Here is a 72,089-nt window from a genome sequence, read left to right as displayed (position 1 = left end):
ATTGCAAGAAAACAGCAGAATTCTGCACGAAATCATCAAAATTCTTACAGAAAACCGCATATTTCGATGCAAAACGACGATTTCTCGCCGATTTTCGTTGTTTTATGGCTTGAATTCGCAAAGAAAAGCACGAAATCTACTAAATCATCACTTTTTACCAATATTCAACGGCTGAATTGCAAGAAAACAGCAGAATTCTGCACGAAATCATCAAAATTCTTACAGAAAACCCCATATTTCGATGCAAAACGACGATTTCTCGCCGATTTTCGTTGTTTTCTGGCTTGAATTTGCAAAGAAGAGCACGAAATCTACAAAATCATGACTTTTTACCAAGATTCAACTGCTGAATTGCAAGAAAACAGCAGAATTCTGCACGAAATCATCAAAACTCTTAGAGAAAACCGCATATTTCGATGCAAAACGACGATTTCTCGCTGATTTTCATTGTTTTCTGGCTTGAATTCGCAAAGAAAAGCACGAAATCTACTAAATCATCACTTTTTACCAATATTCAACGGCTGAATTGCAAGAAAACAGCAGAATTCTGCACGAAATTATCAAAATTCTTACAGAAAACCGCATATTTCGATGCAAAACGACGATTTCTCGCCGATTTTCGTTGTTTTCTGGCTTGAATTCGCACAGAAGAGCACGAAATCTACAAAATCATGACTTTTTACCAAGATTCAACGGCTGAATTGCAATAAAACAGCAGCATTCTGCACGAAATCATCAAAATTCTTAGAGAAAACCGCATATTTCGATGCAAAACAAGGATTTCTCGCTGATTTTCGTTGTTTTCTGGCTTGAATTCGCAAAGAAGAGCACGAAATCTACTAAATCATCACTTTTTACCAAGATTCAACGGCTGAATTGCAAGAAAACAGCAGAATTCTGCATGAAATCATCAAAATTCTTAGAGAAAACCGCATACTTCGATGCAAAACGACGATTTCTCGCTGATTTTCGTTGTTTTCTATCTTGAATTCGCAAAGAAGAGCACGAAATCTACAAAATCATGACTTTTTACCAAGAGTCAACGGCTGAATTGCAAGAAAACAGCAGAATTCTGCACGAAATCATCAAAATTCTTACAGAAAACCGTATATTTCGATGCAAAACGACGATTTCTCGCCGATTTTCGTTGTTTTCTGGCTTGAATTCGCAAAGAAGAGCACGAAATCTGCAAAATCATGACTTTTTACCAAGATTCAACGGCTGAATTGCAAGAAAACAGCAGAATTCTGCACAAATCATCAAAATTCTTACAGAAAACCGCATACTTCGATGCAAAACGACGATTTCTCGCCGATTTTCGTTGTTTTCTGGCTTGAATTCGCAAAGAAGAGCACGAAATCTGCAAAATCATGACTTTTTACTAAGATTCAACGGCTGAATTGCAAGAAAACAGCAGAATTCTGCATGAAATCATTAAAATTCTTAGAGAAAACCGCATATTTCGATGCAAAACAACGATTTCTCGCCGATTTTCGTTGTTTTCTGGCTTGAATTCGCAAAGAAGAGCACGAAATCTACAAAATCATGACTGTTTACCAAGATTCAACGGCTGAATTGCAAGAAAACAGCAGAATTATCCACGAAATCATCAAAATTCTTACAGAAAACCGCATTTTTCGATGCAAAAGGACGATTTCTCGCCGATTTTCGTTGTCTTCTGGCTTCCATTCGCAAAGAAGAGCACGAAATCCACTAAATCGTCACTTTTTACCAAGATTCAACGGCTGAATTGCAAGAAAACAGCAGAGTTCTGCACGAAATCATCAAAATTCTTAGAGAAAACCGCATACTTCGATGCAAAACGACGATTTCTCGCTGATTTTCGTTGTTTTCTATCTTGAATTTGCAAAGAAGAGCACGAAATCTACAAAATCATGACTTTTTACCAAGATTCAACGGCTGAATTGCAAGAAAACAGCAGAATTCTGCACGAAATCATCAAAATTCTTACAGAAAACCGCATGTTTCGATGCAAAACGACGATTTCTCGCCGATTTTCGTTGTTTTCTGGCTTGAATTCGCAAAGAAGAGCACGAAATCTACAAAATCATGACTTTTTACCAAGATTCAACGGCTGAATTGCTAGAAAACGGCAGAATTCTGCACGAAATTATCAAAATTCTTACAGAAAACCGCATATTTCGATGCAAAACGACGATTTCTCGCCGATTTTCGTTGTTTTCTGGCTTGAATTCGCAAAGAAGAGCACCAAATATACTAAATCATCACTTTTTACCAAGATTCAACGGCTGAATTGCAAGAAAACAGCAGAATTCTGCACGAAATCATCAAAATTCTTACAGAAAACCGCATATTTCGATGCAAGACGACGATTTGTCGCCGATTTTCGTTGTTTTCTGGCTTGAATTCGCAAAGAAGAGCACGAAATCCACTAAATCATCACTTTTTACCAAGATTCAACGGCTGAATTGCAAGAAAACAGCATAGTTCTGCACGAAATCATCAAAATTCTTAGAGAAAACCGCATATTTCGATGCAAAACGACGATTTCTCGCCGATTTTCGTTGTTTTCTGGCTTGAATTCGCAAAGAAGAGCACGAAATCTGCAAAATCATGACTTTTTACCAAGATTCAACGGCTGAATTGCAAGAAAACAGCAGAATTCTGCACAAATCATCAAAATTCTTACAGAAAACCGCATACTTCGATGCAAAACGACGATTTCTCGCCGATTTTCGTTGTTTTCTGGCTTGAATTCGCAAAGAAGAGCACGAAATCTGCAAAATCATGACTTTTTACCAAGATTCAACGGCTGAATTGCAAGAAAACAGCAGAATTCTGCACGAAATCATCAAAATTCTTACAGAAAACCGCATATTTCGATGCAAAACGACGATTTCTCGCCGATTTTCGTTGTTTTCTGGCTTGAATTCGCAAAGAAGAGCACGAAATCTACAAAATCATGACTTTTTACCAAGATTCAACGGCTGAATTGCAAGAAAACAGTAGAATTCTGCACGAAATCATCAAAATTCTTAGAGAAAACCGCATATTTCGATGCAAAACGACGATTTCTCGCTGATTTTCGTTGTTTTCTGGCTTGAATTCGCAAAGAAGAGCACGAAATCTACTAAATCATCACTTTTTAGCAAGATTCAACGGCTGAATTGCAAGAAAACAGCAGAATTCTGCATGAAATCATCAAAATTCTTAGAGAAAACCGCATACTTCGATGCAAAACGACGATTTCTCGCTGATTTTCGTTGTTTTCTATCTTGAATTCGCAAAGAAGAGCACGAAATCTACAAAATCATGACTTTTTACCAAGAGTCAACGGCTGAATTGCAAGAAAACAGCAGAATTCTGCACGAAATCATCAAAATTCTTACAGAAAACCGCATATTTCGATGAAAAACGACGATTTCTCGCCGATTTTCGTTGTTTTCTGGCTTGAATTCGCAAAGAAGAGCACGAAATCTGCAAAATCATGACTTTTTACCAAGATTCAACGGCTGAATTGCAAGAAAACAGCAGAATTCTTCACAAATCATCAAAATTCTTACAGAAAACAGCATATTTCGATGCAAAACGACGATTTCTCGCCGATTTTCGTTGTTTTCTGGCTTGAATTCGCAAAGAAGAGCACGAAATCTGCAAAATCATAACTTTTTACCAAGATTCAACGGCTGAATTGCAAGAAAACAACAGAATTCTGCACGAAATCATCAAAATTCTTACAGAAAACCGCATATTTCGATGCAAAACGACGATTTCTCGCCGATTTTCGTTGTTTTCTGGCTTGAATTCGCAAAGAAGAGCACGAAATCTACAAAATCATCACTTTTTACCAAGATTCAACGGCTGAATTGCAAGAAAACAGCAGAATTCTGCATGAAATCATCAAAATTCTTAGAGAAAACCGCATACTTCGATGCAAAACGACGATTTCTCGCTGATTTTCGTTGTTTTCTATCTTGAATTCGCAAAGAAGAGCACGAAATCTACAAAATCATGACTTTTTACCAAGAGTCAACGGCTGAATTGCAAGAAAACAGCAGAATTCTGCACGAAATCATCAAAATTCTTACAGAAAACCGCATATTTCGATGCAAAACGACGATTTCTCGCCGATTTTCGTTGTTTTCTGGCTTGAATTCGCAAAGAAGAGCACGAAATCTGCAAAATCATGACTTTTTACCAAGATTCAACGGCTGAATTGCAAGAAAACAGCAGAATTCTGCACAAATCATCAAAATTCTTACAGAAAACCGCATACTTCGATGCAAAACGACGATTTCTCGCCGATTTTCGTTGTTTTCTGGCTTGAATTCGCAAAGAAGAGCACGAAATCTGCAAAATCATGACTTTTTACCAAGATTCAACGGCTGAATTGCAAGAAAACAGCAGAATTCTGCACGAAATCATCAAAATTCTTACAGAAAACCGCATATTTCGATGCAAAACGACGATTTCTCGCCGATTTTCGTTGTTTTCTGGCTTGAATTCGCAAAGAAGAGCACGAAATCTACTAAATCATCACTTTTTAGCAAGATTCAACGGCTAAATTGCAAGAAAACAGCAGAATTCTGCATGAAATCATCAAAATTCTTAGAGAAAACCGCATACTTCGATGCAAAACGACGATTTCTCGCTGATTTTCGTTGTTTTCTATCTTGAATTCGCAAAGAAGAGCACGAAATCTACAAAATCATGACTTTTTACCAAGAGTCAACGGCTGAATTGCAAGAAAACAGCAGAATTCTGCACGAAATCATCAAAATTCTTACAGAAAACCGCATATTTCGATGAAAAACGACGATTTCTCGCCGATTTTCGTTGTTTTCTGGCTTGAATTCGCAAAGAAGAGCACGAAATCTGCAAAATCATGACTTTTTACCAAGATTCAACGGCTGAATTGCAAGAAAACAGCAGAATTCTTCACAAATCATCAAAATTCTTACAGAAAACAGCATATTTCGATGCAAAACGACGATTTCTCGCCGATTTTCGTTGTTTCCTGGCTTGAATTCGCAAAGAAGAGCACGAAATCTGCAAAATCATAACTTTTTACCAAGATTCAACGGCTGAATTGCAAGAAAACAGCAGAATTCTGCACGAAATCATCAAAATTCTTACAGAAAACCGCATATTTCGATGCAAAACGACGATTTCTCGCCGATTTTCGTTGTTTTCTGGCTTGAATTCGCAAAGAAGAGCACGAAATCTACAAAATCATGACTTTTTACCAAGATTCAACGGCTGAATTGCAAGAAAACAGTAGAATTCTGCACGAAATCATCAAAATTCTTAGAGAAAACCGCCTATTTCTATGCAAAACGACGATTTCTCGCTGATTTTCGTTGTTTTCTGGCTTGAATTCGCAAAGAAGAGCACGAAATCTACTAAATCATCACTTTTTACCAAGATTCAACGGCTGAATTGCAAGAAAACATCAGAATTCTGCATGAAATCATTAAAATTCTTAGAGAAAACCGCATATTTCGATGCAAAACAACGATTTCTCGCCGATTTTCGTTGTTTCCTGGCTTGAATTCGCAAAGAAGAGCACGAAATCTACAAAATCATGACTTTTTACCAAGATTCAACGGCTGAATTGCTAGAAAACGGCAGAATTCTGCACGAAATCATCAAAATTCTTACAGAAAACCGCATATTTCGATGCAAAACGACGATTTCTCGCCGATTTTCGTTGTTTTCTGGCTTGAATTCGCAAAGAAGAGCACCAAATTTACTAAATCATCACTTTTTACCAAGATTCAACCTCTGAATTGCAAGAAAACAGCAGAATTCTGCACGAAATCATCAAAATTCTTACAGAAAACCGCATATTTCGATGCAAAACGACGATTTGTCGCCGATTTTCGTTGTTTTCTGGCTTGAATTCGCAAAGAAGAGCACGAAATCTACAAAATCATGACTTTTTACCAAGATTCAACGGCTGAATTGCAAGAAAACAGCAGAATTATCCACGAAATCATCAACATTCTTACAGAAAACCGCATATTTCGATGCAAAACGACGATTTCTCGCCGATTTTCGTTGTTTTCTGGCTTGCATTCGCAAAGAAGAGCACTAAATCCACTAAATCATCACTTTTTACCAAGATTCAACGGCTGAATTGCAAGAAAACAGCAGAGTTCTGCACGAAATTATCAAAATTCTTAGAGAAAACCGCATACTTCGATGCAAAACGACGATTTATCGCTAATTTTCGTTGTTTTCTATCTTGAATTCGCAAAGAAGAGCACGAAATCTACAAGATCATGACTTTTTACCAAGATTCAACGGCTGAATTGCAAGAAAACAGCAGAATTCTGCACGAAATCATCAAAATTCTTACAGAAAACCGCATATTTCGAGGCAAAACGACGATTTCTCGCCGATTTTCGTTGTTTTCTGGCTTGAATTCGCAAAGAAGAGCCCGAAATCTACAAAATCATGACTTTTTACCAAGATTCAACGGCTGAATTGCAAGAAAACAGCAGAATTCTGCACGAAATCATCAAAATTCTTAGAGAAAACCGCATATTTCGATGCAAAACGACGATTTCTCGCTGATTTTCATTGTTTTCTGGCTTGAATTCGCAAAGAAGAGCACGAAATCTACTAAATCATCACTTTTTACCAATATTCAACGGCTGAATTGCAAGAAAAAAGCTGAATTCTGCACGAAATCATCAAAATTCTTACAGAAAACCGCATATTTCGATGCAAAACGACGATTTCTCGCTGATTTTCGTTGTTTTCTATCTTGAATTTGCAAAGAAGAGCACGAAATCTACAAAATCATGACTTTTTACCAAGATTCAACGGCTGAATTGCAAGAAAACAGCAGAATTCTGCACGAAATCTTCAAAATTCTTACAGAAAACCGCATATTTCGATGCAAAACGACGATTTCTCGCTGATTTTCGTTGTTTTCTATCTTGAATTCGCAAAGAAGAGCACGAAATCTACAAAATCATGACTTTTTACCAAGATTCAACGGCTGAATTGCAAGAAAACAGCAGAATTCTGCACGAAATCATCAAAATTCTTACAGAAAACCGCATATTTCGATGCAAAACGACGATTTCTCGCCGATTTTCGTTGTTTTCTGGCTTGAATTCGCAAAGAAGAGCACCAAATCTACTAAATCATCACTTTTTACCAATATTCAACGGCTGAATTGCAAGAAAACAGCAGAATCCTGCACGAAATCATCAAAATTCTTACAGAAAACCGCATATTTCGATGCAAAACGACGATTTCTCGCCGATTTTCGTTGTTTTCTGGCTTGAATTCGCACAGAAGAGCACGAAATCTACAAAATCATGACTTTTTACCAAGATTCAACGGCTGAATTGCAAGAAAACAGCAGAATTCTGCACGGAATCATCAAAATTCTTAGAGAAAACCGCATATTTCGATGCAAAACAAGGATTTCTCGCTGGTTTTCGTTGTTTTCTGGCTTGAATTCGCAAAGAAGAGCACGAAATCTACTAAATCATCACTTTTTACCCAGATTCAAAGGCTGAATTGCAAGAAAACAGCAGAATTCTGCATGAAATCATCAAAATTCTTAGAGAAAACCGCATACTTCGATGCAAAACGACGATTTCTCGCTGATTTTCGATGTTTTCTATCTTGAATTCGCAAAGAAGAGCACGAAATCTACAAAATCATGACTTTTTACCAAGATTCAACGGCTGAATTGCAAGAAAACAGCAGAATTCTGCACGAAATCATCAAAATTCTTACAGAAAACCGCATATTTCGATGCAAAACGACAATTTCTCGCCGATTTTCGTTGTTTTCTGGCTTGAATTCGCAAAGAAGAGCACGAAATCTGCAAAATCATGACTTTTTACCAAGATTCAACGGCTGAATTGCAAGAAAACAGCAGAATTCTGCACAAATCATCAAAATTCTTACAGAAAACCGCATATTTCGATGCAAAACGACGATTTCTCGCCGATTTTCGTTGTTTTCTGGCTTGAATTCGCAAAAAAGAAGAGCACGAAATCTACAAAATCATGACTTTTTACCAAGATTCAACGGCTGAATTGCAAGAAAACAGGAGAATTCTGCACGAAATCATCAAAATTCTTAGAGAAAACCGCATATTTCGATGCAAAACGACGATTTCTCGCTGATTTTCGTTGTTTTCTGGCTTGAATTCGCAAAGAAGAGCACGAAATCTACTAAATCATCACTGTTTACCAAGATTCAACTGCTGAATTGCAAGAAAACAGCAGAATTCTGCATGAAATCATCAAAATTCTTAGAGAAAACCGCATATTTCGATGCAAAACGACGATTTTTCGCTGATTTTCGTTGTTTTCTGGCTTGAATTCGCAAAGAAGAGCACGAAATCTACTAAATCATCACTTTTTACCAAGATTCAACGGCTGAATTGCAAGAAAACAGCAGAATTCTGCATGAAATCACCAAAATTCTTAGAGAAAACCGCATATTTCGATGCAAAAGAACGATTTCTCGCCGATTTTCGTTGTTTTCTGGCTTGAATTCGCAAAGAAGAGCACGAAATCTACGAAATCATCACTTTTTACCAAGATTCAACGGCTGAATTGCAAGAAAACAGCAGAGTTCTGCACGAAATCATCAAAATTCTTAGAGAAAACCGCATACTTCGATGCAAAACGACGATTTCTCGCTGATTTTCGTTGTTTTCTATCTTGAATTCGCAAAAAAGAGCACGAGATCTACAAAATCATGACTTTTTACCAAGATTCAACGGCTGAATTGCAAGAAAACGGCAGAATTCTGCATGAAATCATCAAAATTCTTAGAGAAAACCGCATATTTCGATGCAAAACAACGATTTCTCGCCGATTTTCGTTGTTTTCTGGCTTGAATTCGCAAAGAAGAGCACGAAATCTACTAAATCATCACTTTTTACCAAGATTCAACGGCTGAATTGCAAGAAAACAGCAGAATTTTGCACGAAATCAACGAAATTCTTACAGGAAACCGCATATTTCGATGCAAAACGACGATTTCTCGCCGATTTTCGTTGTTTTCTGGCTTGAATTCGCAAAGAAGAGCACCAAATCTACTAAATCATCACTTTTTACCAAGATTCAACGGCTGAATTGCAAGAAAACAGCAGAGTTATGCACGAAATCATCAAAATTCTTAGAGAAAACCGCATACTTCGATGCAAAACGACGATTTCTCGCTGATTTTCGTTGTTTTCTAACTTGAATTCGCAAAGAAGAGCACGAAATCTACAAAATCATGACTTTTTACCAAGATTCAACGGCTGAATTTGCAAGAAAACAGCAGAATTCTGCACGAAATTATCAAAATTCTTACAGAAAACCGCATATTTCGATGCAAAACGACGATTTCCCGCCGATTTTCCTTGTTTTCTGGCTTGAATTCGCAAAGAAGAGCACGAAATCTGCAAAATCATGACTTTTTTACCAAGATTCAACGGCTGAATTTCAAGAAAACAGCAGAATTCTGCACGAAATCATCAAAATTCTTAGAGAAAACCGCATATGTCGATGCAAAACGACGATTTCTCGCTGATTTTAGTTGTTTTCTGGCTTCAATTCGCAAAGAAGAGCACGAAATCTACTAAATCGTCACTTTTTACCAAGATTCAACGGCTGAATTGCAAGAAAACAGCAGAATTCTGCATGAAATCATCAAAATTCTTAGAGAAAACCGCATATTTCGATGCAAAACAACGATTTCTCGCCGATTTTCGTTGTTTTCTGGCTTGAATTCGCAAAGAAGAGCACGAAATCTACTAAATCATCACTTTTTACCAAGATTCAACGGCTGAATTGCAAGAAAACTGCAGAATTTTGCACGAAATCATCGAAATTCTTACAGAAAACCGCATATTTCGATGCAAAACGACGATTTCTCGCCGATTTTAGTTGTTTTCTGGGTTGAATTCGCAAAGAAGAGCACCAAATCTACTAAATCATCACTTTTTACCAAGATTCAACGGCTGAATTGCAAGAAAACAGCAGAGTTCTGCTCGAAATCATCAAAATTCTTAGAGAAAACCGCACACTTCGATGCAAAACGACGATTTCTCGCTGATTTTCGTTGTTTTCTATCTTGAATTCGCAAAGAAGAGCACGAAATCTACAAAATCATGACTTTTTACCAAGATTCAACGGCTGAATTTGCAAGAAAACAGCAGAATTCTGCACGAAATCATCAAAATTCTTACAGAAAACCGCATATTTCGATGCAAAACGACGATTTCCCGCCGATTTTCCTTGTTTTCTGGCTTGAATTCGCAAAGAAGAGCACGAAATCTGCAAAATCATGACTTTTTACCAAGATTCAACGGCTGAATTGCAAGAAAACAGCAGAATTCTGCACGAAATCATCAAAATTCTTAGAGAAAACCGCATATGTCGATGCAAAACGACGATTTCTCGCTGATTTTCGTTGTTTTCTATCTTGAATTCGCAAAGAAGAGCACGAAATCTACAAAATCATGACTTTTTGCCAAGATTCGACGGCTGAATTGCAAGAAAACAGCAGAATTCTGCACGAAATCATCAAAATTCTTACAGAAAACCGCATATTTCGATGCAAAACGACGATTTCTCGCCGATTTTCGATGTTTTCTGGCTTGAATTCGCAAAGAAGAGCACGAAATCTACAAAATCATGACTTTTTACCAAGATTCAACGGCTGAATTGCAAGAAAACAGCAGAATTCTGCACGAAATCATCAAAATTCTTAGAGAAATCCGCATATTTCGATGCAAAACGATGATTTCTCGCTGATTTTCATTGTTTTCTGGCTTGAATTCGCAAAGAAGAGCACGAAATCTACTAAATCATCACTTTTTACCAATATTCAACGGCTGAATTGCAAGAAAACAGCAGAATTCTGCACGAAATCATCAAAATTCTTACAGAAAACCGCATATTTCGATGCAAAACGACGATTTCTCGCTGATTTTCGTTGTTTTCTATCTTGAATTCGCAAAGAAGAGCACGAAATCTACAAAATCATGACTTTTTACCAAGATTCAACGGCTGAATTGCAAGAAAACAGCAGAATTCTGCACGAAATCATCAAAATTCTTACAGAAAACCGCATATTTCGATGCAAAACGACGATTTCTCGCCGATTTTCGTTGTTTTCTGGCTTGAATTCGCAAAGAAGAGCACCAAATCTACTAAATCATCACTTTTTACCAATATTCAACGGCTGAATTGCAAGAAAACAGCAGAATTCTGCACGAAATCATCAAAATTCATACAGAAAACCGCATATTTCGATGCAAAACGACGATTTCTCGCCGATTTTCGTTGTTTTCTGGCTTGAATTCGCAAAGAAGAGCACGAAATCTACAAAATCATGACTTTTTACCAAGATTCAACGGCTGAATTGCAAGAAAACAGCAGAATTCTGCACGAAATCATCAAAATTCTTAGAGAAAACCGCATATTTCGATGCAAAACAAGGATTTCTCGCTGATTTTCGTTGTTTTCTGGCTTGAATTCGCAAAGAAGAGCACGAAATCTACTAAATCATCACTTTTTACCAAGATTCAACAGCTGAATTGCAAGAAAACAGCAGAATTCTGCATGAAATCATCAAAATTCTTAGAGAAAACCGCATATTTCGATGCATAACGACAATTTCTCGCTGATTTTCGTTGTTTTCTATCCTGAATTCGCAAAGAAGAGCACGAAATCTACAAAATCATGACTTTTTACCAAGATTCAACGGCTGAATTGCAAGAAAACAGCAGAATTCTGCACGAAATCATCAAAATTCTTACAGAAAACCGCATATTTCGATGCAAAACGACGATTTCTCGCCGATTTTCCTTGTTTTCTGGCTTGAATTCGCAAAGAAGAGCACGAAATCTGCAAAATCATAACTTTTTACCAAGATTCAACGGCTGAATTGCAAGAAAACAGCAGAATTCTGCACAAATCATCAAAATTCTTACAGTAAACCGCATATTTCGATGCAAAACGACAATTTCTCGCCGATTTTCGTTGTTTTCTGGCTTAAATTCGCAAAGAAGAGCACGAAATCTACTAATTCATCACTTTTTACCAATATTCAACGGCTGAATTGCAAGAAAACAGCAGAATTCTGCACGAAATCATCAAAATTCTTACAGAAAACCGCATATTTCGATGCAAAACGACGATTTCTCGCTGATTTTCGTTGTTTTCTATCTTGAATTCGCAAAGAAGAGCACGAAATCTACAAAATCATGACTTTTTACCAAGATTCAACGGCTGAATTGCAAGAAAACAGCAGAATTCTGCACGAAATCATCAAAATTCTTACAGAAAACCGCATATTTCGATGCAAAACGACGATTTCTCGCCGATTTTCGTTGTTTTCTGGCTTGAATTCGCAAAGAAGAGCACCAAATCTACTAAATCATCACTTTTTACCAATATTCAACGGCTGAATTGCAAGAAAACAGCAGAATTCTGCACGAAATCATCAAAATTCTTACAGAAAACCGCATATTTCGATGCAAAACGACGATTTCTCGCCGATTTTCGTTGTTTTCTGGCTTGAATTCGCAAAGAAGAGCACGAAATCTACAAAATCATGACTTTTTACCAAGATTCAACGGCTGAATTGCAAGAAAACAGCAGAATTCTGCACGAAATTATTAAAATTCTTAGAGAAAACTGCATATTTCGATGCAAAACAAGGATTTCTCGCTGATTTTCGTTGTTTTCTGGCTTGAATTCGCAAAGAAGAGCACGAAATCTACTAAATCATCACTTTTTACCAAGATTCAACGGCTGAATTGCAAGAAAACAGCAGAATTCTGCATGAAATCATCAAAATTCTTAGAGAAAACCGCATACTTCGATGCAAAACGACAATTGCTCGCTGATTTTCGTTGTTTTCTATCTTGAATTCGCAAAGAAGAGCACGAAATCTACAAAATCATGACTTTTTACCAAGATTCAACGGCTGAATTGCAAGAAAACAGCAGAATTCTGCACGAAATCATCAAAATTCTTACAGAAAACCGCATATTTCGATGCAAAACGACGATTTCTCGCTGATTTTCGTTGTTTTCTATCTTGAATTCGCAAAGAAGAGCACGAGATCTACAAAATCATGACTTTTTACCAAGATTCAACGGCTGAATTGCAAGAAAACAGCAGAATTCTGCACGAAATCATCAAAATTCTTAGAGAAAACCGCATACTTCGATGCAAAACGACGATTTCTCGCTGATTTTCGTTGTTTTCTATCTTGAATTCGCAAAGAAGAGCACGAGATCTACAAAATCATGACTTTTTACCAAGATTCAACGGCTGAATTGCAAGAAAACAGCAGAATTCTGCACGAAATCATCAAAATTCTTACAGAAAACCGCATATTTCGATGCAAAACGACGATTTCTCGCCGATTTTCGTTGTTTTCTGGCTTGAATTCGCAAAGAAGAGCACGAAATCTACAAAATCATGACTTTTTACCAAGATTCAACGGCTGAATTGCAAGAAAACAGCAGAATTCTGCATGAAATCATCAAAATTCTTAGAGAAAACCGCATACTTCGATGCAAAACGACAATTTCTCGCTGATTTTCGTTGTTTTCTATCTTGAATTCGCAAAGAAGAGCACGAAATCTACAAAATCATGACTTTTTATCAAGATTCAACGGCTGAATTGCAAGAAAACAGCAGAATTCTGCACGAAATCATCAAAATTCTTACAGAAAACCGCATATTTCGATGCAAAACGACGATTTCTCGCCGATTTTCGTTGTTTTCTGGCTTGAATTCGCAAAGAAGAGCACGAAATCTACAAAATCATGACTTTTTACCAAGATTCAACGGCTGAATTGCAAGAAAACAGCAGAATTCTGCACGAAATCATCAAAATTCTTACAGAAAACCGCATATTTCGATGCAAAACGACGATTTCTCGCCGATTTTCGTTGTTTTCTGGCTTGAATTCGCACAGAAGAGCACGAAATCTACAAAATCATGACTTTTTACCAAGATTCAACGGCTGAATTGCAAGAAAACAGCAGAATTCTGCACGAAATCATCCAAATTCTTAGAGAAATCCGCATATTTCGATGCAAAACGACGATTTCTCGCTGATTTTCATTGTTTTCTGGCTTGAATTCGCAAAGAAGAGCAAGAAATCTACTAAATCATCACTTTTTACCAATATTCAACGGCTGAATTGCAAGAAAACAGCAGAATTCTGCACGAAATCATCAAAATTCTTACAGAAAACCGCATATTTCGATGCAAAACGACGATTTCTCGCCGATTTTCGTTGTTTTCCGGCTTGAATTCGCAAAGAAGAGCACGAAATCTACAAAATCATGACTTTTTACCAAGATTCAACGGCTGAATTGCAAGAAAACAGCAGAATTCTGCACGAAATCATCAAAATTCTTAGAGAAAACCGCATATTTCCATGCAAAACAAGGATTTCTCGCTGATTTTCGTTGTTTTCTGGCTTGAATTCGCAAAGAAGAGCACGAAATCTACTAAATCATCACTTTTTACCAAGATTCAACGGCTGAATTGCAAGAAAACAGCAGAATTCTGCATGAAATCATCAAAATTCTTAGAGAAAACCGCATACTTCGATGCAAAACGACAATTTCTCGCTGATTTTCGTTGTTTTCTATCTTGAATTCGCAAAGAAGAGCACGAAGTCTACAAAATCATGACTTTTTACCAAGATTCAACAACTGAATTGCAAGAAAACAGCAGAATTCTGCACGAAATCATCAAAATTCTTACAGAAAACCGCATATTTCGATGCAAAACGACGATTTCTCGCCGATTTTCCTTGTTTTCTGGCTTGAATTCGCAAAGAAGAGCACGAAATCTGCAAAATCATGACTTTTTACCAAGATTCAACGGCTGAATTGCAAGAAAACAGCAGAATTCTGCACAAATCATCAAAATTCTTACAGAAAACCGCATATTTCGATGCAAAACGACGATTTCTCGCCGATTTTCGTTGTTTTCTGGCTTGAATTCGCAAAGAAGAGCACGAAATCTACAAAATCATGACTTTTTACCAAGATTCAACGGCTGAATTGCAAGAAAACAGCAGAATTCTGCACGAAATCATCAAAATTCTTAGAGAAAACCGCATATTTCGATGCAAAACGACGATTTCTCGCTGATTTTCGTTGTTTTCTGGCTTGAATTCGCAAAGAAGAGCACGAAATCTACTAAATCATCACTTTTTACCAAGAATAAACGGCTGAATTGCAAGAAAACAGCAGAATTCTGCACGAAATCATCAAAATTCTTAGAGAAAACCGCATATTTCGATGCAAAACGACGATTTCTCGCTGATTTTCGTTGTTTTCTGGCTTGAATTCGCAAAGAAGAGCACGAAATCTACAAAATCATGACTTTTTACCAAGATTCAACGGCTGAATTGCAAGAAAACAGCAGAATTCTGCACGAAATCATCAAAATTCTTAGAGAAATCCGCATATTTCGATGCAAAACGACGATTTCTCGCTGATTTTCATTGTTTTCTGGCTTGAATTCGCAAAGAAGAGCACAAAATCTACTAAATCATCACTTTTTACCAATATTCAACGGCTGAATTGCAAGAAAACAGCAGAATTCTGCACGAAATCATCAAAATTCTTACAGAAAACCGCATATTTCGATGCAAAACAACGATTTCTCGCCGATTTTCGTTGTTTTCTGGCTTGAATTCGCAAAGAAGAGCACGAAATCTACTAAATCATCACTTTTTACCAAGATTCAACGGCTGAATTGCAAGAAAACAGCAGAATTTTGCACGAAATCATCGAAATTCTTACAGAAAACCGCATATTTCGATGCGAAACGACGATTTCTCGCCGATTTTCGTTGTTTTCTGGCTTGAATTCGCAAAGAAGAGCACCAAATCTACTAAATCATCACTTTTTACCAAGATTCAACAGCTGAATTGCAAGAAATCAGCAGAGTTCTGCACGAAATCATCAAAATTCTTAGAGAAAACCGCATACTTCGATGCAAAACGACGATTTCTCGCTGATTTTCGTTGTTTTCTATCTTGAATTCGCAAAGAAGAGCACGAAATCTACAAAATCATGACTTTTTACCAAGATTCAACAACTGAATTGCAAGAAAACAGCAGAATTCTGCACGAAATCATCAAAATTCTTACAGAAAACCGCATATTTCGATGCAAAACGACGATTTCTCGCCGATTTTCCTTGTTTTCTGGCTTGAATTCGCACAGAAGAGCACGAAATCTACAAAATCATGACTTTTTACCAAGATTCAACGGCTGAATTGCAAGAAAACAGCAGAATTCTGCACGAAATCATCCAAATTCTTAGAGAAATCCGCATATTTCGATGCAAAACGACGATTTCTCGCTGATTTTCATTGTTTTCTGGCTTGAATTCGCAAAGAAGAGCAAGAAATCTACTAAATCTTCACTTTTTACCAATATTCAACGGCTGAATTGCAAGAAAACAGCAGAATTCTGCACGAAATCATCAAAATTCTTACAGAAAACCGCATATTTCGATGCAAAACGACGATTTCTCGCCGATTTTCGTTGTTTTCCGGCTTGAATTCGCAAAGAAGAGCACGAAATCTACAAAATCATGACTTTTTACCAAGATTCAACGGCTGAATTGCAAGAAAACAGCAGAATTCTGCACGAAATCATCAAAATTCTTAGAGAAAACCGCATATTTCCATGCAAAACAAGGATTTCTCGCTGATTTTCGTTGTTTTCTGGCTTGAATTCGCAAAGAAGAGCACGAAATCTACTAAATCATCACTTTTTACCAAGATTCAACGGCTGAATTGCAAGAAAACAGCAGAATTCTGCATGAAATCATCAAAATTCTTAGAGAAAACCGCATACTTCGATGCAAAACGACAATTTCTCGCTGATTTTCGTTGTTTTCTATCTTGAATTCGCAAAGAAGAGCACGAAGTCTACAAAATCATGACTTTTTACCAAGATTCAACAACTGAATTGCAAGAAAACAGCAGAATTCTGCACGAAATCATCAAAATTCTTACAGAAAACCGCATATTTCGATGCAAAACGACGATTTCTCGCCGATTTTCGTTGTTTTCTGGCTTGAATTCGCAAAGAAGAGCACGAAATCTACAAAATCATGACTTTTTACCAAGATTCAACGGCTGAATTGCAAGAAAACAGCAGAATTCTGCACGAAATCATCAAAATTCTTAGAGAAAACCGCATATTTCGATGCAAAACGACGATTTCTCGCTGATTTTCGTTGTTTTCTGGCTTGAATTCGCAAAGAAGAGCACGAAATCTACTAAATCATCACTTTTTACCAAGAATAAACGGCTGAATTGCAAGAAAACAGCAGAATTCTGCACGAAATCATCAAAATTCTTAGAGAAAACCGCATATTTCGATGCAAAACGACGATTTCTCGCTGATTTTCGTTGTTTTCTGGCTTGAATTCGCAAAGAAGAGCACGAAATCTACAAAATCATGACTTTTTACCAAGATTCAACGGCTGAATTGCAAGAAAACAGCAGAATTCTGCACGAAATCATCAAAATTCTTAGAGAAATCCGCATATTTCGATGCAAAACGACGATTTCTCGCTGATTTTCATTGTTTTCTGGCTTGAATTCGCAAAGAAGAGCACGAAATCTACTAAATCATCACTTTTTACCAATATTCAACGGCTGAATTGCAAGAAAACAGCAGAATTCTGCACGAAATCATCAAAATTCTTACAGAAAACCGCATATTTCGATGCAAAACAACGATTTCTCGCCGATTTTCGTTGTTTTCTGGCTTGAATTCGCAAAGAAGAGCACGAAATCTACTAAATCATCACTTTTTACCAAGATTCAACGGATGAATTGCAAGAAAACAGCAGAATTTTGCACGAAATCATCGAAATTCTTACAGAAAACCGCATATTTCGATGCGAAACGACGATTTCTCGCCGATTTTCGTTGTTTTCTGGCTTGAATTCGCAAAGAAGAGCACCAAATCTACTAAATCATCACTTTTTACCAAGATTCAACGGCTGAATTGCAAGAAAACAGCAGAGTTCTGCACGAAATCATCAAAATTCTTAGAGAAAACCGCATACTTCGATGCAAAACGACGATTTCTCGCTGATTTTCGTTGTTTTCTATCTTGAATTCGCAAAGAAGAGCACGAAATCTACTAAATCATCACTTTTTACCAATATTCAACGGCTGAATTGCAAGAAAACAGCAGAATTCTGCACGAAATCATCAAAATTCTTACAGAAAACCGCATATTTCGATGCAAAACAACGATTTCTCGCCGATTTTCGTTGTTTTCTGCCTTGCATTCGCAAAGAAGAGCACGAAGTCCACTAAATCATCACTTTTTACCAAGATTCAACGGCTGAATTGCAAGAAAACCGCAGAGTTCTGCACGAAATCATCAAAATTCTTAGAGAAAACCGCATACTTCGATGCAAAACGACGATTTCTCGCTGATCTTTGTTGTTTTCTATCTTGAATTCGCAAAGAAGAGCACGAAATCTACTAAATCATCACTTTTTACCAAGATTCAACGGCTGAATTGCAAGAAAACAGCAGAATTCTGCATGAAATCATCAAAATTCTTAGAGAAAACCGCATATTTCGATGCAAAACAACGATTTCTCGCCGATTTTCGTTGTTTTCTGGCTTGAATTCGCAAAGAAGAGCACGAAATCTACTAAGTCATCACTTTTTACCAAGATTCAACGGCTGAAATGCAAAAAAACAGCAGAATTCTGCACGAAATCATCAAAATTCTTAGAGAAAACCGCATATTTCGATGCAAAACGACGATTTCTCGCTGATTTTCGTTGTTTTCTATCTTGAATTCGCAAAGAAGAGCACGAAATCTACAAAATCATGACTTTTTACCAAGATTCAACGGCTGAATTGCAAGAAAACAGCAGAATTCTGCACGAAATCATCCAAATTCTTAGAGAAATCTGCATATTTCGATGCAAAACGACGATTTCTCGCTGATTTTCATTGTTTTCTGGCTTGAATTCGCAAAGAAGAGCACGAAATCTACTAAGTCATCACTTTTTACCAATATTCAACGGCTGAATTGCAAGAAAACAGCAGAATTCTGCACGAAATCATCAAAATTCTTACAGAAAACCGCATATTTCGATGCAAAACGACGATTTCTCGCTGATTTTCGTTGTTTTCTATCTTGAATTCGCAAAGAAGAGCACGAAATCTACAAAATCATGACTTTTTACCAAGATTCAACGGCTGAATTGCAAGAAAACAGCAGAATTCTGCACGAAATCATCAAAATTCTTACAGAAAACCGCATATTTCGATGCAAAACGACGATTTCTCGCCGATTTTCGTTGTTTTCTGGCTTGAATTCGCAAAGAAGAGCACCAAATCTACTAAATCATCACTTTTTACCAATATTCAACAGCTGAATTGCAAGAAAACAGCAGAATTCTGCACGAAATCATCAAAATTCTTACAGAAAACCGCATATTTCGATGCAAAACGACGATTTCTCGCCGATTTTCGTTGTTTTCCGGCTTGAATTCGCAAAGAAGAGCACGAAATCTACAAAATCATGACTTTTTACCAAGATTCAACGGCTGAATTGCAAGAAAACAGCAGAATTCTGCACGAAATCTTCAAAATTCTTAGAGAAAACCGCATATTTCGATGCAAAACGACGATTTCTCGCTGATTTTCGTTGTTTTTTAGCTTGAATTCGCAAAGAAGAGCACGAAATCTACAAAATCATGCCTTTTTACCAAGATTCACCGGCTGAATTGCAAAAAAACAGCAGAATTCTGCACGAAATCATCAAAATTCTTACAGAAAACCGCATATTTCGATGCAAAACGACGATTTTTCGCCGATTTTCGTTGTTTTCTGGCTTGAATTCGCAAAGAAGAGCACGAAATCTACAAAATCATGACTTTTTACCAAGATTCAACGGCTGAATTGCAAGAAAACAGCAGAATTATCCACGAAATCATCAAAATTCTTACAGAAAACCGCATATTTCGATGCAAAACGACGATTTCTCGCCGATTTTCGTTGTTTTCTGCCTTGCATTCGCAAAGAAGAGCACGAAGTCCACTAAATCATCACTTTTTACCAAGATTCAACGGCTGAATTGCAAGAAAACCGCAGAGTTCTGCACGAAATCATCAAAATTCTTAGAGAAAACCGCATACTTCGATGCAAAACGACGATTTCTCGCTGATCTTTGTTGTTTTCTATCTTGAATTCGCAAAGAAGAGCACGAAATCTACTAAATCATCACTTTTTACCAAGATTCAACGGCTGAATTGCAAGAAAACAGCAGAATTCTGCATGAAATCATCAAAATTCTTAGAGAAAACCGCATATTTCGATGCAAAACAACGATTTCTCGCCGATTTTCGTTGTTTTCTGGCTTGAATTCGCAAAGAAGAGCACGAAATCTACTAAGTCATCACTTTTTACCAAGATTCAACGGCTGAAATGCAAAAAAACAGCAGAATTCTGCACGAAATCATCAAAATTCTTAGAGAAAACCGCATATTTCGATGCAAAACGACGATTTCTCGCTGATTTTCGTTGTTTTCTATCTTGAATTCGCAAAGAAGAGCACGAAATCTACAAAATCATGACTTTTTACCAAGATTCAACCGCTGAATTGCAAGAAACCAGCAGAATTCTGCACGAAATCATCAAAATTCTTACAGAAAACCGCATATTTCGATGCAAAACGACGATTTCTCGCTGATTTTCGTTGTTTTCTATCTTGAATTCGCAAAGAAGAGCACGAAATCTACAAAATCATGACTTTTTACCAAGATTCAAAGGCTGAATTGCAAGAAAACAGCAGAATTCTGCACGAAATCATCAAAATTTTTACAGAAAACCGCATATTTCGATGCAAAACGACGATTTCTCGCTGATTTTCGTTGTTTTCTATCTTGAATTCGCAAAGAAGAGTACGAAATCTACAAAATCATGACTTTTTACCAAGATTCAACGGCTGAATTGCAAGAAAACAGCAGAATTCTGCACGAAATCATCAAAATTCTTACAGAAAACCGCATATTTCGATGCAAAACGACGATTTCTCACCGATTTTCGTTGTTTACTGGCTTGAATTCGCAAAGAAGAGCACCAAATCTACTAAATCATCACTTTTTACCAATATTCAACGGCTGAATTGCAAGAAAACAGCAGAATTCTGCACGAAATCATCAAAATTCTTAGAGAAAACCGCATATTTCGATGCAAAACGACGATTTCTCGCCGATTTTCGTTGTTTTCTGGCTTGAATTCGCAAAGAAGAGTACGAAATCTACAAAATCATGACTTTTTACCAAGATTCAACGGCTGAATTGCAAGAAAACAGCAGAATTCTGCACAAAATCATCAAAATTCTTACAGAAAACCGCATATTTCGATGCAAAACGACGATTTCTCGCTGATTTTCGTTGTTTTCTGGCTTGAATTCGCAAAGAAGAGCACGAAATCTACTAAATCATCACCTTTTACCAAGATTCAGCGGCTGAATTGCAAGAAAACAGCAGAATTTTGCACGAAATCATCAAAATTCTTACAGAAAACCGCATATTTCGATGCAAAACGACGATTGTTCTCTGATTTTCGTTGTTTTCTATCTTGAATTCGCGAAGAAGAGCACGAAATCTGCAAAATCATGACGTTTTACCAAGATTCAACGGCTGAATTGCAAGAAAACAGCAGAGTTCTGCACGAAATCGTCAAAATTCTTAGAGTAAACCGCATATTTCGATGGATAACGACGATTTCTCGCCGATTTTCGTTGTTTTCTATCTTGAATTCGCCAAGAAGAGCACGAAATCTACAAAATCATGACTATTTACCAAGATTCAACGGCTGAATTACAATAAAACAGCACAATTCTGCACGAAATCATCAAAATTCTTACAGAAAACCGCATATTTCGATGCAAAACGATGATTTCTCGCCGATTTTCGATGTTTTTTATCTTAAATTCGCAAAGAAGAGCACGAAATCTACAAAATCATGACTTTTTACCAAGATTCAACGGCTGAATTGCAAGAAAACAGCAGAATTCTGCACGAAATCGTCAAAATTCTTAGAGAAAACCGCATATTTCGATGCAAAACGACGATTTCTCGCCGATTTTCGTTGTTTTCTGGCTTGAATTCGCAAAGAAGAGCACGAAATCTACAAAATCATCACTTTTTACCAAGATTCAAAGGCTGAATTGCAAGAAAACAGCAGAATTCTGCACAAAATCATCAAAATTCTTAGAGAAAACCGCATATTTCGATGCAAAAGGACGATTTCTTGCTGATTTTCGTTGTTTTCTATCTTGAATTCGCAAAGAAGAGCACGAAATCTACAAAATCATGACTTTTTACCAAGATTCAACGGCTGAATTGCAAGAAAACAGCAGAATTCTGCACGAAATCATCAAAATTCTTACAGAAAACCGCATATTTCGATGCAAAACGACGATTTCTCGCCGATTTTCGTTGTTTTCTGGCTTGAATTCGCAAAGAAGAGCACGAAATCTACAAAATCATGACTTTTTACCAAGAGTCAACGGCTGAATTTCAAGAAAACAGCAGAATTCTGCACGAATTCATCAAAATTCTTAGAGAAAACCGCATATTTCGATGCAAAACAACGATTTCTCGCCGATTTTCGTTGTTTTCTATCTTGAATTCGCAAAGAAGAGCACAAAATCTACAAAATCATGACTTTTTACCAAGATTCAACGGCTGAATTGCAAGAAAACAGCAGAATTCAGCACGAAATCGTCAAAATTCTTAGAGTAAACCGCATATTTCGATGCAAAAGGACGATTTCTTGCTGATTTTCGTTGTTTTCTATCTTGAATTCGCAAAGAAGAGCACGAAATCTACAAAATCATGACTTTTTACCAAGATTCAACGGCTGAATTGCAAGAAAACAGCAGAATTCTGCACGAAATCATCAAAATTCTTACAGAAAACCGCATATTTCGATGCAAAACGACGATTTCTCACCGATTTTCGTTGTTTACTGGCTTGAATTCGCAAAGAAGAGCACCAAATCTACTAAATCATCACTTTTTACCAATATTCAACGGCTGAATTGCAAGAAAACAGCAGAATTCTGCACGAAATCATCAAAATTCTTAGAGAAAACCGCATATTTCGATGCAAAACGACGATTTCTCGCCGATTTTCGTTGTTTTCTGGCTTGAATTCGCAAAGAAGAGTACGAAATCTACAAAATCATGACTTTTTACCAAGATTCAACGGCTGAATTGCAAGAAAACAGCAGAATTCTGCACAAAATCATCAAAATTCTTACAGAAAACCGCATATTTCGATGCAAAACGACGATTTCTCGCTGATTTTCGTTGTTTTCTGGCTTGAATTCGCAAAGAAGAGCACGAAATCTACTAAATCATCACCTTTTACCAAGATTCAGCGGCTGAATTGCAAGAAAACAGCAGAATTTTGCACGAAATCATCAAAATTCTTACAGAAAACCGCATATTTCGATGCAAAACGACGATTGTTCTCTGATTTTCGTTGTTTTCTATCTTGAATTCGCGAAGAAGAGCACGAAATCTGCAAAATCATGACGTTTTACCAAGATTCAACGGCTGAATTGCAAGAAAACAGCAGAATTCTGCACGAAATCGTCAAAATTCTCAGCGAAAACCGCATATTTCGATGTAAAACGACGATTTCTCGCCGATTTTCGTTGTTTTCTGGCTTGAATTCGCAAAGAAGAGCACGAAATCTACAAAATCATGACTTTTTACCAAGATTCAACGGCTGAATTGCAAGAAAACAGCAGAATTCTGCACGAAATCATCAAAATTCTTAGAGAAAACCGCATATTTCGATGCAAAACGACGATTTCTCGCTGATTTTCGTTGTTTTCTATCTTGAATTCGCAAAGAAGAGCACGAAATCTACAAAATCATGACTTTTTACCAAGATTCAACGGCTGAATTGCAAGAAAACAGCAGAATTCTGCACGAAATCGTCAAAATTCTTAGAGAAAACCGCATATTTCGATGCAAAACGACGATTTCTCGCCGATTTTCGTTGTTTTCTGGCTTGAATTCGCAAAGAAGAGCACGAAATCTACAGAATCATGACTTTTTACCAAGAGTCAACGGCTGAATTGCAAGAAAACAGCAGAATTCTGCACGAATTCATCAAAATTCTTAGAGAAAACCGCATATTTCGATGCAAAACAACGATTTCTCGCCGATTTTCGTTGTTTTCTATCTTGAATTCGCAAAGAAGAGCACGAAATCTACAAAATCATGACTTTTTACCAAGATTCAACGGCTGAATTGCAAGAAAACAGCAGAATTCTGCACGAAATCGTCAAAATTCTTAGAGAAAACCGCATATTTCGATGCAAAACGACGATTTCTCGCCGATTTTCGTTGTTTTCTGGCTTGAATTCGCAAAGAAGAGCACGAAATCTACAGAATCATGACTTTTTACCAAGAGTCAACGGCTGAATTGCAAGAAAACAGCAGAATTCTGCACGAAATCGTCAAAATTCTTAGAGAAAACCGCATATTTCGATGCAAAACGACGATTTCTCGCCGATTTTCGTTGTTTTCTGGCTTGAATTCGCAAAGAAGAGCACGAAATCTACAAAATCATGACTTTTCACCAAGATTCAACGGCTGAATTGCAAGAAAACAGCAGAATTCTGCACGAAATCATCAAAATTCTTAGAGAAAACCGCATATTTCGATGCAAAACGACGATTTCTCGCTGATTTTCGTTGTTTTCTATCTTGAATTCGCAAAGAAGAGCACGAAATCTACAAAATCATGACTTTTTACCAAGATTCAACGGCTGAATTGCAAGAAAACAGCAGAATTCTGCACGAAATCGTCAAAATTCTTAGAGAAAACCGCATATTTCGATGCAAAACGACGATTTCTCGCCGATTTTCGTTGTTTTCTGGCTTGAATTCGCAAAGAAGAGCACGAAATCTACAGAATCATGACTTTTTACCAAGAGTCAACGGCTGAATTGCAAGAAAACAGCAGAATTCTGCACGAAATCGTCAAAATTCTTAGAGAAAACCGCATATTTCGATGCAAAACGACGATTTCTCGCCGATTTTCGTTGTTTTCTGGCTTGAATTCGCAAAGAAGAGCACGAAATCTACAAAATCATGACTTTTCACCAAGATTCAACGGCTGAATTGCAAGAAAACAGCAGAATTCTGCACGAAATCATCAAAATTCTTAGAGAAAACCGCATATTTCGATGCAAAACGACGATTTCTCGCTGATTTTCCTTGTTTTCTATCTTGAATTCGCAAAGAAGAGCACGAAATCTACAAAATCATGACTTTTTACCAAGATTCAACGGCTGAATTGCAAGAAAACAGCAGAATTCTGCACGAAATCGTCAAAATTCTTAGAGTAAACCGCATATTTCGATGGATAACGACGATTTCTCGCCGATTTTCGTTATTTTCTGGCTTGAATTCGCAAAGAAGAGCACGAAATCTACAAAATCATGACTTTTTACCAAAACTCAACGGCTGAATTGCAAGAAAACAGCAGAATTCTGCACGAAATCATCAAAATTCTTACAGAAAACCGCATATTTCGATGCAAAACGACGATTTCTCGCCGATTTTCGTTGTTTTCTGGCATGAATTCGCAAAGAAGAGCACGAAATCTACAAAATCATGACTTTTTGCCAAGATTCAACTGAATTGCAAGAAAACAGCAGAATTCTGCACGAAATCATCAAAATTCTTAGAGAAAACCGCATATTTCGATGCAAAACGACGATTTCTCGCTGATTTTCGTTGTTTTCTATCTTGAATTCGCAAATAAGAGCACGAAATCTACAGAATCATGACTTTTTACCAAGATTCAACGGCTGAATTGCAAGAAAACAGCAGAATTCTGCAGGAAATCGTCAAAATTCTTAGAGAAAACCGCATATTTCGATGCAAAACGACGATTTCTCGCTGATTTTCGTTGTTTTCTATCTTGAATTCGCAAAGATGAGCACGAAATCTACAAAATCATGACTTTTTACCAAGATTCAACAGCTGAATTGCAAGAAAACAGCAGAATTCTGCACTAAATCGTCAAAATTCTTAGAGAAAACCGCATATTTCGATGCAAAACGACGATTTCTCGCCGATTTTCGTTGTTTTCTGGCTTGAATTCGCAAAGAAGAGCACGAAATCTACAAAATCATGACTTTTTACCAAGATTCAACAGCTGAATTGCAAGAAAACAGCAGAATTCTGCACGAAATCATCAAAATTCTTACAGAAAACCGCATATTTCGATGCAAAACGACGATTTCTCGCCGATTTTCGTTGTTTTCTATCTTGAATTCGCCAAGAAGAGCACGAAATCTACAAAATCATGACTTTTTACCAAGATTTAACGGCTGAATTGCAAGAAAACAGCAGAATTCTGCACGAAATCATCAAAATTCTTACAGAAAACCGCATATTTCGATGCAAAACGACGATTTCGCGCTGATTTTCGTTGTTTTCTATCTTGAATTCGCGAAGAAGAGCACGAAATCTACAAACTCATGACTTTTTACCAAGATTCAACGGCTGAATTGCAAGAAAACAGCAGAATTCTGCACGAAATCGTCAAAATTCTCAGCGAAAACCGCATATTTCGATGTAAAACGACGATTTCTCGCCGATTTTCGTTGTTTTCTGGCTTGAATTCGCAAAGAAGAGCACGAAATCTACAAAATCATGACTTTTTACCAAGATTCAACGGCTGAATTGCAAGAAAACAGCAGAATTCTGCACGAAATCATCAAAATTCTTAGAGAAAACCGCATATTTCGATGCAAAACGACGATTTCTCGCTGATTTTCGTTGTTTTCTATCTTGAATTCGCAAAGAAGAGCACGAAATCTACAAAATCATGACTTTTTACCAAGATTCAACGGCTGAATTGCAAGAAAACAGCAGAATTCTGCACGAAATCGTCAAAATTCTTAGAGAAAACCGCATATTTCGATGCAAAACGACGATTTCTCGCCGATTTTCGTTGTTTTCTGGCTTGAATTCGCAAAGAAGAGCACGAAATCTACAAAATCATGACTTTTTACCAAGATTCAACGGCTGAATTGCAAGAAAACAGCAGAATTCTGCACGAAATCATCAAAATTCTTACAGAAAACCGCATATTTCGATGCAAAACGACGATTTCTCGCTGATTTTCGTTGTTTTCTATCTTGAATTCGCAAAGATGAGCACGAAATCTACAAAATCATGACTTTTTACCAAGATTCAACGGCTGAATTACAAGAAAACAGCAGAATTCTGCACTAAATCGTCAAAATTCTTAGAGAAAACCGCATATTTCGATGCAAAACGACGATTTCTTGCCGATTTTCGTTGTTTTCTGGCTTGAATTCGCAAAGAAGAGCACGAAATCTACAAAATCATGACTTTTTACCAAGATTCAACGGCTGAATTGCAAGAAAACAGCAGAATTCTGCACGAAATCATCAAAATTCTTAGAGAAAACCGCATATTTCGATGCAAAACGACGATTTCTCGCTGATTTTCGTTGTTTTCTATCTTGAATTCGCAAAGAAGAGCACGAAATCTACAAAATCATGACTTTTTACCAAGATTTAACGGCTGAATTGCAAGAAAACAGCAGAATTCTGCACGAAATCATCAAAATTCTTACAGAAAACCGCATATTTCGATGCAAAACGACGATTTCGCGCTGATTTTCGTTGTTTTCTATCTTGAATTCGCAAAGAAGAGCACGAAATCTACAAACTCATGACTTTTTACCAAGATTCAACGGCTGAATTGCAAGAAAACAGCAGAATTCTGCACGAAATCGTCAAAATTCTCAGCGAAAACCGCATATTTCGATGTAAAACGACGATTTCTCGCCGATTTTCGTTGTTTTCTGGCATGAATTCGCAAAGAAGAGCACGAAATCTACAAAATCATGACTTTTTGCCAAGATTCAACTGAATTGCAAGAAAACAGCAGAATTCTGCACGAAATCATCAAAATTCTTAGAGAAAACCGCATATTTCGATGCAAAACGACGATTTCTCGCTGATTTTCGTTGTTTTCTATCTTGAATTCGCTAAGAAGAGCACGAAATCAACAAAATCATGACATTTTACCAAGATTCAACGGCTGAATTGCAAGAAAACAGCAGAATTCTGCACGAAATCATCAAAATTCTAACAGAAAACCGCATATTTCGATGCAAAACGACGATTTCGCGCTGATTTTCGTTGTTTTCTGGCTTGAATTCGCAAAGAATAGCACGAAATCTACAAAATCATGACTTTTTACCAAGATTCAACGGCTGAATTGCAAGAAAACAGCAGAATTCTGCACGAAATCATCAAAATTCTTAGAGTAAACCGCATATTTCGATGCAGAACAACGATTTCTCGCCAATTTCCGATGTTTTCTGGCTTGAATTCGCAAAGAAGAGCACGAAATCTACAAAATCATCACTTTTTACCAAGATTCAACGGCTGAATTGCAAGAAAACAGCAGAATTCTGCACGAAATCATCAAAATTCTTACAGAAAACCGCATATTTCGATGCAAAACGACGATTTCTCGCCGATTTTCGTTGTTTTCTGGCTTGAATTCGCAAAGAAGAGCACGAAATCTACAAAATCATGACTTTTTACCAAGATTCAACGGCTGAATTGCAAGAAAACAGCAGAATTCTGCACGAAATCATCAAAATTCTTAGAGAAAACCGCATATTTCGATGCAAAACAACGATTTCTCGCCGATTTTCGTTGTTTTCTATCTTAAATTCGCAAAGAAGAGCACGAAATTTACAAAATCATGACTTTTTACCAAGATTCAACGGCTGAATTGCAAGAAAACAGCAGAATCCTGCACGAAATTCTCGCCGATTTTCGTTGTTTTCTGGCTTGAATTCGCAAAGAAGAGCACGAAATCTACAAAATCATGACTTTTTACCAAGATTCAACGCTTGAATTGCAAGAAAACAGCAGAATTCTGCACGAAATCATCAAAATTCTTCCAGAAAACAGCATATTTCGATGCAAAACGACGATTTCTCGCCGATTTTCGTTGTTTTCTGGCATGAATTCGCAAAGAAGAGCACGAAATCTACAAAATCCTAACTTTTTACTAAGATTCAACGGCTGAATTGCAAGAAAACAGAAGAATTCTGCACGAAATCATCAAAATTCTTACAGAAAACCGCATATTTCGATGAAAAACAACGATTTCTCGCCGATTTTCTTTGTTTTCTGGCTTCAATTCGCAAAGAAGAGCACGAAATCTACAAAATCATCACTTTTTATCAAGATTCAACAGCTGAATTGCAAGAAAACAGCAGAATTCTGCACGAAATCATCAAAATTCTTACAGAAAACCGCATATTTCGATGCAAAACGACGATTTCTCGCCGATTTTCGTTGTTTTCTGGCTTGAATTCGCAAAGAAGAGCACGAAATCTACAAAATTATGACTTTTTACCAAGATTCAACGGCTGAATTGCAAGAAAACAGCAGAATTCTGCACGAAATCATCAAAATTCTCAGAGAAAACTGCATATTTCGATGGAAAACGACGATTTCTCGCTGATTTTCGTTGTTTTCTATCTTGAATTCGCAAAGAAGAGCACGAAATCTACAAAATCATGACTTTTTACCAAGATTCAACGGCTGAATTGCAAGAAAACAGCAGAATTCTGCACGAAATCATCAAAATTCTTACAGAAAACCGCATATTTCGATGCAAAACGACGACTTTTCGCCGATTTTCGTTGTTTTCTGGCTTGAATTCGCAAAGAGGAGCACGAAATCTACAAAATTATGACTTTTTACCAAGATTCAACAGCTGAATTGCAAGAAAACAGCAGAATTCTGCACGAAATCATCAAAATTCTTAGAGAAAACTGCATATTACGATGCAAAACAACGATTTCTCGCTGATTATCGTTGTTTTCTATCTTGAATTTGCCAAGAAAAGCACGAAATCTACAAAATCATGACTTCTTACCAAGATTCAACGGCTGAATTGCAAGAAAACAGCAGAATTCTGCACGAAATCATCAAAATTCTTACAGAAAACCGCATATTTCGATGCAAAACGACGATTTCTCGCCGATTTTCGTTGTTTTTTGGCTTGAATTTGCAAAGAAGAGCACGAAATCTACAAAATCATGACTTTTTACCAAGATTCAACGGCTGAATTGCAAGAAAACAGCAGAATTCTGCACGAAATCATCAAAATTCTTACAGAAAACCGCATTTTTTGATGCAAAACAACGATTTATCGCCGATTTTCGTTGTTTTCTGGCTTGAATTCGCAAATAAAAGCACGAAATTTACAAAATCATGATTTTTTACCAAGATTCAACGGCTGAATTGCAAGAAAACAGCAGAATTCTGCACGAAATCATCAAAATTCTTACAGAAAACCGCATATTTCGATGCAAAACAACGATTTCTCGCCGATTTTCGTTGTTTTCTGGCTTCAATTCGCAAAGAAGAGCACGAAATCTACAAAATCATCACTTTTTACCAAGATTCAACGGCTTAATTGCAAGAAAACAGCAGAATTCTGCACGAAATCATCAAAATTCTTTCAGAAAACCGCATTTTTCGATGCAAAACAACGATTTATCGCCGATTTTCGTTGTTTTCTGGCTTGAATTCGCAAATAAGAGCACGAAATTTACAAAATCATGATTTTTTACCAAGATTCAACGGCTGAATTGCAAGAAAACAGCAGAATTCTGCACGAAATCATCAAAATTCTTAGAGAAAACTGCATATTTCGATGCAAAACAACGATTTCTCGCTGATTATCGTTGTTTTCTATCTTGAATTTGCCAAGAAAAGCACAAAATCTACAAAATCATGACTTCTTACCAAGATTCAACGGCTGAATTGCAAGAAAACAGCAGAATTCTGCACGAAATCATCAAAATTCTTACAGAAAACCGCATATTTCGATGGAAAACGACGATTTTTCGCCGATTTTCGTTGTTTTCTGGCTTGAATTCGCAAAGAAGAGCACAAAATCTACAAAATTATGACTTTTTACCAAGATTCAACAGCTGAATTGCAAGAAAACAGCAGAATTCTGCACGAAATCATCAAAATTCTTAGAGAAAACTGCATATTTCGAGGCAAAACAACGATTTCTCGCTGATTATCGTTGTTTTCTATCTTGAATTTGCCAAGAAAAGCACGAAATCTACAAAATCATGACTTCTTACCAAGATTCAACGGCTGAATTGCAAGAAAACAGCAGAATTCTGCACGAAATCATCAAAATCCTTACAGAAAACCGCATATTTCGATGCAAAACGACGATTTCTCGCCGATTTTCGTTGTTTTTTGGCTTGAATTTGCAAAGAAGAGCACGAAATCTACAAAATCATGACTTTTTACCAAGATTCAACGGCTGAATTGCAAGAAAACAGCAGAATTCTGCACGAAATCATCAAAATTCTTATAGGAAACCGCATTTTTCGATGCAAAACAACGATTTATCGCCGATCTTCGTTGTTTTCTGGCTTGAATTCGCAAATAAGAGCACAAAATTTACAAAATCATGATTTTTTACCAAGATTCAACGGCTGAATGCAAGAAAACAGCAGAATTCTGCACGAAATCATCAAAATTCTTACAGAAAACCGCATATTTCGATGCAAAACGACGATTTCTCGCCGATTTTCGTTGTTTTCTGGCTTGAATTCCCCAAGAAGAGCACGAAATCTACAAAATTATGACTTTTTACCAAGATTCAACGGCTGAATTGCAAGAAAACAGCAGAATTCTGCACGAAATCATCAAAATTCTTAGAGAAAACTGCATATTTCGATGGAAAACGACGATTTCTCGCTGATTATCGTTGTTTTCTATCTTGAATTTGCCAAGAAAAGCACGAAATCTACAAAATCATGACTTCTTACCAAGATTCAACGGCTGAATTGCAAGAAAACAGCAGAATTCTGCACGAAATCATCAAAATTCTTACAGGAAACCGCATATTTCGATGCAAAACGACGATTTTTCGCCGATTTTCGTTGTTTTCTGGCTTGACTTCGCAAAGAAGAGCACGAAATCTACAAAATTATGACTTTTTACCAAGATTCAACAGCTGAATTGCAAGAAAACAGCAGAATTCTGCACGAAATCATCAAAATTCTTAGAGAAAACTGCATATTTCGATGCAAAACAACGATTTCTCGCTGATTATCGTTGTTTTCTATCTTGAATTTGCCAAGAAGAGCACAAAATCTACAAAATCATGACTTTTTACCAAGATTCAACGGCTGAATTACAAGAAAACAGCAGAATTCTGCACGAAATCATCAAAATTTTTACAGAAAACCGCATTTTTCGATGCAAAACAATCAGCGAGAAATCGTTGTTTTGCATCGAAATATGCGGTTTTCTGTAAGAATTTTGATGATTTCGTGCAGAATTCTGCTGTTTTCTTGCAATTCAGCCGTTAAATCTTGGTAAAAAGTCATGATTTTGTAGATTTCGTGCTCTTCTTTGCGAATTCAAGCCAGAAAACCACGAAGATCGGCGAGAAATCGTCGTTTTGCATCGAAATATGCGGTTTTCTCTAAGAATTTTGATGATTTCGTGCAGAATTCTGCTGTTTTCTTGCAATTCAGCCGTCGAATCTTGGTAAAAAGTGATGATTTTGTAGATTTCGTGCTCTTCTTTGCGAATTCAAGCCAGAAAACAACAAAAATCGGCGAGAAATCGTTGTTTTGCATCGAAATTTGCGGTTTTCTGTAAGAATTTTGATGATTTCGTGCTGAATTCTGCTGTTTTCTTGCAATTCAGCCGTTGAATCTTGGTAAAAAGTCATGATTTTGTAGATTTCGTGCTCTTCTTTGCGAATTCATGCCAGAAAACAACGAAAATCGGCGAGAAATCGTCGTTTTGCATCGAAAAATGCGGTTTTCTGTAAGAATTTTGATGATTTCGTGCAGAGTTCTGCTGTTTTCTTGCATTTCAGCCGTTGAATCTTGGTAAAAAGTCATGATTTTGTAGATTTCGTGCTCTTCTTTGCGAATTCAAGCCAGAAAACAACGAGAATCGGCGAGAAATCCTCGTTTTGCATCGAAATATGCGGTTTTCTGTAAGAATTTTGATGATTTCGTGCAGAATTCTGCTGTTTTCTTGCAATTCAGCCGTTGAATCTTGGTAAAAAGTCATGATTTTGTAGATTTAGTGCTCTTCTTTGCGAATTCAAGCCAGAAAACCACGAAAATCGGCGAGAAATCGTCGTTTTGTATCGAAATATGCGGTTTTCTCTAAAAATTTTGATGATTTCGTGCAGAATTCTGCTGTTTTCTTGCAATTCAGCCGTTGAATCTTGGTAAAAAGTCATGATTTTGTAGATTTCGTGCTCTTCTTTGCGAATTCAAGCCAGGAAACAACGAAAATCGGCGAAAAATCGTCGTTTTGCATCGAAAAATGCGGTTTTCTGTAAGAATTTTGATGATTTCGTGCAGAATTCTGCTGTTTTCTTGCAATTCAGCTGTTGAATCTTGGTAAAAAGTCATGATTTTGTAGATTTCGTGCTCGTCTTTGCGAATTCAAGCCAGAAAACAACGAAAATCGGCGAGAAATCGTCGTTTTGCATCGAAATATGCGGTTTTCTGTAAGAATTTTGATGATTTCGTGCAGAATTCTGCTGTTTTCTTGCAATTCAGCCGTTGAATCTTGGTAAAAAGTGATGATTTTGTAGATTTCGTGCTCTTCTTTGCAAATTCAAGCCAGAAAACAACGAAAATCGGCGAGAAATCGTCGTTTTGCATCGAAATATGCGGTTTTCTCTAAGAATTTAGACGATTTCGTGCAGAATTCTGCTGTTTTCTTGCAATTCAGCCGTTGAATCTTGGTAAAAAGTCATGATTTTGTAGATTTCGTGCTCTTCTTTGCGAATTCAAGATAGAAAACAACGAAAATCAGCGAGAAATCGTCGTTTTGCATCGAAATATGCGGTTATCTCTAAGAATTTTGATGATTTCGTGCAGAGTTCTGCTGTTTTCTTGCAATTCAACTGTTGAATCTTGGTAAAAAGTCATGATTTTGTAGATTTCGTGCTCTTCTTTGCGAATTCAAGCCAGAAAACAACGAAAATCGGCGAGAAATCGTCGTTTTGCATCGAAATATGCGGTTTTCTGTAAGAATTTTGATGATTTCGTGCAGAATTCTGCTGTTTTCTTGCAATTCAGCCGTTGAATCTTGGTAAAAAGTGATGATTTTGTAGATTTCGTGCTCTTCTTTGCAAATTCAAGCCAGAAAACAACGAAAATCGGCGAGAAATCGTCGTTTTGCATCGAAATATGCGGTTTTCTCTAAGAATTTTGACGATTTCGTGCAGAATTCTGCTGTTTTCTTGCAATTCAGCTGTTGAATCTTGGTAAAAAGTCATGATTTTGTAGATTTCGTGCTCTTCTTTGCGAACTCAAGATAGAAAACAACGAAAATCAGCGAGAAATCGTCGTTTTGCATCGAAATATGCGGTTATCTCTAAGAATTTTGATGATTTCGTGCAGAGTTCTGCTGTTTTCTTGCAATTCAGCCGTTGAATCTTGGCAAAAAGTCATGATTTTGTAGATTTCGTGCTCTTCTTTGCGAATTCATGCCAGAAAACAACGAAAATCGGCGAGAAATCGTCGTTTTGCATCGAAATATGCGGTTATCTCTAAGAATTTTGATGATTTCGTGCAGAGTTCTGCTGTTTTCTTGCAATTCAGCTGTTGAATCTTGGTAAAAAGTCATGATTTTGTAGATTTCGTGCTCTTCTTTGCGAATTCAAGCCAGAAAACAACGAAAATCGGCGAGAAATCGTCGTTTTGCATCGAAATATGCGGTTTTCTGTAAGAATTTTGATGATTTCGTGCAGAATTCTGCTGTTTTCTTGCAATTCAGCCGTTGAATCTTGGTAAAAAGTGATGATTTTGTAGATTTCGTGCTCTTCTTTGCAAATTCAAGCCAGAAAACAACGAAAATCGGCGAGAAATCGTCGTTTTGCATCGAAATATGCGGTTTTCTCTAAGAATTTTGACGATTTCGTGCAGAATTCTGCTGTTTTCTTGCAATTCAGCTGTTGAATCTTGGTAAAAAGTCATGATTTTGTAGATTTCGTGCTCTTCTTTGCGAACTCAAGATAGAAAACAACGAAAATCAGCGAGAAATCGTCGTTTTGCATCGAAATATGCGGTTATCTCTAAGAATTTTGATGATTTCGTGCAGAGTTCTGCTGTTTTCTTGCAATTCAGCCGTTGAATCTTGGCAAAAAGTCATGATTTTGTAGATTTCGTGCTCTTCTTTGCGAATTCATGCCAGAAAACAACGAAAATCGGCGAGAAATCGTCGTTTTGCATCGAAATATGCGGTTTTCTGTAAGAATTTTGATGATTTCGAGCAGAATTCTGCTGTTTTCTTGCAATTCAGCCGTTGAATCTTGGTAAAAAGTCATGATAGTAGTGATACAAAGCCGGTTCTGCAGCGGAAGTCGTAATCTCGAGCGCCCGTCCGGTGATGTATTGCTGGTCATCTACCAATCAGGCGCACAGATGGTGTCGGCGGCTCTTCCGGCGTATTGCTGGTCATCTGCCAATCAGGTGGCGGGTGATTTAAAAATTTGACACATGGCGGTGCGAATTTGACAGCTGGTGGCGGGAAATTGAAATGTGTAGCCGGTTGGAGGCGCCGCGAGCCGATAAACAGTTCAATTTGCGCGTGCGCGGCTAAACGGCGGGAAATTTAAAACTTTGACAGATGGCGGTGGAAATTTGACAGCTGGCGGCGAGAATTTTGACAGATGTCATTATGGAATGGCGGAAATTTTGAATTTGACAGTTGTGTCAGATCAAGATGGCGTTGACGGTTTGGGGTGACAATCATAGAGGGCGCTAGAGTGAGCAAAAATTTCAAAAAGTTTTGAGTGCGGTCCTCGGAAAAAAATTGTGGAATTTCTCGGAAAAAAAATATTGCAATTTCTCGGAAAAATGCAAAATAATTCGTTGTTTGGGTGTAATCATCCAGTCTGATTTCCGTGTTTCTCGGAAAAACCGCAAACATTGATAAGACCATATGTTTCCCACCGTCTATATAACGAACAAAGTGATCAGCTCAGACCATTGATTGTGCTGCTGCTGTCAAGGTGCTAATAGAACAGTAATCAGCTCAACATTTTCCACCGTTTATACGAGTGATCAACTTAAGTCGATAAGACAAATAATTGTGTTGTAGTGAGAGTGATAATAAAAGGTAAGAATAAATTTTTGCTTCTAAATCTGGTACTGAATTTGTACTTTATCTTAGGCCTATCATGACTTCCAAAGCTGATGAAGTGATCGTGGTAAGTAACGACATCGTTCAGGCTACTAAAACGCATTTGGATAATTTGACAACAAAATTTGATCATCAAAGTGCTTTATATTTGGTCCACCAAATTAAAAGTTGTTTTAAACTTTATTCGAAAACTATTAAAAGCTTGAAATTGAGTGTTGGTGCTCGACTCAAGCTTAATTCCAATTTAATTAAATTAAAACATTTTCACGTCATACTTAAACGTTTGTGTTCAAATAATGGTATCAGTGGTCGAGGATTGAAGATAAATCATCAAAAGAGGGTTCAGTGGGAAGAATTGAAAACTGCTTTTAAGTCACGCGTTCAAACTGGAATAATTTTTAATTTAAGTCACATTGATATTGTTAGTAGTATAGGACGCGGGGTTCTGGGACACTTCGATGGCCTATGCCATCCGCATCTGTCCATGACCTTCATGAAGGTCATTCTTTGTCGGGTGAAGAAGTCTTCAGGAGCCTCTGGTATTGTTGGTCAATTCCGGAGGCTGCTGAAGAGGTGGTGTTGGTGGTTGTTGTTGCCGAGGTGGGCGTGGTCACCGAAGGGTGTGGTCACCCGAAGGGTGTGGTCACAGGTGTAATTAAAGGTGTTTTCCAGGTAGGTTGAAATCAATGGAAAAAAATGTATTTTTTATATTTACCTGTATCGCTTAGGTGACAGTTACCTGTGTTGGATTGATCTTTGAAAAAATGTGAAAGTGTTGTTGTGGATTTGTGTTGGTTTCGAACCGTGAACCTACGAGTTGTGAAGCCGAGACGTACGCCATGCACCAATGTGCTCCACATACGTTTGTTGATGTGAAAGTTGGGTAGATAACAAACAAATAATCGAAGTAAGTAGGTGGGTAGGTAGGTAGTTAGTTAGTTAGTTGGTTGTTTAGTTAGTTAGTTAGCTAATTAGTCAGTTAGTTAGTTAAGTAGTTCAAAAGAAAAAAGAAAATCTAAAGATAAACCAAGAAAAAAAAAAATTGTTTGGGTGAATAAAAAGATAAGAAAAAGAAAAAAAGGGGAAAAAAGGGGGTTGGAAGCGAAGCAACTGACTCGCCTAGCCTAGCCTAGCCTAGCCTAGCCTAATTTTCCAGGAAGATTATGAAAAAAGTCAAAGTTAGTAACTATTTTGTTTATTATTGAAATGAATAATGTTGCATTTGCTCCTGGTGTACATTTCTTAAGGAATATTGTGGTACAGTTTTAATTAAATCTCCTTTGAACTGGAGGTGTAGTACCCTGTTGTTGTTGTTGTTGTTGTTGGTCGTTGTGGTGGTGGTGGTTGTGGTGGTACGGGTATTGTGGATAAGTTTCATTATTCAAAAGATTCCATCTTTCTTTAAGTTGTTGTTCTTTTGAAGCTTCAAAGGAGGGTTGTAAACGTCGTTTACATTTAAGTAAATGTAAAGACATGCGTGTTGGTTTGACCCAATGGTCTTTAATTAGGGGACACTGAATTAGTTCTAAAGAAAGAGATAGGAGAAAATTATAGGTATGTTCAAATTATATAAATAATTTCTTACCTTCACTCATGATTTAAAACTTCAATTGACTGAATGACAAGTTAATACCTACTAGCGTATTTATATGAAATCCTCATAAGTAAACACATGATTAGCTTACACAGGTCTTTTTTAAATTTTTTTATAAATAACACTGAATCATCTTGTTTTTCAACTCCAATCAGTTTTGCAACATTATATTTTTATAAATAACACCAAATCATCTTGTTTTTCAACTTTAATCAGTTTTGCAACATTGTAACTAATGGGTTCAATAAATCAATATAATTAATTCATATATATTTTTATTTATTTTACATGTAAATTTTGCATTTGTTTTTGTAATTGCAAGAACTCAATGTCAGCTCTTAACTTCTTCAAGGCTTTGAGCAAAGATTCGGTCTGTTTTCTTTTCCGTCTCAAAAGATTTTTCAGTTGTTGTTTGGATTTCTGAAAGGAACAAATAAATATTCAAGTTTTTTTAACTTTTTTTTTTTTTATTTAACGTAAATTTACATATTAGTATTTTGGGTGTTTCTCTTTATATAACATTTGGATATATTTTACATAAAGGCATATAGTACACATTGCCCCTTGCTCGGTGGTTTCACCTTGACATTTTGGACATTTGAATTGAACAGGTACAGGCATGTTGCCTCTAACAATACATAACAGATTATGGTTACAAATTAACAAGTTGCGGTTTAAATAAGCAGACTATATGTGACATGCTGCTGCTTTAAAACTAAGTAAAGCTAAGGAATTTACGTTAAATTTATCAGATTTTTTGCGGTTGAGATATTTGTTCAACCTACGCTTATTATGTTCTTCATTACGGTTGCTAGTTATTCTATAATTTGCTACAGCAAAATTTATTTTGTACCAATTATTATTTTCTAAATATAAGGCACTTTTACAAAAGTCCATGTCAAATGTATTTATAATTTTAAATACAAATAATTCGAAATTTGAAATTTCTGGATAGTTTCCAATCCAAATAATGTTAAAAACAATATTTTTATAGACTTTATAGTATGAAAAAAATGAGTGTTGTTCTGTTTTGATACCAACATATTGATTATAAAAGCGTATTACTGTATCAACAGACTGAGGAGCATCATCTTGTGTGCCTTCAACAAATATATCTACATCACTAAAATGATTAGTCTTATCTAACATGCAAGCGGCAAAACCACCTGCTACAAAACATCTTCTAGTACTACTACTATACAAATTTAATTGTTCTTGCACAACAGTCAAAACTTGGTGAAACGGATTTGATTTTGTTCCCTCACAGGAATCACCATAAAATCGTTTACTAATATACTTAATATGATGTGGTAAAATCTAAAAAGAAAAAAAACAAAACATTTTAAAACGATTTATCCATCTTCAGCAATTGTTTCTTCTGAATCATAGTCAGACTCTTCAATTTCGTTTGGTAAATTAAACGTTTCTTTAAACTTTTGCTTAAGTGTTTTTGGTAAAATCGATTTCGCAACAACTCTATTAACATCATTTTTGCTTAATTGTCGTGGATTCCTACCCAACTCAACTAAGTATCTGGTTTCCTGATATAAATAAAATCGTCTTTTAAAAAAATTGTTTATACGCTCCTTTGTGGCTTGTTCATAAGTTATGCTAGTTTTAACCATGTTGAGTCTTCAGTACAATACAACAAGTTCAAAATGTTATCACCACCACCACACAGTTTACTTTTTTTAGTCTCTACTACTACTTCTTCACTATGTACTTTAATTGAATAATCACAAAAACAAAAAAAACAATCACAGTTGTGACAGTACACAGTTCCTTGGTCGTTGTTGTTGTTGTTGCTGCTTTGGATGGGTGTAGGAACAATTCTTCTTTTTACAGCCTTTTCAGTTATATCCTTATCAAAACGATTGACGTCTACAAAAACTGTGTCCCATTTAGATCTCAGACTGTTAAACTTTTAAATTGAAAGTGTTAATAAATTAAAATAAAATTGAAAGAATTTAAATTAATACAAATATCCCCAAGGTAAAGTGTCTGTGCTCATATTATTTACTAATCTTTTATCATCCGAACCACTTAAAGCCAACTTTGTTTGTTTCAAGGTAAAAACTGTATGCTTTTGTGATTGGATAACATTTTGAGTAACATCTAATTTTTGATTATTAAACAAACATTCAAAATAATCATCAAAAGTAATTAATTTAAGAGCAGATGTTTTTATACCTTTAGCCTTTTTTATAATTCCAAAATTTGCAATAAAATTATAAATTTCCCGTTTACTTGACTTTTCTCGTTGCATATTTTCAAGACGTTTTTGTTTGTCAGCGTTATCATATAAAACTTTAATTGAGTACATTTTCGATCGTAGACCAATAAAATGAGTCATAATTCGACCACAGTTCTCATCCTTCATAAGGCCTAACACTTTTTTATTTTTTTGTGGAATGTTATAAATATTATTCAGTGGGTAATCTGACGTATCAAATTTATGAATATCCTTTTTTATATGTGCATAGATATCATCATCGTTAAATAAGTAAATCAAACCATCTGTATCAGTATATAATAATTTTACATTAGTTCCAAATTTTGATAAAATGTAATTGTAATGAAAGTCGTACAAAAAAGTTTTTGATATATCTAAAATTGACATTCCCACGTAGATAGGTTTATTAAATGTAATTTCCAACCGTTTCATTTCAATTAAAATCATATTTTTACTAAATATTGTACAACTATGAAAGTTTGGTTGTGAAATATACCAATTTGCACCGTATCGTCCTTTCCATTTCGTTACCAATTTAACATCTCTATATTTTTTTACATTTTCAATAGTTTTCCCAAAAACAGCATTATTCATTAATTTATAAAAATTTTTCTCAAATTCATTTTTACTCTGTTTTCTCAATTCTGTATTTAAGTCGATATACTTTTTTAACCAGGGTGCTTGTTTAAATTGTAAGCAACGATGAATTTTTACCAGTTTTAAACCTAAATCTAAAGCCTGTTTTAAATTTCTATAATGAATAATATAATTTGTTTTCTTGTACAAAGTTGTTAATAATTTAGTATTTTTTGAATCGGAAATTGGTGGAACTAAATGCTCAGGACATAAAGGTAAGTCTTTATGCAAATCAAATAGTGTTGGTGGATATTCAAGATCTACTTCAAAAATGTATCCAATTTCACAATCATCATCGTATAGTGTGTTAAAATCAATTTTATAAATATCTGGACCACTAATCCATTGAAAATCACCCATAGGCAATGAATAACTCATTGCAGCTCCATAAAGATTGTTGATATCAAAATACATAAGGTAAGTTGATGGTTTATTAGGATTATAAGCTTCACCCATATATTTATTGTTTGCTTGCCCGTATCTATTCGAACATTGTGAAACTCCTCCTCGAATACCTCGTTCAAAAAACATTATCATATCAACATCAGTTAATAAAGTTAATTCAACGTTTGTGATTTTTAACATACTATCAAAAGATAATCCTGGAGCTGTACAATAGTGAAGACTATCTAATTCATATGTTTTCATACAAGTAGATCTAAAATTTTCAAAAATATCAGCCAAAAGTAAAACGTCAGTTTTTAAATACAATTCAGCATACTCTTGAAGAGTGTTAATTTCAAATACTTGCCAAACCGTACAAGCATGTTCATAATCGGCACCAGAAATCTCAGTATTAGACACATGACTAAAAAACTTTTGCATAGATGGTAAACTATTCTCTTGCAATTTTTCCCAACAATCAAGATACTCATAAGGAAAGATGCCTTTGCGAGTGACTAAATTAAATTTTAAATCATCTTTATAAAATTTCCGTATAATAATTTTTTGCTCATCATTTAAATATGTGGATAATTTATCAATACTACTTGGCATAAATCTGTATGAATCTAAAAATCTAAATTTAATTTTACTGTTGAGAATGTATTTAGTAAACGAAATATATTTTTCTTTATTAATTGGTAATAGATCAATGTGTCCATCAATTTCTGTACTTAAAGCTTTAATTATAAAATGACTATCATAACCAGATAAATTATGAAAAATTACTGGAATAGTATTCATATCTTGAAATTTTAGGTTACATGAGTTATGAGCAGCACCTCTGAACTTTCCTGTTAAATGACAATGATCTTTCACTTTTCTCTCATTATCATCGTTTAAAAATGCTTTACAACAAATATGACATTTCATTGCTAATAAGAAATTTTGCTCTTCTTCAACAGATAATGATTTCATTTTACATGGGTGAGAAAAAATTGTTTCCAATTCATTTGAAATCTTTTTTAATTCATGTACAAACCATACTGAACAATTTTTACCGGTATAGGTATGAAATCTTGATAATGAATCGTCATAGGAACATTTTAAATAAAATGCAATACTAAACGGTTTATGTTTTTGATACTTCTCACAAGTGTTTGTTTTGTTTAAATCTTTATAGTTTATCAGTAGACACTCCAAATCAGCGTAAATAACGAAAGGCACCATCAGTTTATTTTTATAATTTTTAAATTTTAGAATACTTTTATCTTTAGAGGGAAGTTTTATTTTAGTTTCGTTTAACACTGAACAATTTCGCATATGATCATTAACTATATTTTGAGTAGAAAAATGATTTAAACATCTTTCACAAACCCACTTTTTATTTTTAATATTACCCATTTGATAACTTGTTAATCGTGCTAAATTTTTAATGTAAGCAAAATGAAATAAACATTTATTAGAAAGTTCATCATCATCATCATCATCATCATTATCAGTATCTTTTGTTATCATAAGTAAATTAATTTTAGGTGAAATTTCACTTTTACTCAACAGCAAAGGGAGTATTTTTTTCTTTTTATTCAAAATAGTAAAGACATTTATTGCCAACTGATTCATTTTTTCAAATTTTGGAATATCTTCAAGAGCAATGGGAAATCTTATATTGTTGAATTTTAACACCAAACTAAAATGTGGATAAGATGTTACACGTGAAACATTTTTTATTGTTTTTACAGGATATAAAGCACAAACAACAGCCCATAAGAAGCAAAATTGGTCATTGTTCTTGATATTGACTACACTTTTAGTATTTTTAACAAAATCAGGTAAATCAACATATGTTGAAATACCAACACTGATCGGATTATATTTATTTATATTAACTTTCAGATGTAAAATTTCTTTTAGAGCCCACCCACTGTCCCTTTCTTGAAACTCTTCTAGTTGTAACAAAATTTTTTCATAAACATTAATTTTGAACCAATTTTTCAAATCTGTACTTTTATCAATTACCATATTTGGAGTAGAAAAAAATTTATGAGTTGTCTCGTGAGTGTGAGGTTTTATAAAGACTCCAACAAAAATTACATTTACTTTTAATAACGACCTTTTCAATTCATGTAAAATTCGTCTTGAAAATATTCTAAAGCATTTTAAGAGAAATTTTTTTGGATCTTTCAAAGAAAAATTTGTTATCATACCCGTTTTAATTCTACTTTTAAAACAAGAGTCAACATCTTGCCAAATTAACTTTTTAGATTTTAAATACTTTACACTATGTATTTTTTGTTTTAAGATTAGTAAATAATCCTTTAAAATAGTTAAATTTGATTCAATTTTTGCAAAATTTTTTACACAATTTAATTTATTTTTTAAACATCTCTTATGTAATAAAATGGTTTTTCTGAGCCAAGTTATATATTTTAGAAATTCTTTCTTATGTTTAATTAATCCACTAACCTTTTCAATTTTGTTAACAGCAGAAGTTGAGATTTCATCTAAAATCTTTTGACTGGCCATCTTTTATAGTCTGTTTACAAAATTTGAATTAATAAAAGAATAATATTAGCAAAAGTACTTACTTTGAAATTTCACTAGCAACACTTGAAATGTAAACTGCAGAGACACATTGAAAACTGAGTATGATTGAAGCTGTATTTATATTATAAAATTTAAAAATTATCAGAGCATGCACGTGTCATTTTTATCATCTAAAACTGCAAGACTTGCAAATAATTATCATTTTGGAAAATTAACCTTTGACATTCAAATTATCAAATTTTATCTAAAACTGTAATTTTTAGAATGTGATAATCATTTGCAACATTAAAAAAAAAAACCAAAATTATATTTTATATATTTTTATTTTTTACAATACATATACCACATGTATAAGTTGTGCACGTTTTCTAGAGCACAATTTAAGTATTCACTATGCTTTAAGCAGTGGTGGGACTTAAAAATTGTCTTCATGGTGTTTACTGGAAGACATCCATCAGTTTCGAGGTCGACAATATCCTCATCCAGAAAAAATTGCTGTAACCATTTTTTCTTTTGCAGACCTTTCACTGCCACATGGACTTTTTGATTTGGATTGTATTGTATGAAGTCCTTTAGAAATTTCTCGATGCTTTCATACCTTATTGTTGATGGATCTTCATAGTAGTATTCAACCCCGTGTATTTGATCAGTAGCGTAGTCAATCTGTTTTTGGAAGGCAGCACTGCACATCTCGATTGTGACCGGAAACTTGATGAAGGCGTGTTGGTATTGTTGGGTGTCGACATTCAGAATTGCCAATTCTTTGCATACAAAGCATGTACCGAGTTGGTAACCTTGTATGTCAAGTAGATACATTTTGCTTCTTTTCACAGTTGATGTAAAATACAATTTAATTCCAGAAACATATCTTCACCTATTTATACCCAAACATTTTTTAAAAATGCATGCACGAGTTATTGATAAAGATGTTTTTCCCAATAATTTAAGCAGCATTTGCATTTCTTAAATGTTAAACAAAATAAAGATAACTGGTGTGTGTTTTTCCATATATTTTGCAAAAACAAATTAATGCAGCGTAAGTGCAAAATTGATATTTATTGGTGTGTTTTTTTTTCATCAATTCTGTCAGCATGTTTTTATCAGTTAACCTTACAATTTTGTAACAAAAATTATCAACATTTTTTAGTTTGCATACTATAAAAGCGTCGAGAATTTTCTGTTTCTTCATCAGTGTTTGAATCTCAACACCACAACCAAAATGTCAACCACACCATGTACTATTGTAGTGTTTAGCGAAGATCCTGAAAATCTGCCTGCTGAGCATATTACGGTAGTAATGAAGCAATTATTCCAGTAAGTTTTTTTATTATTTTTTTCTTAGTATTTTTTGACTCATGTGTTTGGTGTATGTTCAGATATGGCGTGCTCGAGATTAAACGTTTGGGAGACAAAGTGTTTGTTTCCCTTAAATATTGCCCTCGAGGCAGTTCGTTAAAACGAAAATTTGGCAATTTACCAATTAGATATATTCGCACAAAATTAGACAATGAAGCCGAATTCAAGATTTTGGAAAGCGTTGTGAGACGCTTCAGATTCAACCTCGTTGAAGAAGATGTCAACGAAGTGGAGAATCTAACTAGTCCAAAGAAACGGGTGTACATAGAGCCACCAGTCGAAGAAGAAGATGAAGATTTGATGGATGATGTAGTTGTCATCAATAATGCTCCTTCAACTTCTCAAAAGCAGTGCAAGAATCGACGACGAAAGGAACCCGTCAATCATCGTCAACATCCCGATGCAGAAAAAAACTTTTTCGATGGGTTAGAATAAAAATATAAGCAGATAATTAATGTTTTTATTTTTCCAAAAATTCAATTTATAAAATGTTTTTACAATAAACGGACACGACCTGTCAGTGGTTCATATGTGATAAATTGTTCATGCAGAATCAAACAATAAGCTGCAGTATTAGCATCTATATCTCCTTCAGTTTCAAATTCCAAGCGAACATCTATGGTGGTTTGTTTAATTACTTCGTTTTGATATGAACAATCAATGACAATTAATGGAGCAACCTTTTTGAACTTTTCCAAATTTAATAATGGTTCACAAACTGGTTTTTTATTAAAATAATAAGCTTGTTGAAAATGTGTGTACATTTTGTATGCCAAAGCGTACTTGTTGTGTTTGTAATCCAAATTTAAATTTTCATATGGATATGCTTGAGAATTTAAGTACAATTTCATGTTTCTCAAATTGCAATGATCAAAATTGCTTGCATTCTTTTTCAAATTGTTTCTTCGATCAGTTTGAAATCCAACAATGATGAAACGTGGTTTTTGTAGAAATGTTGAGGTTTTCAACACCCAATTAAAGGAATGACTTTCTTGCAAAAGTGGATAAGTAAAAAGTTCCCATTTTCGATGAACAATCTCCAAAGGAATATTTTTATCGATTATGTTTAATATTTTTAACTTTTCATAATCGGATACTGTTACATGAGGCACTTTCCATGTAATTTTTTCAATCAAAATTTGAGCTTTTTCAAGGCCTGTTGTTTCAATAATACAGTTTAAATCAGAATTTGAACGAATTAAAACGAGTTCCTGACGAAGATTTATCACAATTTTTTTATAATCTTCAGCAAAACCTAGTATCATCGAAAGCGGCCAACATACATCAAATTGTCCTGTTGTATTATCAACAAGTTTTACGTCATCAACAGGAAACCAACCAGCATTCATCAAAGCAGTACTTTCGTTTGGTGTGTAAGATACATAACCTTTCAAACTACTGGTAATACCAGGAGTTTTTACACGATCAATTAATTCACCTCCCAGTAAAAAACGAATTTCTTCAAATAGATGGGCAACAAAGTTATTCACCAATTTTCCTTTGGTGTATACAAGTTTTTCATCATCATGTTTTACTAATCTTCCTTGAATATGAAGTTCACTTAATCCTGGCACTGTGAGTAATTCCTGTTGTTGAATACCAATTCGACATTCATCGTTATGCTTAAGTGGAGTGTTTGTATATGCTTGATATGAATGCCATTCCAAGTTGGTTATTGAACTGTCAATAGTTGGTTTTTGAGTCACATTTAACAACTCCATAACTTTTTATTTCACACGCAGTCCTAACGATTGTAGAAATTTTCGATTTTCAGGTGTTAGCGGAGCACTGTTCTTGTTGTGAATGAACGTTTTTGAAACGTTACTAACGTTTTTATATTGCACGTTATTGTTGTTGTTGTTGTTGTTAATAGGTACATTAAAACAAATCACCATTTTTTATATGTTTTACTATTGATTTAATTTACGTAAATGTAATGTTGTCGTGATGAGCTCGTTTCTGAAATTGACCAACTTACCAAATTGATCTGTTATTTTAAGAGTTATGTTTCTAATGAAATCTGTGTTAATTGGTAGATAGATCACGTTTACAGGTTTTTCAATAATTTTATAACCCGGAGGTTCTTTAGGATAAAACGCATAGATGATATGTTCAGCAGCTCCATTTAAATAAGAATTTTTTACAAAAGTACACTCAATTCGAATTAAGTTTACCCTTATTATGTCAACAGGAAAATCTGATTCATGTAGTTTATCGGCTGTAAGTTTTCTTTTTGAAAATCCTAACAAAGATGCTATGGAATTCTTTTTTGAAAAATCGACAACACTATCACATTTTATTTCACATTTTAATGTGTTCAAATTTGCTTTCAACTGTAAATGTATAGGTTTTTCTCCGTTTTTCTGATTTAAAAGTAAGGCTTTCTGCAGGTATTCACCAATGTCTTGCACTTCATAGCTACCAATTGGGATTGCGATGCTAGTGTTGTTTTCACCATAATAAAACATATTATTAGTGTTATCAACATTTGGAATTGCATTATTTACATTAAAATTTAACAAACCAATTTCATAAGCACAATTTTTCTCCAACTCAATAGGAGGATTAAAATCCATTGATAAAATGGATGTTGTATCACTGAAAAGAAAATGATAAGACATCTTGATGCGTGTACAACTGAAATTAAACTAAGTTAAAATAATGTTCTATTAGGTTATTTATTTATTTATTCAGTTAAAAAAGATAAACAAAGATGACCACAATTATACGTATTAAATTTTTGAAATCGCTTATGGTTGTAGAGAATTTGACAAAATCCATTTGAATTAAAATACCTAACCACTTCTTGTGGAGGTTGCAAATCACCAAAACTATCAAAATATTCAACTAAATTACTTTGTTTCCGATAAGCTACCCAATGTGTTCCATTTCCGCTGTTTTGATCCAAATTAATAACACCAGATTCGTTGTGACGTATTTTTTTCGGAAGAACATCTCGTGAAAAGACACCTCGAAAATAAGGAATTTTATATATTTTTGCAAATTTTTCAATATCCAGATTTGTTAAGGGTCTTTTAGGTAGCCCTTTTAATCTAAAAAAAGACCCAATCCTCTTTTGTATGGTTTTAAAAATAAACCTTTGCCCATTGCAATAGCTTCCATCGTTTTATTATGTCTCTCAGATTCGGCTAATGCTTGTCTAGCTTCTTTTGCTGCATTAATGGCTTTCGCAATTCCAGCAGCTCCTCCACCGAGTGCTCCAAGTGCACTAAGACCAGCAAAAATAGGAATTAATGGCAAAATTCCACCGGTTTTTGGGATCTTTATAACACGAGCAGTTTTAATGTTGTTGTTCTTCTTCTTTTTTGATGCTGTTTTTAGTGCCACTAAAATAGCATCTTTTACAGTTTTTGCTTTACTTTTACGAATATTTTGTCTAATGTTTTTAGTAATTTGTTGAAAACTTGTTGATTTTCTTTTCTTTACATTCCTCTTCTTTGATTGTTTACTAACTCTTTTTCTAGCAACTTTTTTTACTCTAACCATCTTGACTGAATGTTAGAATACAACTAAAATTTACTTTTTAATAAATTAGCTTTAAATGAGTTTCACTCGTTTTGATGAGATATCTTCATCATCATCATCATCATCATTCACCAATTTGCGTTTTCTTCTTCTTGCTGCTTTAAGTGTAACTCGTTCCAAATTATTTAATTTAGTTTTTTTCTTAATTTCAGGTTCATCATCAGTATCAAGTTTTCTTTTTACAGCTTTTTGCATAGTCGAAGTACTTGTTGTTGTTGTTGTATCCATTGGTGAGTCATTAACAATCATTATGTTATCAAGTTTGTTAGGTTTTTCTTTTTTGGATCTTTTTGGTTTTGAAAAACGTTTTGTTTTTTTAGGTTTTGTTCTTGATTCACTTGGTTTAGTTATTTTGTAATCTAAAAGTTTTTGCTTACTTTTTTGAAGATTATTAATACTCTTATCCATTTCTTTCAGACATTGATTAAGAATTTTTGTACAAGTTGTTGATCGTTTAATTGTTGCTGAATCATTAGCATCAGATGATGATGATGATGATAAACCCAATCCTAATTTAACTTTGGCTTTCATTGCTCCTGCAACCCCTAATGCAGCAAGTTTTTCCTTAAATGAAGCGTTTTTAGAATGAAAACGTTCAAGTGCTCTTTTAGCCAACATCTTATCAGCGTTGTGTCTAAAATTTATGTCTTTGGTTTGAGAGTAGGCAATGTCATGATCTTTACAAGCTGCATCAAGTCCATTTATACCAACTTCTCCTCGTTTCAAACGTTCTTCAAGCTTTGTATTTGGTCCACAAAATTGATATCCAGGAAGATGAAGTTCATGTGGAATCGCAAACAATGTTTTATCTAATAAACCGGTACCACTTTGGGAAGTCATTTTTTTTTTTCTACACGAGAGACAGTAACAAACTAATGACTAGTTCTTCTTCTACTGACATAAATAGTACAGTGTTTAACCATTTATATTTAGTCTAAAATCATCAATAGCATCATGAAGATTGTTAAACAAAAAGTGTTGTTACCGATTGAAAACAATGATTTAAATCATAATGAAGAACATAATTTCAAACATGGTGTGTTATTTCCATCAACCATACGATGTTTAGTTATTGGACCATCAAATTGCGGAAAAACAAATATTATTGTTAGTTTAATCGAACATCCAAATGGATTGAAATTTGAAAATCTTTATGTGTATTCAAAGAGCCTCTATCAACCCAAATATATTTATTTGGAAAATTTATTAAAACCTATCAAAGGAATCGGTTACTATGCGTACAATAGTAGTGAAAATATAACAAGCCCATCAGATGCTAAACCAAATTCAATCATTTTATTTGATGATGTAGCATGTGAAAACCAAAATGTGATACGTGAATATTTTAGCATGGGTCGTCATAACAATATCGATTGTTTTTATCTTTGTCAATCATATGCGAAAATTCCTAAACATCTTCTTCGAGATAATGCAAATGTTCTTGTTTTATTCAAACAGGATGATCTTAACTTAAAGCATATCTATACAGATCATGTTGGTACTGATATGACTTTTGACACGTTTAGAGACATCAGTAGTGTCTGCTGGAAAGATACATATGGGTTTTTAGCCATATTTAAAGACTGTAATCTTACTAACGGAAGATATAGACAGGGGTTTGATCATTATATCTCACTAAATGAATAAAAAGCTAATTGACATATGACCTTGCTCAGATTAGACCTGTTTCCAGACCAGATCAGACCTGTTTCCTGACCAGATCAGACCTGTTTCCTGACCAGATCAGACCTGTTTCTATACCTGTTTTGTGTGCAAAAACACACACACACACACAGCTACATACATCATGCCAAAGGACATTAAAACTTTAAAACAATCTCTTATTGAAAAACGAAAAATTATTAAAAAAAAATTGAAGTCATTGAAAGAAGGTGAATTCATGCAAGAGGATTCTTTCTTACCGATAACAAAACATTTAAAAACTTTGGAAAATCTTGTTTCCAACGATAAACGTAAACCAAATAAGCAAAAACCCCTCCCCTCTACTCTAAAAGAGGAAGACGATGATTACAACAACAACGACAAAGATAAAGTAACAACACCTAAACGCAAAGGAAAAGTAAAAATTAAATCTGATGTAAATTTCATAAATGATGGGGATGTGTTTACAAACGATGAAGATTTGATAGAAGATTTTGTGCAATCATCACCACCACCACCACTGCAACCAACACCTGAACAGTCTAGAATCACAGATGATATATATGAAGAGTATTATGAACAATACACCCCGCTACCTCGAAAATATTTACGAGAAATGTTAAATGATTCAGAAAATCAATTTGATCATAAATATGGTGTAAGACATGATCCTGACATTGAAGCATTTTTTATCGGAGATTCACGATTAATATTTGAAGATAACAGTCCTAACGTAATTGTTAAAAACAAATCATATAGAGGCACACGTGGTTTATATGAATTGTTATTTAAAAAGAATCCACAAGGATATACAAATGAAGATTTAAATCTGTATAAAGAAATACTCGAGAAAACAAACGCACACAAAAGATATTATCAATTTAATCAACAAATCGATGGAAGCAGACTACTCAAATATAAAAATATAATTGCTCCATTAACACTACATAAAACTAAATCTTTCTCAACAGGTGGTTGTTTATTGAAGGAAGTTAATAACAAACCACTTGATTTTGTTTATTGGAATGATCCAAACGAATTGGTAGAGAGACTACGTTTATTAATTTCTTCTCAACAAGCTGGAAATACAGGACATCGCAACGAGATCATCAGTATCATTGAAGAACTACAAGAAAACGGCATCATCGAATAAACAAGAATGGTTTCTTCAAAACTTACTGAAGCCAAAAAACAAGTCGTTAATGAAATACATCAACAAGCACGAATCAATTTTCAAAGACGTCATGTTATTATTAAATCATTGAATGATTTATTTCAAGCTGATCTTGTTGAAATGATTCCATACGCTAATGAAAATAATGGTTTTAAGTACATTTTAGTGGTGATCAATTGTTTTTCCAAATTTGTATGGGCTTTTCCTTTGAAAACTAAAACTGGTGAAGAAGTCACTAAAAACATGAAAATTGTACTTAGACAAGTAAAACCTAATAATCTGCAAACTGATATGGGTAAAGAATTTTTCAATAAACATTTTGCAATGTTAATGAAAAAGTATAAAGTTAATCATTACAACGTGTACAGTGAAAAGAAGGCATCAATTGTTGAACGAGTTAATAGAACATTAAAAAATCGTATGTGGAAAAAATTTAATTATTATGGGCATTATAAGTGGATAGATTTACTTAAGGAGGTCGTTGATGAATACAACCATTCTAAACATAGAACAATTGGAATGAAACCGATTGATGTACACCAAAAACATGAAAAAGAAATATTAAATAAAGCCTACAATCACATTAAAGTGGTTAATTTACCTTCCAAATTTAAAATTGGCGATCATGTACGTATCTCTAAAATTAGAGGAGTCTTTGATAAAAAATACATGCCAAATTGGTCTACTGAAATTTTTTCAATTAAAAAAATACAGTTAACAAACCCTACCACATATTTACTTCAAGATGTTAATAAGAAAGACATCAAAGGTGCATTTTATAAAGAACAATTACAAAAAGTTAAATATCCTGATGTATATCTAGTGGAAAAAGTACTAAAACGACAAAAAAATAAAGTATTTGTTAAATGGTTAGGTTTTGATGATAATCATAATAGTTGGATTGATAAAAATAACATTGTATAAGTAATAAATAAAAACAAATTAAAAATTATTCAAGTGTATTTTATTTTCTTATTTAATATACATAAACAAAACATGAGTCCATGTCACGACTTTTATCATATACATGCATTAAGTCTTCAAAAGTGCTGAATCTTTGGCTCTGATAGTAGATCTCCTTATCTTTTGCTAAGTCCTCCATCTTGAAATTACCGCAGTACATTTTTAATTGTCTAAAGGTTATCGGATAATAATTCCAGTGATGACCAATTATAGTACCAACTGTCCTATTGGTTAAATCTTTAATTTGAGTTCCAAAAGAAAATTCTTTCAAATCAAAATAAAAAGCTGGATATTGTCTTAACACAAATTTATCCTGATGCACTTCATACAAATGAAAATTACCATCATCTCGTACTGGCAGAGAAAACTTCTCTACTCGTACTAATCTTATTGATTGACCCTGTTGACTAAAACTTACAGCAAGCAAAACACAAGCGAAAAACGCAATAACAGATCTATTTTTTCTAAAATACATTTCTATAAACTATGCTTTAACAACTAGTGCTGACAACAGACTGGAACAATCATCTAATGAACTCAACCATTTTATAGTTTGAGTCGGCAAAGATAAGCAAGATGACTTAATCAGAACAAGTTTCTGAGTCTTGTGATAATTGAGGTAAATTTACATTTTTTAACAATTTTGAAATAACATCACATAATTGTATTAGGTTCCTCCTGGTAGTATCTAGATTTGTCAACATCTGATGCAATTTTTTTAAAACTTCATATTTTTCATCATCATCAGTTTCATCACGTTTCAATTTTTCTTTACCTTTTAGTGGAAACTCGATGACATCCTCATCTTCAATTTGAATACACACACAATCACACATTCGATTCATTGTTATTTGACTTATTATTGAAGATCTCCTCGTTTTATATACCAGATTTAGGCTAGGCTAGGCTAGGCTAGGCGAGTCAGTTGCTTCGCTTCCAACCCCCTTTTTTCCCCTTTTTTTCTTTTTCTTATCTTTTTATTCACCCAAACAATTTTTTTTTTTCTTGGTTTATCTTTAGATTTTCTTTTTTCTTTTGAACTACTTAACTAACTAACTGACTAATTAGCTAACTAACTAACTAAACAACCAACTAACTAACTAACTACCTACCTACCCACCTACTTACTTCGATTATTTGTTTGTTATCTACCCAACTTTCACATCAACAAACGTATGTGGAGCACATTGTTGCATGGCGTACGTCTCGGCTTCACAACTCGTAGGTTCACGGTTCGAAACCAACACAAATCCACAACAACACTTTCACATTTTTTCAAAGATCAATCCAACACAGGTAACTGTCACCTAAGCGATACAGGTAAATATAAAAAATACATTTTTTTCCATTGATTTCAACCTACCTGGAAAACACCTTTAATTACACCTGTGACCACACCCTTCGGGTGACCACACCCTTCGGTGACCACGCCCACCTCGGCAACAACAACCACCAACACCACCTCTTCAGCAGCCTCCGGAATTGACCAACAATACCAGAGGCTCCTGAAGACTTCTTCACCCGACAAAGAATGACCTTCATGAAGGTCATGGACAGATGCGGATGGCATAGGCCATCGAAGTGTCCCAGAACCCCGCGTCCTATACTACTATTGTTCAGTTTTTAAATGATGCATTTTCGGTTTTTAATTCTCGCATTAAAAAACTGCTTAAAAAATTTACTTTGCTTAAAATTAACGCATGTTTTCATGGTGAATTTATTAAAAACAATCCAAACGATGATAGTGAAATTATTGAAGAAAAATCGTTTAACACCAGGAATGGACTGTTGGATCAAGGGCGAAATATTAAAGATTGGTTTCAAAATTACATAAGTGATAAAATTTTAAGTAAACTGGAAAACTTTCAACTTCGTGATTCGGGTTGGGCATTACATAAAATTATTTCGTTGGAAATCAATATAAATAAATGTGAAATTGGGAATGGTTCATCTTTCATCAGACTTCCACAACAAATTGCTAATAAACACGCTTGTGTTAATGTCAAAAATTATAATGATAACGAGTGCTTTTCTTGGAGCGTCATCTCAGCCTTATTCCCCACAAACATTAATGCTGATAAGATTAATTCGTATCCGCATTGGTCATCAAAATTAAATATGAAGGGAATCGAATTTCCTGTCAGTATTAATCAAATTTCTAAATTTGAAAAATTAAATAATGTTTCAATTAACGTGTACGTTTTGGAATTAAATCAAACTAAATCAAAAGCATCGTATTATACTGTAGCTCCAGTAAGACTAACAGAAAAAAAATTAGAAAAACATGTAAATTTGCTCCAAGTCCAAAACGTTTATTTTCCAAAATTAAATGATTATGAGGCTCCAGATAATGCCGATGTGGATAACACCGAAATAAAGTATCATTATTGTTGGATTAAAAACTTGTCTCGACTTGTTTCAAATCAATTAAACAAAAATAATCATAAAGTCTATTTATGTGATCGTTGCCTTAATTATTTCAAGAAGGAGGATACTTTTAAAGAGCATTCGGAGCAATGTGAAAAATTAAATTTTAGTAAAATTTCATTTCCAAAATATGATTATGTAGAATTTCAAAATTATATCAATCAACAGACATTACCATTTATTTTATACTGCGATTTCGAGTCTGTGCTTCAACCTATCGAAAAAACTTGTGAAAATACATCCAAAACCTTCAAGTATCAACAACATAAAGCGTGCAGTGTTGGACTATTTCTAAAATGTAACTATGATGATAGTCTGTCCTTTTATGACTTTTATCGTGGTGAGAATGTTGCTGTGTGGTTTACAAATAAGCTTAAACAAATTGCAAGAAATGTCTCTGAAAAAATAATCGAAGCTAAACCTATGGGTTCAAGTCCAAGCTTTAAATCAGCTGTTTTATGTCACATATGTGGGAAATGTTTTACCGAAGAAGATAGACAACAAAAAAACATTGTAAGAGATCATGATCATTTTACATCGGTATTTAGAGGATTTGCTCATTCAATATGTAATTTAAATTATAAAAAGCGATTTATGGTTTCCATTGTTTTCCACAATTTATCGGGATATGATAGTCATTTCCTCATTGAAGGTATTTCAAAATTAGGAAAAATCACACTTTTGCCAATCAATCTAGAAAAGTACATTGCATTCACGCTGAAAGATGAAAATACTGATATAAAATTTAGGTTCATTGATTCTCTCAGATTTATGAATGCATCCTTGGATGAATTAGTATCGACTTTAGAAGCAGATGAATTACAACATTTAAAACGCGAATTTAAAGACTTAGATAAGGATTCCTTCAAATTACTCACACGCAAAGGTGTATTTCCATACGACTATCTCGACTCAATTGAAAAATTAACAGAAACATGTCTACCACCGATCGAAAAATTTTATAGTAAACTAAATGATTCGCACATTTCCGAAGAAAATTATCAACATGGTCAAAACGTTTGGACCCAATTCAAAATTAACAACTTGGGCGAATACTTGGATTTGTATATGAAAATTGACATTTTACTATTGGCCGATGTTTTCGAAAATTTCCGTCGAGTAATGCATAAAACGTATGGTTTGGACCCCGCATGGTACTACACTTTACCCGGTTATACATGGGATTGTATGCTGAAATACACTGGATGTAAACTCGAAATTCTTAAAGATATTGATATGTTATTATTTGTGGAAAGAGGTATTCGCGGTGGCATAAATCAATGCTGCAATCGATACTCGGAAGCAAATAATAAATATTTAGGTGACGATTATGATCCATCTAAACCAAATAAATATCTAATGTATTTGGATGTCAACAATCTTTACGGGTGGGCCATGCAGCAATATTTACCCTATAGAGAATTTAAATGGTTAGATGATGTTACTGATTTTGATGTTACAAATATTTCCAACGAGTCCAACACAGGTTACATTTTAGAAGTCGATCTTGACTACCCGCAACATATACATGATCGGCACAAAGACTTACCTTTTTGTGCTGAACACCGAAAACCAGCAAATTCAAAAATCTCTAAATTAATGACCACCCTACATAAAAAAACTAATTACATTCTTCATTATCAGAATTTAAAACAAGCGATACATAATGGTTTAGTGGTTAAAAAGATTCATAAAATTTTAAGTTTCAAGCAAGCTCCATGGCTAAAACCGTATATCGAACTAAACACAAATTTACGTGCACAAGCCAAAAGTACTTTTGAAAAAAATAATTATAAATTGGCAAATAATGCAGTGTTTGGAAAAACCATGGAAAATATCCGAAAACATCGAATTGTAAAATTGGTATCGCAATGGGAAGGGAGATACGGAGCAAAAAATTTAATATCCAGCCCCAGATTTCAAAATCGTACAATTTTTAATGAAAATCTTATCGCGATCGAGCTTGCAAAAACTGAACTTATATTCAATAAACCATTGTACATTGGTATGTCTATTTTAGATATTTCCAAAGTATGTGTCTATGATTTTCATTATGAATTCATGTTAAAGAAGTTTAATGAAAATAATTGCAAACTTTTATATACTGACACAGACAGCCTTATCTACGAACTTCAATGTGATAATATCTATCATGATTTAATTAAGGCAAATATTAAAATGTTCGATACAAGTGATTACCCTTTAAACAATCAATGGTCAATACCTCTTGTAAACAAAAAGGTCCCTGGGGTGATGAAAGATGAGCTAAATAGCAATGTGATGAGTCATTTTATTGGACTTAGATCTAAAATGTACGCGTACAAAATTAAAGGGGGAAAATGTATCAAAAAATCAAAAGGTGTTAAATTTAGTGTTGTCAAAAATAAAATCACTTTTCAAGACTACCTAGACTGTTTAAAAAATAACATGGTTAAAGAGGTGACTCAACGTACAATACGATCATTTGCGCACAAAGTTTACAGTATCGAACAGCACAAAATTGGTTTAAGCAACTTTGATGATAAAAGATTTTTATTAAATGATTCCACTGATACTTTACCACACGGTCACTACAAATCACTTTTAATGGAAACAAATGAGAGCCTACAACATTGAAAATTAACATTCATTCCTACATTTCAAGTTGGAGTAGTAGGATGTGGCAAATGTACAGTCAAGACAAATGGGTGAAGGCAACAGATCTTAATTCCGCCATCAAACGTATCCATTCCGAATTTCGTGATGCTTACTATGATCTCCTATATGCTGAGGTGTACGATGTGGACTTCACAGAAGAGGATGCATTAATTAAATCATGGAAGAAGCAATATCGCAATGGTATGGAAATTTGTCAACAATTCATCGATAAGCAAACAGATGTGGCGAGGTTGTGTCAATCTTTGTTCGACCAAGGACTACATGGATTTATTAAGGACCTGGAAATATTTTTACCACCCAATCTTGTTCAAAAGTACATAAATAAAACTTGTAATTAAAATGATGTGCCTTTATTCCCTCCCTCTTCTATAAATATCACTAGACTTATACGAAGTATTCATTGTTATGTTAGTCCCCGAACGTAAAGGTGGACGTGGTGTAGTAAATTCTCTAATTAATAAACTACCTCTACAACTACACATACCCGGCTACAAGTAAGTCTTTACATATTCTATAAGATTTTATTCATTTTTCAATAAAAAAGCTACTGTGGTCCTGGCACAAAATTGGAGAAAAGATTACGGAAAGGTGATTCTGGTATAAATAAGTTGGATGCTGCATGCAAAGAACACGACATTAGCTATTCCAAAAATCAATCTTTAGACGAGCGACACAGAGCAGATTGGATTTTAGAAAATCGGGCTTGGGGGAGGGTTAAATCGAAAGACGCCGGTTTAGGAGAGAAAGCAGCAGCTTGGCTTGTAACAACAGCCATGAAAACGAAAAGAAAGCTTGGAATGGGTCTTCGAAAAAAGACTCATCGTCATCATCCTACTATTTCATTTAATCGTGGTATTGTAGACCACATAAGAAAGGATCTAAGGAATGAAAATGTAGATTTATCTAATAAAACAGCATTGAGAAGAGCTGCAGTGATGGCACTCCAAACAGGTCGTATAGCTGTGAGAAAAGCGGGAGGTCGTAAGAACATACGTGTTCCTAGAATAATACCGTTTGAACCGAAGCAAGGAGGAATTTTACCTCTTCTACCTATATTGGCAGGACTGGGAAGTCTTGGTTCACTAATAGGGGGAGCTAGTGCTGTGGCAAAAACAGTGATTGATGCAAAGAATGCGAAAAAGAAATTAGATGAACAAGGTCGGCATAATAAAGCAATGGAAGAAATTGGTAAAAAAGGATCTGGTCTTTATTTGAAGAAGAATGATAGAGGTGGATACGGATTGTTTTTGAAAAAACAGCAGGTCTCAAAAAACTACCTATAGAGCTACCCAACAGAGCCCTCTACGACATCGATATAAGAAAATTCGCAAAAATGTTAAAAATACCATATTTCAGAGGAGTTTTTATGCGTGACACATTACTAAATAAACCAAATAAAAATGAATGCGCAATAGTCAATTTGGATACCAAGAAAAATCCAGGAACTCATTGGGTGGCCTACATAAAAAAGAACAACAATGTTACCTATTTTGATAGTTTTGGGGCACTAAAGCCGCCTCAAGAACTTGTACGTTATTTGGGTAATAGTGTTAAATTTTTTTACAACAATGATCGATATCAAAACTACAATCAAGTAAATTGTGGTCATTTATGTTTGAAATTTTTGTATAAAAATATGTAAAATATATAAAATAAATCAGTTACATCTTAGATGTTGTATGTGAATAATGTCAACCATCTTCTCTTTAAAAAGTAACAATCACGTGCTATCCATCGATTTCCCAAATCCTATAGAACTTGATTCAGATTGCGATTACGGTTTAGCGTTAATTGGGTTTCATTCATACAATAGTATTCCAAATATTGAACCGGGCGAAAATAAATTCTATTACTCTGAGGAGAAAGATTCAAAAGTAATAACAATACCAACAGGATCTTATGAAATTTCCGACATTGAATCATACTTGATCCAAAAAATAATTCCAAACTCTGTGAAGAAAGAAGACTACAACCAATATTTTTCACTAAAACCCAATCACAATACGCTTAAGTGTGAAATTAAAAGCGAACATTACGCAATCGATTTTACACAGGAGGATAGTATTGGTAGAATATTAGGGTTTTCTAAACGTACACTACCACCACATCAACATCACGAATCAGATCTACCTGTCGACATAGTAAAAGTCAGAACTATTCAAATTAATTGTAATATAACGACAGGAGCTTTTCATAATCATAGGCTTTCTCATACCATTTACGAATTTGCTGTGCAAGTCAATCCAGGATTTGCAATAGACGAAGTACCAAGGAATCTTGTATATCTACCCATAATTAATAAGCGAGAAATTCCAAACATAACACTAAGCATACTTAACCAAGATTTCAAACCTGTCAATTTTCGTAAAGAAGAAGTAATTGTGCGTTTAGAACTAAAGAAACTGTCATAATGGGTTTGGTGTTTATCATTCCAAGTCGAAGTCCTTATAAAAGTTCGATGTCAGTTGTTCAGCAGTCAGTCTGTAAAAGACAACCATCGAAGACAAAGGGTTTAACTCCAGCGAATATTTTGTTTCTTAAATCGTTAGGTTATAATGTCATTAAGCCAAACGTTCGACTTTCATCGAAAACCGCAATTTGATGAAAACATTAAGAAGATTGAGACTCGAACATATTATCCTTATGTGAAAACTTTTAATAATAATGACATCATTGAAATTTCAATAAATCAATCGGACATATGGACCTTAATGTACGATGCCGCCTTGATTATTGAAGGTAGTGTCAAGAAAAAAAGTGGAGAAGGAAGTGTATCTCTTGTAAATAATGTTGGTGCATTTCTATTTGATTCTGTCACATATGAATTAAATGGTAAAGAAATTGAGACCGTGCGTGATCCTGGTATTGTGAGTACAATCAGAGGTTATCTCTGTTATAACCCCAACGATTCAAAGCACCTGGATATTGCAGGATGGAATTTTCCACAAAATCCTATAGTAAATACTGATGGATCATTCATTCTACGTGTTCCTCTAAAACATCTGTTTGGTGTTTTCAATGATCATCAAGTAACATCTTTTGGAAAACAAACTATACGTCTTGTAAGGAACAAGAACGATGATGATTGTATGCATACAACTAATGTAAAAGATCCTACGATAGCAGGGGAATTAAACATTGAAAATATCTCACTAAAAGTGGACATTATTACACCTAATGATGTCCTGAAATTAAATTTGTTAAAATCAATAAAAACAGATGAGCCAATGTTTATATCGTTCAGAAAATGGGATTATCATGAATTGCCTCAGCTGACTGTTGGTGCTACAAAAGAAATTTGGGGTGTAAAAACAAGTACAAGTGTAGAAACACCTCGATTTGTAATTATTGCATTTCAAACGGGGATCAGAAATACTATCAAAAAAGATCCGCAATATTTTGGGAATATAAATGTATCAGATATACGTATTATGCTAAATGGAGAATATTACCCTACAGAACGCATGAGGCTCAACTTTGAAAAAAATAAATTTGTTGATGCACATTATAATTATTCACAATTTTTGAGTAGATTTAAAAATGATATCACACATCCCAAACAACCTTTGTTAGATTATGTAGCTTTTAAGAATCGAGCTTTGTTCGTCATTGACTGTTCCCAAAGGCACCAATCGTTGAAATCAAATACTGTTGATCTTAAGGTTGATATTGAAGCCGCAAGTGGTTTTCCTGCAGATACAAAAGCATATTGCATTATCATTCATGATACCATCTTTGAACATCTTCCTATTAGTGAGATAGTACGAAGTCTATCTTAAAAAGTAGAGGGGGTGGTATATAATTTAACAGACTAAAGATGTAATGTTAATGTGACGACAATCATGATGACGATTGTTTGTGTTGATATTCAAGGGTTTAACTTGAGAAATGAAAATCAAAAATGGTCCTTTTACCCCAAAGAAGTTACCATATTCAACGGACATCAAACCAATCATTACCTTCTAAAGCCGCCTAAAAAATTTGACACATTGTCGCAAACCAATAAAAGTCAAGTGAGGTATGAAGAACGAAATTTCCATGGTCTACGCTATTCATATGGATATGTGAACTATGATGACATTGCTGATATTTTAATTAAAGTATTAAAAAACTATAAAATGGTTTATGTGAAGGGGAGCCAAAAATATACTTATTTAACATATGTGTGTGCAAGTGAATTACCGGACTTGATCATAAAAAACGTTGAAAATGAAGATGGAGTACCCAAGTTTGAAAAACAACGTCCAAAATGCTTTAATCACTTTAATCAAAAAAATTACATGTGTAGCAATGTAAACTGTGTAATTTTGCACCAGTGGGTGGAACAAATAAATAAATGCTAAAGTTTTTAATTTTTTATTAATCACCCTCTCTCCATCAGATCTATTTAAGGTGATGTTGTAGTAGATTTTCTTTAGTTATTGGTTCAAAATGCATGAAGCACATACCAACAAACCAGAAAAAGTATACAATGATAAATTCGGACTTCATTATGTGACATGTCCTTGGTCGAATCCAAACGCCACGTGTGGACCTGATACTTGTAGATGTATACTCGAAAAATTAATTAAAAATGATTCATCATCAAAATCAACATCATCATCATCATCATCATCATCATCATCACTAGAATCATGCAGTTTACGTTGTAAAGTATGTTTGATGTTTTCTAACAGTGATGATGGTTATAAAAGTTTATAAACAATTATTTTTATTTTCACCATCAGTTTATGTCAGAATGCAGTGCACGCAACAAGAAGAAACCCTACCCATAGTTAATTTAGATTTTTTTGAAAAACCGAAAACTCATATTCATGGAAAACTACTACCAACTTCATTTCGAGCAATTTTTTGTGGGCCCAGTGGATGTGGAAAAACGAACGCATTGCTTTCTTTAATTTATAATGAAAGAGGACTTAAATTTAAAAATGTTTATCTTTATTCAAAATCTTTATTTCAAACTAAATATCAAGTACTAAAATCGGTGTTGGCACGTGTGAATGGAATAAAATACTTTCCGTACGACAATAATGATGACGTAATTGATCCCTCTCAGGCTCTTGATCATTCCTTATTTATATTTGACGATGTGGCCTGTGATAATCAAAATAAAATTCGTCAGTATTATTCAATGTGTAGACATAAAAATATCGATGCAGCCTACTTGTGCCAAACTTATTCTAAAATACCTAAACAATTAATACGTGATAATAGTAATGTTATTGTGTTATTTAGACAAGACGAAATCAATTTTGAAACATGTGTATGACGAGCACGTTTCACCCGATATGTCCTATGATCAATTCAAAAAAATTTGTTCAGAGTGCTGGAGAAAACGTTATGGATGTTTAGTAATTGTTAAAGATTTTCCGGTGGATAATGGTCGATATCGCAAAGGGTTCGATAAATATATAAAAATCTAATTTTCTATAATTTATCATCACTCATTAAAATGACATCTTCAGATCCGCACGTTACAAAAGCCATTGATCGACTCGCTAAAGGTATTAGGAGAAAATATTTAGCTCTTAAATTGGGTCGATTTGAGCAAGATGAAACAATAAAGAAAATATTTCAACCTATTATTGATCCTCTGTCCAAGAAGGTTGATAACATATCTGCAAAAACCACAAAAACCGCAAAGGTCATTGATAGTACGACACAAACACGTTACTTCGCTCCAAAACGTGACTCATCTACACAGACAAATCAATTCACAGATACCAAGCCCGTCATTGAATCAGTGGATCAAATTTCAGTTAAGGAGCTTCCTACTGAAATTATTGGAGAATACAACCCTAGTTTTGAACCAACTGATGATTATGCTACAGCTACAGTTAATCCTGATGATGATGTTGTTGGTGATGGTGATGATAATGTGTTTGAAAATATCACTGAAGAAGCTTATGAAGACTACTTATCTGATTATTCGGAATTAGCTCGTGAATACATAGATGGATTTTTAAGAGATCATTCAGCAAAAGAGTATGATACAACATATGGAGTAAATCATGATGCAGAAACAAATAAATGGATGTTGGGCAATAAATTAATTCATTTTGGGAAAAACAGTGATGATTTTACTATTGGAGGTAAAACTTATGTGGGTACAAGGGGCTTGTATGAATTATTGTTTAAAAAACGTCCTATGAAGTATACAAAAGATGATGAAGATAGCTATCACTCAATACTTAAAGCAACAAGCGTACACAAAAGACAATTTGATCCAACAGGATACTTAAGAGGCAGTAGTCATCCGAAATATCGAAGTGTTATAAAACCACTTATTAGTGATTCACCACAACGTAGTTATTCGTTTTCTGGAAGTGGGCTTACAGATAATATATTGCAATACAATTCCAAATCAATCGAATATGTATATTGGGATGATGTTAACGAACTTGTTGATAGATTAAAATTACTTTGGGCATCAAAAGACGCTGGTAATTCGTCACATAACAATGAAATTGTAGCTATAGTTAATGAATTAAAAGAAGCGGGTATTATTTATTAACTTGTAATCCGTCCAAATCATTTAGTTGTAAAATGCCTCTCGACAAGTTTGGTCAAGCTTTAGACGATCATAAAAACACTTTATTGTGGCAAAATTTCAAACTACTAATGGATTGAAATTTACTGTTGATGGGGATATTGATGCAGAAAATTTGAAAATTTGCAATATTAAAGAACCGTCTTTGGATAATGATGCTGCGAATAAAAAATATATAGACACTAAAATTGCTCAACTATCCCAGGATGTTCTAACAACTATTAAAGCTATATCTTCTAGAATTCTTAAATCTGTAGAGCTCTGTCAAAACCGTATAACATTACAGCAAGAAATATATGCCAAGTTAAAAACAGAATTGTTAAATGTTGTAGCTCAAATTGATAAAAGATTAAATAAAATAGAAGAACAAATTACGGACAACAATTTGAAAATTAATCAGCATATGGAAAACAATCTTACGACCATTAACTTACTTAAAGAGAAAATTGATTCCATCTCGACTGCTAATCTAGAGTTCTTAAGCAAAAACAAATTGGTTAGTATTGATGATAAAAAATTATTGCACAATTCAAATAATTAAAAAATTTGAAAATCAGCAAATGTGAATCTGTAATAATTAGTGAAAAAATTCTAGATATCTAGTAATACAAAACAGTCTGTAGATTCTACTTATTATTAATAAAAGATTTATATAAAATTAGTTGTTTTCAAATTATTTATCAGATTAGTGGTGAACAATGGTGAAACAGCATTCCAAAGAAAAACTAGAGCTTGTTAATGAGCTTCACAAACCAATCCAAAGAAAGTTTACAAGACGTCGAACAATTATTAAGGGTTTAGATGATTTATGGCAAGCTGATCTAGGACAAATGAATATGTATGCCTCGTCTAATAAAAATTTTAACTTTATATTGATTGTTATCGATTGTTTTTCGAAATATGTTTGGGCTAAGCCCTTAAAGTCTAAACATGCCGATGAAGTTACAAAAGCATTTGAATCAATATTAAAAGAGAAGAGGCACCCCAAAAATTTACAGACAGATCAAGGTAAAGAATTTTTTAATTCGAAATTCAATGCACTAATGAAGAAATATAAAATAAATCATTACCATACGTTCAGTTCTAAAAAAGCAGCAATTGCCGAACGAGTCATACGAACATTAAAAGACCGTCTTTTTAAATACTTCAGTTTAAACGGTTCTTACAAGTGGATTAATGTTCTACCAGAACTTGTATCCACATATAATAATACCATCCATAGTACAATACATGTGAAGCCCGTTAATGTAAACAAAACAAATGAAGATCGTGTTTTAAAATCATCATTTAATGAGATTAAAGTTGCAACAGCCACAAGAAAATTTAAAGTTGGAGACATTGTTAGGATAAGTAAAGCCAAACATATTTTTGATAAAGGTTATACACCTAATTGGACCACAGAATTGTTCAAGATTGTTAAAATAAATATTACCAATCCTACCACGTACCTTTTAGAAGATATGGAAGAAAAACCTATAATGGGTGCTTTCTACGAAAAAGAATTGCAGAAAACAAAAAATTCGGACATATATCTGGTGGAAAAAGTTTTGAAACGACGTGGAAATAAAGTATTGGTTAAATGGTTAGGGTTTGATAATAACCATAACAGTTGGATTGATAAGAAAAATGTGTTATGACATGTAAACAATGATCGTTTTGATTAGTTTACATCAAGATGTCTGCCGATGAGCAGTGTGATGTTGAAGAAATTCAGTATGATTGCGAATTGATGATTGAAGCTAACCGATTTGAAGAGGAAATCAAAAAAGAAAAACATTTAATTCTCAATATCAGATATGACTTTGAATATTTATCACCGTTCTTTATGGAATGTGGTCTAAGTCCTGCGAGAAATTTTCAACCTGCAATTCGACTTAACAATGAATTCAACAATCTGTCCTTCAATACAATCGAATGGTCTGAATTTGTTAAGGTGCTCACACGATTCATCGATGGCAGTTTAAAGGTCAACACTATCAAATTTTGGGAAAATTTTGTCATCAATCGCAAACCAAAACTCATTCAGCTATCTAAAAATTCAACTAGTTTTGTTTTGATGGATAATGATATTCAACAAATTCTCCAATTAGACACTATTTTGTCGAAAAGACTTGAAATATTACATAAATTAAATTTTTTTAATTATTATTATAAATTGTTAAATAACGTACACAAAATAGCAAATGCTTCTGTTAACTTGTCAATACTAGATATTATTAGAATTATTTGTGACTCTAATGCCTCTATTAAAAATTACTGTATGATGGAATGTATACATTTCTTAAGCGAACGAGTGTTGTGTGATTTTAATAAATATAAAGAACGATTTTAACAAGTGTTTTATTTTATCAACAGATGTGTGCGTCTACCGCAACAGGAAAGGTTGTAAAACTCATATTGATTAGATTGCTTTATTTCTGTCTTACAAGTGTAATTTCATGACTTAGCACTACTAATTTATAATTGTATAATTTTATGCAATAATCATTTTTCAAACCCTTTTGTGGTAATGGTCTTCATTTTTTAAGACAATTTCAAACAATGCTGTAGTACCGTACTCAGAATTCTTCAATTTTCTTATTCCTCTGTACACTAAACAATAAGTGTCTGAAGTAAAGTTTTCCAAGTTGCTGCGTATAACCTCAACACTTCTTTTGGGTAGAAATACTTTAAAATCTTCCAATTCCACTATAGGACACTCACCGTAAAGCCCTTTGTACAAAGACACATTTTTAATAAGGTACTTTACACCAATGGGTAGAGTTGTAAGACCCTTAAATTCCTTTATGGAATTGGAACTGTTAGTGATAATGTTGATTTGTTTCAAATCCATTCTAAAAGATGTATTACTTAGTATAAAATAATTAAATGAAAATTAACCCATACTTATCGATTCTTGGACTGCACAACACTTGATTTGAATGAAATTGATTGATTTTTTCTTTATATAGACAGCGAAAAACGTCCGGTCTTATCAATGTTTGCGGTTTTTCCGAGAAACGCGGAAATCAGACCAAATGACCACACCCAAATAACGAACTATTTTACATGTTTTTTCCGAGAAATTATAATATTTTTATCCGAGAAATTCCAAAATTTTTTTCCGAGGACCGCACTCAAATTTTTTTGAAATTTTTGCTCACTCTAGGTTCCTCTATGATAGTCACCCAAACCGTCACCGCCATCTTGATCTGACACAACTGTCAAATTCAAAATTTCCGCCATTCCATAATGACATCTGTCAAAATTCCACCGCCATCTGTCAAATTTTTAAATTTCCCGCCGTTTAGCCGCGCACGCGCAAATTGAACTGTTTATCGGCTCGCGGCGCCTCCAACCGGCTACACATTTCAATTTCCCGCCACCAGCTGTCAAATTCGCACCGCCATGTGTCAAATTTTTAAATCACCCGCCACCTGATTGGCAGATGACCAGCAATACGCCGGAAGAGCCGCCGACACCATCTGTGCGCCTGATTGGTAGATGACCAGCAATACATCACCGGACGGGCGCTCGAGATTACGACTTCCGCTGCAGAACCGGCTTTGTATCACTACTCATGATTTTGTAGATTTCGTGCTCTTCTTTGCGAATTCAAGCCAGAAAACAACGAAAATCGGCGAGAAATCGTCGTTTTGCATCGAAATAGCGGTTTTCTGTAAGAATTTTGATGATTTCGTGCAGAATTCTGCTGTTTTCTTGCAATTCAGCCGTTGAATCTAGGTAAAAAGTCATGATTTTGTAGATTTCGTGTTCTTCTTGGCGAATTCAAGATAGAAAACATCGAAAATCGGCGAGAAATCGTTGTTTTGCATCGAAAGATGCAGTTTTCTCTAAGAATTTTGATGATTTCGTGCAGGATTCTGCTGTTTTCTTGCAATTCAGCTGTTGAATCTTGGTAAAAAGTCATGATTTTGTAGATTTCGTGCTCTTCTTTGCGAATTCAAGCCAGAAAACAACGAAAATCGGCGAGAAATCGTCGTTTTGCATCGAAATATGCGGTTTTCTGCAAGAAGTTTGATAATTTCGTGCAGAATTCTGCTGTTTTCTTGCAATTCAGCCGTAGAATCTTGGTAAAAAGTGATGATTTTGTAGATTTCGTGCTCTTCTTTGCGAATTCAAGCCAGAAAACAACGAAAATCGGCGAAAAATCGTCGTTTTGCATCGAAAAATGCGGTTTTCTGTAAGAATTTTGATGATTTCGTGCAGATTTCTGCTGTTTTCTTGCAATTCAGCCGTTGAATCTTGGTAAAAAGTCATGATTTTGTAGATTTCGTGCTCGTCTTTGCGAATTCAAGCCAGAAAACAACGAAAATCGGCGAGAAATCGTCGTTTTGCATCGAAATATGCGGTTTTCTGTAAGAATTTTGATGATTTCGTGCAGAATTCTGCTGTTTTCTTGCAATTCAGCTGTTGAATCTTGGTAAAAAGTGATGATTTTGTAGATTTCGTGCTCTTCTTTGCAAATTCAAGCCAGAAAACAACGAAAATCGGCGAGAAATCGTCGTTTTGCATCGAAATATGCGGTTTTCTCTAAGAATTTAGACGATTTCGTGCAGAATTCTGCTGTTTTCTTGCAATTCAGCCGTTGAATCTTGGTAAAAAGTCATGATTTTGTAGATCTCGTGCTCTTCTTTGCGAATTCAAGATAGAAAACAACGAAAATCAGCGAGAAATCGTCGTTTTGCATCGAAATATGCGGTTATCTCTAAGAATTTTGATGATTTCGTGCAGAGTTCTGCTGTTTTCTTGCAATTCAGCAGTTGAATCTTGGTAAAAAGTCATGATTTTGTAGATTTCGTGCACTTCTTTGCGAATTCAAGCCAGAAAACAACGAAAATCGGCAAAAAATCGTCGTTTTGCATCGAAATATGCGGTTTTCTGTAAGAATTTTGATGATTTCGTGCAGAATTCTGCTGTTTTCTTGCAATTCAGCCGTTGAATCTAGGTAAAAAGTCATGATTTTGTAGATTTCGTGTTCTTCTTGGCGAATTCAAGATAGAAAACATCGAAAATCGGCGAGAAATCGTTGTTTTGCATCGAAAGATGCAGTTTTCTCTAAGAATTTTGATGATTTCGTGCAGGATTCTGCTGTTTTCTTGCAATTCAGCCGTTGAATCTTGGTAAAAAGTCATGATTTTGTAGATTTCGTGCTCTTCTTTGCGAATTCAAGCCAGAAAACAACGAAAATCGGCGAGAAATCGTCGTTTTGCATCGAAATATGCGGTTTTCTGCAAGAAGTTTGATAATTTCGTGCAGAATTCTGCAGTTTTCTTGCAATTCAGCCGTAGAATCTTGGTAAAAAGTGATGATTTTGTAGATTTCGTGCTCTTCTTTGCGAATTCAAGCCAGAAAACAACAAAAATCGGCGAGAAATCGTTGTTTTGCATCGAAATATGCGGTTTTCTGTAAGAATTTTGATGATTTCGTGCAGAATTCTGCTGTTTTCTTGCAATTCAGCCGTTGAATCTTGGTAAAAAGTCATGATTTTGTAGATTTCGTGCTATTCTTTGCGAATTCAAGCCAGAAAACAAGGAAAATCGGCGAGAAATCGTCGTTTTGCATCGAAATATGCGGTTTTCTGTAAGAATTTTGATGATTTCGTGCAGAATTCTGCTGTTTTCTTGCAAATCAGCGGTTGAATCTTGGTAAAAAGTCATGATTTTGTGGATTTCGTACTCTTCTTTGCGAATTCAAGCCAGAAAACCACGAAAATCGGCGAGAAATCGTCGTTTTGTATCGAAATATGCGGTTTTCTCTAAGAATTTTGATGATTTCGTGCAGAATTCTGCTGTTTTCTTGCAATTCAGCCGTTGAATCTTGGTAAAAAGTTATGATTTTGTAGATTTCGTGCTCTTCTTTGCGAATTCAAGCCAGAAAACAACGAAAATCGGCGAGAATTCGTCGTCTTGCATCGAAAAATGCGGCTTTCTGTAAGAATTTTGATGATTTCGTGCAGAATTCTGCTGTTTTCTTGCAATTCAGCCGTTGAATCTTGGTAAAAAGTCATGATTTTGTAGATTTCGTGCTCTTCTTTGCGAATTCAAGCCAGAAAACAACGAAAATCGGCGAGAAATCGTCGTTTTGCATCGAAATATGCGGTTTTCTGTAAGAATTTTGATGATTTCGTGCAGAATTCTGCTGTTTTCTTGCAATTCAGCCGTAGAATCTTGGTAAAAAGTGATGATTTTGTAGATTTCGTGCTCTTCTTTGCGAATTCAAGCCAGAAAACAACAAAAATCGGCGAGAAATCGTTGTTTTGCATCGAAATATGCGGTTTTCTGTAAGAATTTTGATGATTTCGTGCAGAATTCTGCTGTTTTCTTGCAATTCAGCCGTAGAATCTTGGTAAAAAGTGATGATTTTGTAGATTTCGTGCTCTTCTTTGCGAATTCAAGCCAGAAAACAACAAAAATCGGCGAGAAATCGTTGTTTTGCATCGAAATATGCGGTTTTCTGTAAGAATTTTGATGATTTCGTGCAGAATTCTGCTGTTTTCTTGCAATTCAGCCGTTGAATCTTGGTAAAAAGTCATGATTTTGTAGATTTCGTGCTATTCTTTGCGAATTCAAGCCAGAAAACAACGAAAATCGGCGAGAAATCGTCGTTTTGCATCGAAATATGCGGTTTTCTGTAAGAATTTTGATGATTTCGTGCAGAATTCTGCTGTTTTCTTGCAATTCAGCCGTTGAATCTTGGTAAAAAGTCATGATTTTGTGGATTTCGTGCTCTTCTTTGCGAATTCAAGCCAGAAAACCACGAAAATCGGCGAGAAATCGTCGTTTTGTATCGAAATATGCGGTTTTCTCTAAGAATTTTGATGATTTCGTGTAGAATTCTGCTGTTTTCTTGCAATTCAGCCGTTGAATCTTGGTAAAAAGTCATGATTTTGTAGATTTCGTGCTCTTCTTTGCGAATTCAAGCCAGAAAACAACGAAAATCGGCGAGAATTCGTCGTTTTGCATCGAAAAATGCGGTTTTCTGTAAGAATTTTGATGATTTCGTTCAGAATTCTGCTGTTTTCTTGCAATTCAGCCGTTGAATCTTGGTAAAAAGTCATGATTTTGTAGATTTCGTGCTCTTCTTTGCGAATTCAAGCCAGAAAACAACGAAAATCGGCGAGATATCGTCGTTTTGCATCGAAATATGCGGTTTTCTGTAAGAATTTTGATGATTTCGTGCAGAATTCTGCTGTTTTCTTGCAATTCAGCTGTTGAATCTTGGTAAAAAGTCATGATTTTGTAGATTTCGTGCTCTTCTTTGCGAATTCAAGCCAGAAAACAACGAAAATCGGCGAGAATTCGTCGTTTTGCATCGAAAAATGCGGTTTTCTGTAAGAATTTTGATGATTTCGTGCAGAATTCTGCTGTTTTCTTGCAATTCAGCCGTTGAATCTTGGAAAAAAGTCATGATTTTGTAGATTTCGTGCTCTTCTTTGCGAATTCAAGCCAGAAAACAACGAAAATCGGCGAGATATCGTCGTTTTGCATCGAAAAATGCGGTTTTCTGTAAGAATTTTGATGATTTCGTGCAGAATTCTGCTGTTTTCTTGCAATTCAGCCGTTGAATCTTGGTAAAAAGTCATGATTTTGTAGATTTCGTGCTCTTCTTTGCAAATTCAAGATAGAAAACAACGAAAACCAGCGAGAAATCGTCGTTTTGAATCGAAATATGCGGTTTTCTCTAAGAATTTTGATGATTTCGTGCAGAATTCTGCTGTTATCTTGCAATTCAGCCGTTGAATCTTGGTAAAAAGTCATGATTTTGTAGATTTCGTGCTCTTCTTTGCGAATTCATGCCAGAAAACAACGAAAATCGGCGAAATTCGTCGGCACGAAATCTACAAAATCATGACTTTTTACCAAGATTCAACGGCTGAATTGCAAGAAAACAGCAGAATTCTGCACGAAATCATCAAAATTCTTACAGAAAACCGCATTTTTCGATGCAAAACAACGATTTCTCGCCGATTTTCGTTGTTTTCTGGCTTGAATTCGCAAATAAGAGCACGAAATCTACAAAATCATGACCTTTTACCAAGATTCAACGGCTGAA

At 34.7% G+C, this 72,089-nt stretch overlaps 4 protein-coding genes across 4 annotated transcripts; 2 read left to right on the top strand and 2 right to left on the bottom strand.

Annotated features, from left to right (window-relative positions):
• Positions 1-35,950: 35,950 nt before the first annotated feature.
• LOC148170691 (uncharacterized) lies at positions 35,951-37,330 on the top strand. Its single transcript, XM_088041674.1, has 2 exons — positions 35,951-36,283; positions 36,338-37,330. Exon 2 carries the CDS (start codon positions 36,345-36,347, stop codon positions 36,960-36,962), a length of 618 nt encoding a protein of 205 aa, XP_087897800.1. The 5' UTR covers positions 35,951-36,283; positions 36,338-36,344; the 3' UTR covers positions 36,963-37,330.
• Positions 37,331-38,406: 1,076 nt separating this feature from the next.
• LOC148170690 (uncharacterized) lies at positions 38,407-43,782 on the bottom strand. The gene is made up of 3 exons (XM_088041938.1): positions 43,740-43,782; positions 43,618-43,687; positions 38,407-39,218 (listed from the first exon to the last, which is right to left on the bottom strand). The coding sequence occupies exons 2-3, from the start codon at positions 43,675-43,677 to the stop codon at positions 38,589-38,591; spliced, it is 690 nt and encodes a 229-aa protein (XP_087898064.1). The 5' UTR covers positions 43,678-43,687; positions 43,740-43,782; the 3' UTR covers positions 38,407-38,588.
• A 1,118-nt stretch (positions 43,783-44,900) lies between these two features.
• On the top strand, positions 44,901-45,574 carry LOC148170689 (uncharacterized). The gene is made up of 2 exons (XM_088041547.1): positions 44,901-45,012; positions 45,075-45,574. The coding sequence occupies exons 1-2, from the start codon at positions 44,918-44,920 to the stop codon at positions 45,487-45,489; spliced, it is 510 nt and encodes a 169-aa protein (XP_087897673.1). The 5' UTR covers positions 44,901-44,917; the 3' UTR covers positions 45,490-45,574.
• On the bottom strand, positions 45,549-46,949 carry LOC148170688 (uncharacterized). Its single transcript, XM_088042229.1, has 2 exons — positions 46,804-46,949; positions 45,549-46,734 (listed from the first exon to the last, which is right to left on the bottom strand). The coding sequence occupies exons 1-2, from the start codon at positions 46,947-46,949 to the stop codon at positions 45,549-45,551; spliced, it is 1,332 nt and encodes a 443-aa protein (XP_087898355.1).
• Between the last annotated feature and the right edge of the window lie 25,140 nt (positions 46,950-72,089).

This window comes from Gnatocerus cornutus, chromosome 7 (genome assembly GCF_029298725.1).
Source record: "Gnatocerus cornutus isolate USDA-ARS CGAHR chromosome 7, icGnaCorn1.1, whole genome shotgun sequence".
NCBI lineage: Eukaryota > Metazoa > Arthropoda > Insecta > Coleoptera > Tenebrionidae > Gnatocerus > Gnatocerus cornutus.
This window is presented reverse-complemented; position numbering and strand designations above follow the sequence as displayed.

Coding starts and splice junctions, on each gene's coding strand:
- LOC148170689 (XM_088041547.1), top strand. CDS start 44,918: ATGTCAACCACACCATGTACTATTGTAGTGTTTAGCGAAGATCCTGAA. Junction 45,013..45,074: donor GTAATGAAGCAATTATTCCA/GTAAGTTTTTTT, acceptor GTGTATGTTCAG/ATATGGCGTGCTCGAGATTA.
- LOC148170688 (XM_088042229.1), bottom strand. CDS start 46,949: ATGGTGATTTGTTTTAATGTACCTATTAACAACAACAACAACAACAAT. Junction 46,735..46,803: donor AATCGAAAATTTCTACAATC/GTTAGGACTGCG, acceptor AACTATTGACAG/TTCAATAACCAACTTGGAAT.
- LOC148170691 (XM_088041674.1), top strand. CDS start 36,345: ATGACTTCCAAAGCTGATGAAGTGATCGTGGTAAGTAACGACATCGTT.
- LOC148170690 (XM_088041938.1), bottom strand. CDS start 43,677: ATGGCCAGTCAAAAGATTTTAGATGAAATCTCAACTTCTGCTGTTAAC. Junction 39,219..43,617: donor CTGTTAACAAAATTGAAAAG/GTTAGTGGATTA, acceptor TTTTCTTTTTAG/ATTTTACCACATCATATTAA.